Raw genomic sequence first — 72089 nt, 5'->3', positions numbered from 1 at the left:
TCGGGCATCTGAAGCTACCTAACGAACCTAACCTACTTACCTACCTACGCTTTTTTCCCCAAAGTGTAATGATTTCACGGACGTCTCACTAAATCAATAGGTAGGTAGGTTAGGTTCGTTAGGTAGCTTCAGATGCCCGAAGGGCAAACCGCTCAGAAATAGGACGTCTAGTTAAGTTGCGAAAGAAATGTTTTTTGAAAAGAAACAGTCCGACGAACTCCAGATTTGATGGACACCCCAGCGTTTGTCAGGCAGCGCCACGGGTGTTAAAAATGGGAACTAAAAACTGTCAAAGCGGCGGCTAATGACTCGCTGTATTACATTACGGCTAGCCGTGTTGAAGAACGTATGGCGCCGAATACATTCCGGCGGATTCTCATTCAGCCGCATTCAATCCGGCTAATCGTTAAACCGCCGCATTTCAAAACGCCCCTGTTTTTGAAAACGGCTAGCCGTAATGTAATACGGCGGATTATACGATCCGACTGCGACATATACATACATATAAGTATGTATATCGTCGCTTAGCAGCCATAGTACAACCTTTGCTTAGTGTGGGGCTAGGTTGATCTGTGTAAGATATCCCCTGATAAAAAAAACCGGGCAAGTGCGAGTCGGACTCGCGCACGAAGGGTTCCGTACCATAATGCAAAAAAAAAAACAAACAAAAAAAAGCAAAACAAAAAAAACGGTCACCCATCCAAATACTGACCACTCCCGACGTTGCTTAACTTTGGTCAAAAATCACGTTTGTTGTATGGGAGCCCCATTTAAATCTTTATTTTATTCTGTTTTTAGTATTTGTTGTTATAGCGGCAACAGAAATACATCATCTGTGAAAATTTCAACTGTCTAGCTATCACGGTTCGTGAGATACAGCCTGGTGACAGACGGACGGACGGACGGACGGACGGACGGACAGCGAAGTCTTAGTAATAGGGTCCCGTTTTACCCTTTGGGTACGGAACCCTAAAAACCGGCCAAAAGCGAGTCGGACTCGCGCACGAAGGGTTCCGTACCGTTACGCAAAATACGGCAAAAAATCACGTTTGTTGTATTGGAGCCCCACTTAAATATTAATTTTATTCTGTTTTGTTATAGCCGCAACGGAAATATGTACATCATCTGTGAAAATTTCAACTGCCTAGCTATCACAGCTATACAGCCTGGTGACAGACAGACAGACGGACACCGGAGTCTTAGTAATAGGGTCCCGTTTTTACCCTTGGGGTACGGAACCCTAAAAAGATTGTTCCGTTCTTACTGTAGTATAGCCTTAAATCATACTCTTTTTCTATGTTACCCAGAGCCTGACACTCTCCTCTTCTGGCGTCGCAACGGCATCGTGATCGAGCGTGCGGAGGCGTCGCGCCCGCGCACGCTACGCGCTACAGTTAGCGTGACCAACGCGACGCGCGCCGAGCTAGACGCGCACTACGAGTGCCTCGCGCAGAACGCCGACGTCACTGAACCGCTGAGCGCGAGCGTGCTGGTCACTATGTATTGTGAGTAGTTAAGCTACTCGTAATAGTGTTTACTTAGGGCCAGTTGCACCAGCCACATTTGACAGACTGGTCAACGTCAGCCGGCGCGCCCCGGCGCGCCACTATGAAACTTTCCATACATAACAATTTAGCGAACTCTTTAACGATACGAACAGTTTGGTGCAACCGACCCTTAGTACACAAGATGTCTCTGTGTTTTATTATACATACCTTTGACGCTGCGCGCTATTGTTTATACAAACGGCGTCCGCAACGTCGTGCATGTGCACAGAGCTGGCAAGCGGGTTAACGAAAAATGGTATGAGCGCCGCTAAAGGTGAAATCGGACGGTTCATTTTCGTGTTTCATTATTTATCTTTCTCAAAGTGACACGTGTAAACACAACATGAACCAAAAGTGAAAAATGAATTCATTAGTGAAATAATCCAACAGTGTTGGATATTTTCACTCGCACTCCGAATGAACAAAAAAAAACCGGGCAAGTGCGAGTCGGACTCGCGCACGAAGGGTTCCGTACCATAATGCAAAAAAAAAAACGAAAAAAAAGCAAAAAAAACGGTCACCCATCCAAGTACTGACCACTCCCGACGTTGCTTAACTTTGGTCAAAAATCACGTTTGTTGTATGGGAGCCCCATTTAAATCTTTATTTTATTCTGTTTTTAGTATTTGTTGTTATAGCGGCAACAGAAATACATCATCTGTGAAAATTTCAACTGTCTAGCTATCACGGTTCGTGAGATACAGCCTGGTGACAGACGGACGGACGGACGGACGGACGGACGGACGGACGGACGGACGGACGGACGGACGGACGGACAGCGAAGTCTTAGTAATAGGGTCCCGTTTTACCCTTTGGGTACGGAACCCTAAAAATGAACAGTGTGAACACAGAGTGAATGTTCATTCAGATTTGGCATATTTTTCTCGAATCCTGTGGCTAGTAGTACCTAGGAAACTAGTACTTCTTGGAAAAACCAGGATATGGTATTTGTGGGTACTCTGTAAAAATATTCCAGAGTTCTAAAACAATCGCCAGTATAGGTAAGTGCAAAAGTGACAGACGATAAAAAAGGAACCATGCTGCCACCGCTGATGTAACTAGGTAATAGTAGAAGTTCTTCAAAATTACTTAATCCGCATATGATTGCGATACAATTCAGGATCTTCAATGGCTAGTTTCACCAATGTATTCAAAGCTAGCACCCACCACCGTCGACGTTTTCTTTGCTTTTTGCTTGTTTATATCTTTATTAAATTATCACAAATAAGAAATAATCCAAGACGCACAACTTCATTCGACGCCATGTGAACATGCAATGAAAGAAAAGTGAATCATTCACTCAAGTGAACATTCATTCGAGTGAACCGTCTGATCCCACCTTAGTGATTTAAACGCGGGCGCGTGCGATGGATTTTACTTAAAATTTCACCCGCACGCGTGCGGACGCTCCGTGCACGCGTGCAACGTGGCGGACGCCCTATAAGACAGCCGGGTTTAACTCGATTTAATTTAATTTAATTTCAGTGCCTCCTCTAAGCGTGGAGATACGCTTAAACAACAATGTAGATTTTGAAGCCGGCCAACCCCGGGTGGTGGACTGTGTGGTGGTCGGCTGCGTGCCTCCCCCCTCCATCACCTGGCACCTGGGGGACACGCTGCTGAGACCGAGCGTGCATAAGGTAGGTAGTTAGGTACCTATCCTTTTCCCCATATTAGCAAATTTGTTGTATTTTAAAGGCGTCCAGAAACGGCCTTGGTTGAATTTTTATCACCTGTCGTGCCATGCGTCGCTTTCACACTTAGGTACATATATATTTGTTAGAACGTGACAGGCCTGGTGACAAATGATAAAGAGGCGACCATCTTAGCCCTACAGATTTGGTAAACGTGCCAGCGTGCCACATTATGTCTAACTAGAGTCTGTGCGGTAAGAGAAGAGTCCTGGAATTAGGGTTGCCAGATGGTCGGGATTTCGAGGGATTCTCCCGATTTTTTGTATGTGTTCCCGATTCCCGACAAATCGAAAATTGACCCGAAAAACATCTTCACGTTATAAAACAATAATTTCAAGTTCCGAAGTGTCGTCGAGCGAGCGAGCGAGCGACCAGCGTCGAACGCGTCGAGCAGCTGACGTAGTGCCAATAATGTAAAATATCGTTGTTTTTAATAGAATTACTTTAAATTGAATGTTTTTTTCCCGACTTAAGTCCCAAAATCCCGAAAAATTGATATGTTTTCCCGATTATAGCGCCTTTCGATCTGGCAACCCTACCTGGAATGTATGGGTCCCAATACATTCCACGACTTCTCTTTCCGAACAGACTACGCGCGTGTATTTCCTAGTACCTATGTACAAGTTTACACTTTTTGGCTTATTACAAAGGAGTATGGTCAGTGGCGGATTTGCAGTCTTTGCCGCCCTAGGCCCCGGGCCCTATAGCCGCCCCTTTCGCAGCACCCATCTTATATTGACCCATTGACTACATTTTAAGTTATGTCTTGTTATAATCAGCGAATTTTTTGTCACAATTTGCCGCCCCTAATTTTTTTGCCGCCCTAGGCCCGGGCCTACTGGGCCTTAGGGCAAATCCGCCACTGAGTATGGTGCAAAAGTGTAAACATATTTTTGACGTCGACTGTACCTAAATGACGTGCTAGGGGGCTATTCATAAATTACGTCATTTCAAATTAGGGGGGGGGGGGGGGGTCTGGACATCGGATGATGGTAGCATGACGTAGGAGGACAGCCCCTAGCTAGCGGAGCGTTTACCAGATATCGATGCACCATAAAAGGAGGTGACTGAACTGTTTATTTGTTAATTTAATCTTATAAACCCAAGTGCAGTGGCTAAACGAAACATTGTCAAGATTCCGCGAATAACACGTATTATAGGCCAATTTTACAGAAAGTTACTAGAATTGTAAAGTTAATGAGGCTTGAGAAGTATTAGGAATATAGCTATGTACTACGAAGTAAGTAGACGGTGAAAGAACGGAAAGCGGTGATCATGCATGACTTTCATAATATTATATTTACCGTCAAATAATTATTATATAATTTGCAGGAACTCCACGACGGCAATTACACAGTATCCTCATTGACACTAGCGCCATCTCTCCGCGACGGCGGGCGCGAGCTCGCGTGCCGCGCCCACAACTCCCATCTCCCCGGGCTGGTGTTCCAGGACGAGGTCACCCTGAACGTGGGCTGTGAGTTGTCAATCCCGGTTAGTTATACGTGGACACTGGCGCCATCTGTCGACGGCGGGCGTTCAACTCCCACTTCCTAGGGCCAGGTGTTCCAGGACCAGGTCACCCTGAACGTGGGCTGTGAGTGTACTAAGTATTCCTACTCCACGCTAGATGGCGGCAGCAATTAACCGTTATGTCACTTCGTAGAATAGGCATTTGTTCGCGTGGTTTAAATTAGTTGTTTGGAAATTCCGGGCGCTGATCGAAATATTATATCCGTTACTATTTCATGATGTGGGTATTGGCAAAACTACTTGTTTTGCGCTCATAATTATGTTCTTGGGGGTCAAAGAGTATAAGATAAGATAACTTTTATTCATTTAAAACTTACAATTAAACTCAAATTAAACTAAATACAAACTATTCTAAAATAAAATAAAATTAACCTTTTGAACGCCAAACTGCGCATCATTTGCCGTGCCACTGACGCCACAGGGGTTAATCTTAGTTTTGCCAAAGACATTATGTAACTCCGTATAAGATGAATAAAGTCTAAGGAAAAAACGTGCCTCGGAAATCAAGAAGAAGTAGAGATGGGTAGGGGTGAGTAAATACTGAGTATTTACTCGGTATTTACTCAAAGCACCCGATAAATACCCGTATTTACTCATTTAGGTGGGTAAAAACGATTGCTTATAAAATATTCAAAAAGTGAGATTTAAGAACAAAATTGTCTTTTATTGAAGAGTGCTAACGTGTATTAATAATATCTATAAAATAATAAGCATTATAGGACGCTTAATTTAGGAAAAAAAGGTAATTATTAGTGAGAGGCAAATTGTGATAATGCGTAGTTAACAATTTTGTTTTAAATAAGAAGGTATTTACTTTAAAAATATGGTACTTAAATTCATGTCGCGCAAAAGTGCGTGTTTACGCGGCACTTACGACCTTTTATTAAGGGTTTTTTTAAAGAAAACTCAAAAATGGCTCAACCGATGATGTTCAAAATATTGTTTTTTGTACTGTATTATACGGCTAATCTCCCGATATGTTTTCATATTTTTTCTGAACTTTGGTTCTAAAGTTATAGAGAGATAAACATTATTTTGGCCTTTCGAAACGGTTTTTTTCCAAAAAAATTCAATTTATCCAAAAATGTTCTTACAAACATTCCAGTTATTTTTAAACACCCATTTAATGATGTGCAACACGTTAGTGGTTTCTGAAATTTTTTTTTGTGACAAATATTTACATGTATGGAGTGCCCCTCTTAAAAATACATTTCTTACAATTTTGAGTACTTAATCCAGTAGCGGCTTACAAAATACACCTATATTTCAAATTGATATGCCCCTTTCAGCACTCTAAATAGTTTATACCTACCAATTTGGGTATAAACGAGTAAATACGGGTATATTGAGTACATACTGAGTATTTACTCGGTATTTACCCGTGAGTATTTACTCACTACCCATCTCTAAGAAGAAGTCATTCTCGGATAGATGGCACACACACCTTTGACCTATCCTCGGCTAGATGGCGTTGACGACACCGTTTTATATTTAACAATTTTAATACATAGGTATCAGTGAATAAACATGGGTCAAAATGATAAAAAAATAATAAAATCATTTATCCATATATATACATTCTTTGATAGTTTTTTACGTTTTCATTTTGAGTTTTATTCGTGTGTCGATAGATGGCAGTAAATTTACTGTGACTACAAAATTTACTATGACAGGACCCCTCTATACTATCTATTCTCTTTGGTTTTGCGAATAAATAATGCCAACCTAAAAGTGGGGTGTTTTTCAGTAGATTTTCATCAAAAAACGATCGAAGTCAAATGCCGTCTTTGGCGTCGTTGTCACGATTTTGCGTTGACGTCAATTGCCGTCTGTGGCGTTCAAAAGGTTAAAGTTATTTTTATTTATTGTTTTTTTTGACTTGTTTTTGTACCATATATATGAATAAAATTTTTAAAACTTATGCTAATTTGATTGCTACAATGGTAATTATACAATTTATACTTAAATACTAGTACATCCATGGATTCAAGTTAAAATAGGTAAAGATCAGTATACCAAAGAGTTGTGCCTATACTTATATATTATATATACATAGGACAAACTCTTCAAACATAATTGACCGAAGCGTAGCGAAGGTCTACGTTTTGACTCGAGCAATTTGCTTTCGTATGTCCGGATGTTCTCCTCTACAGGTCGCCATTCTTAACTGATTCTCATGAAATTTTGTGACCAGATTCTATGACTAAATAATTTTTTTTTGTCAATCCGGTTTTTGGAAATTTTTAAAAATGGCGGAGTCGTGATACCTGTCGCCTAAACAAATAGTCGTATCGATATCATAAGAGTTTTTTCTTTTTGAGACATGTTTACAGAGTTAATAGCAAAAAATGCAGAAAAAAATTATCGCTGGTTTAGGCGGTATTTAGATATTTAGTTTTGTATTTCCGGATGTTCTCCTCTACAGGTCGCAATTCTTAACCGATTCTCATGAAATTTTGTGACCAGATTCTATGACTAAATAATTTTTTTTTGTCAATCCGGTTTTTGGAAATTTTTAAAAATGGCGGAGTCGTGATACCTAGCGCTTAAACAAATAAACGTATCGATATCATAAGAGTTTTTTCTTATTGATATATGTTTATAGATTAAATGTCCAAAAATTCAGAAAATTTGTATCGCTGGTTTTGGCGGTATTTAGATATTTCGTTTTTACTTGCGAATGAGTAGCTAAATTTCGTCAGCTTTAGTAAGAACTATCATGGCGCATTTTGCAAACGTTCGCTTTTTTAGGGTTCCGTACCCAAAGGGTAAAACGGGACCCTATTACTAAGACTTCGCTGTCCGTCCGTCCGTCTGTCACCAGGCTGTATCTCACGAACCGTGATAGCTAGACAGTTGAAATTTTCACAGATGATGTATTTCTGTTGCCGCTATAATAACAAATACTAAAAACAGAATAAAATAAAGATTTAAATGGGGCTCCCATACAACAAACGTGATTTTTGACCAAAGTTAAGCAACGTCGGGAGTGGTCAGTATTTGGATGGGTGACCGTTTTTTTTTGTTTTTTTTTTTGCATTATGGTACGGAACCCTTCGTGCGCGAGTCCGACTCGCACTTGCCCGGTTTTTTTTTGTTTGTATCGGGAGGTCCCTGGTTCCATCCCCAGTAATTGTATGCTGCTACACAACTTTTTGTATTTTTTTATACTTAAATTTCGTATCAATTGTTGTTTTTTATTTTATTATTTTATTTTGAAAAAATGAAAAAAATCGTATTTTTTATTTATCAAGCGCGGGCTAAGCGTATTCGTTTAATTTTTGCAAGAGATGATGGCTTTTTGCACTTTAAAGAAAATTTGATTCTTGAATATACGGCGCCATACCTTTGGCCTCTATGCTCGTCTAGATGGCGACACCATTTTATATTTAACAATTTTTACTCATATCAGTAAAAGAACATGGGTCAAAATCATATGGCGTTCCAAAAATAAAAAAAAAACATTTATCCATACATATACCTATACATTTATTGATATTTTTTATTCATTTTCATTTTAATCCTGTATCGAAAGATGGCAGTAAATTTACAGCACTGATTTACAGTGACTACAAAAATTAGTACGACAATAACCCTCTACTATAGGGACCGTGCGCGTTGGAGGGTCTGCCATCTTGTGGTCTGAATCGGAAACATGTACATTGCCAAAGCAAGTTCTACCATCTACCGTTCTTGTAGGTACGTTTCCTTATGCATAGTATAGGTTTTGTCATCTTGTGGGCTACATCGGAAGCATAAACGTCACATTTACGCCTCACGCCAAAAATCTGACGGCTCCTATGCCGCCCCCTATAGTTCACGCACGCCCCCTATAGGGACCGTGCGCGTTGGAGGGCCTGCCATCTTGTGGCCTGAATCGGAAACATATGTGCACATGTACATTGCCAAAGCAAGTGCTACCATCAACCGTTCTCGTAGGTACGTTTTCTTGTGCATAGTAGGTTCTGCCATCTTGTGGGCTACATCGGAATCATAAACTACACATCTACGCTTCGCGCCAAAGATCTGACGGCTCCTGTGCTGCCCCCTATAGTTCATGCACGTCCCCTATACAATCTATTCTCTTTAGAATTTAGATTAGTTATATATTTAAATTCTTACTCGACTAAAATTAAAAGCATGAAACTCCTTCTATTGCGACTCGAGGAGGAACAAAGACTGAAAAGACTGGCAAACCAAACGCGCACGAAGCTTCTCAGTTGCAGTTTACAGGCTAATTAAAAGGTAATGTTGGTTCCCTAACATAAGTAGAGTTAGACCAAGAAAAGTCTGCAGAGATTTTGACACTGGCACAAATAACATTGGCACTGCGTGTGCTGTCAAAATCTCTGCAGACTTTTCTTGGTCTAACTCTATCCACTTTTCTATACATTAGTACGAGTATGGCGACGTGGATACTTAAGTTGGGGCACCGACCGTACACTGACATCGGAATGATATTTTTATCATGTTATTTAGTAGTCATCGTGCGTCTCGTTTGCGCCAATACATGTATATACGGACAAGAACCAGCGAAATGCACGATAACTAAATGACATCAGTTAGACGTCATTCTGATATCAGTGTACGTTTGAATTGGCCTGTTAGCCAAAAATTGTTTCGTATGTCCATCTGTTCAACTCTACTGGTCGCATTTCTAAACCAATCCCCGAATTTTGTAAGCAGGTTCGATAGTTAAGGTTTTAATTGTCAAATTAGATTCTCTAAATTCTTCTAAACAACGAAGCCATACATTTACTCAGTTTTAAGCTCAGCTCGCGAGGTCTACAGCTCACAGAGCCACTAGTCTAATTTGTTCCTAATCGCTTCAGATCGTCCAGTGTGCCTGTCAAGTGGCGAGGAGACCATCGGTGCCGTGCCTGGGGAGGCCGAGACAGTAACTTGCGTGGTGGAGGCGGCGCCGGAGCCCCTGCAGTTCAGCTGGACCTTCGCGGACTCGCGCACCCTGTACACCAGCGTTAAGGTAGTTTCTGATCGTCCAGTCTGCCTGTCAAGTGAAGTGGTCTTCCAAAACGAATAGGGGTCTCCAATAACCATTTTTTGATCTAGTTAATACTTTCGGAAATAATCGCTCCGAAAAAAAAAGTATGTGCCCCCCCCTCTCTAACTTTTGAACCATAGGTCCAAAATATGAAAAAAATCGTGAAACTTAAGCTTAATAAATACATTCAATAACTCGCTACGCTCGTGGTTCAATTTTGGAATCTTTCGCTTGTGCTCGGGTATCAAATCAATATTAGCACCAGCGGTTAAACAACAACTTTGCCCCCTTCTAAAAGAAATAACTATTAATATTATGTGTTATTAAATTTCTTTAGACTGCTATTAATGAATTTTGTAAATGACTCTATTGATGTTTCTTTTAGTGTTATGTTACTTAAAATTGTACGGTTCCACGTCACAGGAATCATCACTTAAAGCTACAAAACCCATATCTCCCACACTAATCCATACAAACACTTTCTGGGCAACAGACGAGTAGGCTTGAAATAAACTCCCGGAAGACATATGGTTTGGGTACAAAACTTGAATCAGTTAAAAAATAAATTAGATGATTACTGGATTCAGGCCTGTTTATTAAACAATAAATAAAACTGACCAACCTTTTTCAGAAATTGTCAGGCCACCATCACCGATACAGCTCAACGCTCACCTGGCTGCCGCGAGCCGGCGACTACGGCGCGCTGCTCTGCCGAGCGACGAACTCGTTCGGCGAGCAGAAGCGCGCGTGCGCGTACGTGGTGGCGCGGGGCGGCGCGCCGCGGGCGCCGCGGTGCCTGGTCAGGGAGGTGGGGACTCTGAGGATTCAGTGCAAGAAAGGTGAGCTTCTGGAGGTTTAAATCTAGGTATGTCAGTTAGATGGCAGAAAAAACAATACAAGTACTAAACCGTGGAGAGCTTGAAATTCCATTCAGTGCAGGAAAGATACGTTTTGGTGTCAGAAGTCCAAATTTACGTTTGACAGACACGACAACGCACTTCCTTAACCACCGAAGGAAAGACCCAGATATTTTAAACGTATATATATTCTTCAAATATACCACTTAGGGCCACTTGCACCATCCCACTAACCCGGGTTAACCGGTTAAACCCGGGTTAGTGGGATGGTGCAAGAGGCGCTTAGGAAAGTTAAGAATAGTTGGAACAACCCCTAGGTAATAAAAAAGTCATGACGGCGTCGTCGCACATTTTCTTGGTCACAAGTTTAAGGTGTCAAGAGTGTCAAGGCGTATTAACCATTTCAGATTGGGACGGCGGCCGGCCCCAAACCGTCCACCTTGTGGTCCGCGATGCCACCGGCACGGTGGTCACCAACGCTTCCGACGCCGCGGGCCACTTCCAGCTAGCGTTGGCCGGGCGCAACCTGAGTGCGGTGGTGTACGCGAGCAACAGTAGGGGCCGGAGCGAGGAGGTGGAGTTACAGATGCAGAATACGCCGACGAGCGCTTTTGGTGAGGCTTTAAGGATATACAGATTTAAATATAAAAGATTTTATCGCTGACGTCAATAGATAATTTCTCGAACGGTATAAGTCTAAAATTATCAGTGTGTATCATGGTAACCCATACAATTTAACAGTCCGTGGACTAATAATATTAGTCTAATACCGTTCAAGAAATGGCGACGGTTAGACGCTATCCCGGACAAACATAGAATCAAGTGTCATAGCGGGCGTCAGTCGACTTACGAGCGACCGAAGTAGTTCTTTAATTTTACTTACTTGGCCGACGCGATGACCCAAACGGAGTCGTGGTCTCCAACACAAGAGTAGGTACGCCATTTTACCCGGTCCTGCGCGAATTCACCCATATTCTCACTGACGCCGAGCTCATGGAGATCTACCTCCACTCTATCCGCCCAACGATATTTGAGTCGCTTAACTCGCTTAACTTCAAACTCTGGTAAATCCATCGGCCAGATTGTGCGATTTTGGTATTAAGAAAAAGTAATAGGGTAGATATTTGCTGAGAGGGTCGAATGGATTTACCCGTGTTTGAAGTTAAGGTACACGTTTAGGAATTTTAGGATCACCAACAGGATGGAGTCGTGGTCGACCCGAGTATGCTCAGAGGCAGCCAGCCCTATCTTCACCCTCCACCCATCCTTTCGAGGTGGCCAAGCAAGGAGACGATGTGCTTTGGTCTCACCTATTGTGTGTCAGGGCTGCAGAGAGGAACCGGCGGACTATCCGCGCCGTGTCCAAGATCACCGCCTTTTGCATCTGGCTCTTGATCCAACCACCTAGCGAGAGTCTCTCAAGATGTTGATCGAGACTCTTCGCTATTAGACCGTTCACTGGAACAATTATCGGGACAATGATCGCCTCGGCTATCTTTTCTGTTTCGGCATTATTTACCTAAATATTATGGGACTGCTGTCTGCTACCCGGCGGATAGAAATACCTACGGCTGGTGGAAAAATTAAGTGAAAAAATATAATTACTGTTTTTAGAGGAGTCATTTTCATTCTAGCAGTGATAGAGCCTACACCGGTCCGCGGTTGGGCACGTTGGCTCGAGGTGTCAGCTATAGTTGTCGTTGCCACGGTCGCTATAGCGGCGACAACGCTCTGCGTGCGCGCGGTGCGAGCGAGGAGACACACGGACAACCCTGATCTGGTGCCGAGGGCGGATGGTGAGTGTTTGGGTTCCCTCCACATATGTCGACGCGGAATCGGCAAAAGCGAAAAAGCGGTCGATGCGTCGGCAGGCGCCTGCCGGTGCGAGCCAAGCCGAACGACGGCATTTTCGCTCTTATTGCGCGGGCATAAAGCATTTTCCTATCGGCTTTTGCCGAATGCTCGTCGATATATCTGGGGAGAACCTTTGCCGTTGTCACTGTCACTGTCGCAGCGACAACGCTGCTATATCTATCTGTGTGTGTGGTTATTATCGTTCACTGTTTTGTGAGTGTATCGATAAATATATACTTAGGCTAGGCGCCATTCATTTATTACGTAAGACGATTTTTGCCAGTATTTGACCCCCTCCCTCCATTATGTAAGAAAAAATAAGAATAGGCTGACCCCCTTCCCCCCTCTATATTACCATATATTACGTAAGAATCTAAAGGAAAAAATAGTATGTTTGGTTTGAAAAAAAAAAAACATTTTTGGAACGTTTATTTGTACCTATAAAGGTACTGGAGCCCGTTTAGGCTAACTCTGCACCGAGTTTGATAGCATCATAGAGTGTGGAAGTATTATTTTAAACGTCATAATTATATAGAAATTAAAAAAAAACCCGGCAAGTGCGAGTCGGACTCGTGCACAAAGGGTTCCGTATCATAATGTAAAAAACGGCAAGAAAAAAAAACGGTCACCCATCCAAGTACTGACCCCGCCCGACGTTGCTTAACTTCGGTCAAAAATCACCTTTGTTGTATGGGAGCCCCACTTAAATCTTTATTTTATTCTGTTTTAGTATTTGTTGTTATAGCGGCAACATAAATACATCATCTGTGAAAATTTCAACTGTCTAGCTATCACGGTTCGTGAGATACAGCCTGGTGACAGACGGACGGACGGACGGACGAACGGACGGACGGACAGCGGAGTCTTAGTAACAGGGTCCCATTTTACCCTCTGGGTACGGAACCCTAAAAACACATCTTTGTGGTCTTACGTAAGAACTATGAAAACCCTCTCCCTCTCCCTTGTAAGAAAAAATAAGATATGTTCGACCCCCCTCCCACCCCTAAATCGTCTTACGTAATTAATTAATGGTGCCTTATAACAAATATTCGAGATGAACACACAGATAAATGCCATTACCGGGTTTCGGACCCAAACATCTTTGCTAATCCTAATGAACTCCTTTCTGGCAACAGGAACGTTCCATCGCGAGCCAGACTTCGTGAGCGGCGAGCGGGTCCTCGGCACGACCAACATCACCGTCAACCAGCTGGCTTCGTGTCAGAATGTAAGTCAGTTTACATTTTCACCATTTATCCCGAAATACCCCAACAGACATTTATTCCACCAACTTTATAATCCAACTCAATCATAACCTTGGGGCTATTCATAAATTACGTCATTTCAAATTAGGGGGGAGGGGTTGGTCTGGACATCGGATGATGGTAGCATGATGTAGGAGGAAACGGGGTCATTCGAAGCATGCTTTTTGGATGATTTTAGGGGGAGGGGGGGTCAAAATCGTCCAAAATCGATGACGTAATTTATGGACAGCCCCCTTTCAGTCAGGGTTGGCAACTGTCAAAAGGTTTTTAAAGAAAGGTTAAGCAAAGGTTTCAGCATAGGTTTTACCTAAGGTAGAAGTACTAGTGCTCGACGCTGCACTAGTATTCGACACGGGCACTTTATGTCATGGGCAGTTTATAGTACCTATATTCTATACACTGAGGGGCATACACTAATTACCTTTGAAATGTGAAGCTTAACTTCAAACTCGTGTAAATCCATTCGACCATCTCAGCAAAATTATATACAAAAGCAACAGACCGCCACACATGTGCCATAAATATAAGAAATAAAGATAAAATAGCCATACCATCAAGTAACTTACAAATTAGTAACAAGAGCCCTCACGTAATGACTATAAGAATTTATAATTACCTTCCAAAAGAAATAACTAACGAGCAAACATACACAAAATTTGTTACTAAGCTAAAAACCTACCTAATAGACCACAGTTTTTACTCCCTGCAAGAGTTTTTCAATGAAAATAAGTATAATTCAAAGATAATAAAATAATAATTTTGTTATATTTAATAGGCGTAGAAATAGATAAATAGATAAATTATAGTGTACCTTTCTTATGTGTATACATATTTTATATGCACGTGTATTTGCAATGCCCTTGTAGGGTAACATGTTGTAACCTTATTGTACTTGTAGAGTAAGATCAATATGTGAGCAATAAACATATTCTATTCTATTCTATTCTATTTTTTTTTTTAATGATTGTTGGTGTTTTTGTATTTTATGCCTATTTGTATGGAATGTGTATTTGTAGTTTTGTTGTGTATTAGTTTTATGATAAGTGATGGAGGTCAGATTAAGTACCTAATATTGTTTTAGTTATTCCTGATACTATTATTATGATAGTTTGGTTCCCCAATTATAGTTAATCACTGCTTTTGATTCTATTCTATTCTATTCTGTTCAAATAGGTATCTACATTATTACCCTTTCTCAACACCAAAATCGCATCATCTGGCAGATGCCCGCGTACCATAACTACATGCTGTATACCTACATTACATAGGTACATACATATAAATAATAAGACTTATTAATATATTTATTGCAGCAGTACTCGTCATCGCCAGTGCCCTCCTGCCGAGTGTTGGTGGGGTGTCCCCACCCCCCACCAGACACGTGTCCTGCCCCGCAACATTCATACTACGTATAACCTTTAACCGCCAGTCGTCAACTGACACGCGCCTCAAGCCTTCATGGTGAATAGGTACTGTTAGTTATTCTGTGACGGTGACGCGCGTGGCGTTCAAACGGTAATACATTGACTGTCCAGGCATAGAGAATAAAATACATAAGAGTGCTCACTCCATACATCAGTTTACCAAAACTATTTTCGTAGTCGACATCTAGCATAGAGTAGCGGAATTATCAGTACTGCTACTTGACAATACCTAGTTCCGACGACCGAAAAGTCTAATGCTCAACAATTTTCAGCTAATAATATAACCGGATTAACCGGAAAGCTATCGCAGAGTCGCGGCACTCAAGACGTAGTACCTATTACCTAGTAGCGGTACTGATCATTCCGCTACTCGATGCTAGATATCGACAACGAAAATAATAGTCGTTTTGGTACCAAAACTGATGTATGGAGTGAGCACTCGATGCTTACTATATTCTCTATGGTCCAGGGTAACCAACACCGAGTTGTGCCTACTGCTATTTTGGCGAACCACTTGAACGAAGAGCTTATAAAAAGTGCCTATAAATATTATAGCTTCGTTAGAACTGAATTAGTGCTTTATGACTTATACATTAAAACTGATAGTCCCCATTTGAGCGTAAAAACCCATAATGACTTTGGCATAGTTAGATAAAAAAGTCAATTCATAATCATTAAATACACAAGTCGCTGGAAATGTTTCGCTCCGTAACGAGTAGCTTCAACACGCATTGGCGGATCGACTCAAACTGAGTCTGCTAATTGTCAATTTTATATTTTAACTAATGTTGTGATGGGGACAGCATCAATCCGTGCGGATACTTGTAAGAGCCTTAAATTATATGTATCATCACATTTTATAATTCTAGTCAAACTAGCTTTAATGTTGTAAATAAACTTTTTTATACACTGATATGTTTTTTATTTACTAGCCATGTGGTAAACTGCAGCGGTCGGCAACCTTTTAGCTGCCAAGGGCCACATAGTAGTTAACGAAGTGGACTCGGGCCGCACTTTGTTAATATTTATGACTTTATCAGACATTGTCATTTGTCAATATTACATACAAAATAGCAAGGGGGGCTCGCGGGCCGCAAGTGAGAGGTTCGCGGGCGCATGTGGCTCCGTGGGCCGCTGGTTGCCGACCGCTGTGGTAAAGGAACTAAAACCCATGACCACGGGTACAAACTTTCATAGAAGTTTGGTCTGGTCCAATGACCAAGAGAAGTGTGGAACGATTTTGATAGCATACGCAGTGCAAGTGTTCTTTATAAGTCATAATTTCATAGAAGTTTGACGTTTAAAATGACACATGCACTGCGTGTGCTATCAAAATCGTTGCAGACTTCTCTTGGTTCAACTCTACCTATCAAATGTCTATTAGGTACTAGCGACCCGCCCGGGTTCGCACGGGTTAACAAATACACCTAAACCTTCCTCAAGAATCACTCTATTGATAGGTGAAAACCGTATGAACATCCGTCCAGTAGTTTGAGTTTACGAGTATCGCAAACATACATACAGACAGACGCCGCGGGGGACTTTGTTTTATAAGTTAAGGTGTAATGATATTTGACATGTCAATCCTTTTTATCCTATATAGCCGCCATCACTGTCACACACACAGATTATAAATCAGACTAAGAGCCGACGCGCACTGTCGACTAGTCGTCGGCGACTAGGTTTCTCGGCGACCAAAACAGGCAACTAGGGCCAGGCCTGGCCTGGAGACCAAGCCGAGCGCAAGCATCACTATGGATGGATACAAATTTGTCGTCTCGACAGTTGCTCGCAGTGTGAACGCTTCCATATGGACCCGTGTTCTTGCTGTTCGCCAGTGCAGTCGCTTGTGCGTCGCCACTACACAGCGAGTCACCGAGTCGGCCGGGCGACTAGCGACTAAGTCCATAAACTCCTATACAGGGCGTCCCAAGACTATGGGACATCAAGGAAAAGTACCTTAAATATCGTAGATACGATATTTTGCTGAAAGAAGACATTATTTTAATTTAAAAAACAATTTAAATTGCATTCATAGATTTTTAAATAATTACATGGTTGAACCGGGAATCGAACCCGTTACACGAGAAAAAAATTACCCTATAGCTTTATTATACCGATCGAAAGGCTTCATCATAAGGATTCTTTTTTGCTAAATAACATAGTGTCAGAAATAAAAGGAAGACCATGAATATTAACATAACGACTCTAACGACTGCCTTTCCACTGAAGCAGAGACGTGCGGGAACCAACTTCTCCGCTCATAAAATACAAAACAAACTATAGTTTTCATCATTTATTTACATTTTATTATAAAACATACAACACCTACATTTACTCCTGATATGTCATATCACATTTCCTAAATAGTAACACAGGCATTGCAGGACAGTATACAGGGTGAGATTTACGCGGTCCACAAATTTATTATAATAAAATATATAGGTATATCAGAAAAGATTATCATTGCAATCATTAAGGGGCCCACTGATTACCAGTTCGCCGGACGATATCAGCCTGTCAGTTGTTCGGAACTGTCACCTTATGCGTTTAACTGACAGGCTGATATCGTCCGGCGAACTGGTAATCTGTGGGCCCCTTTACGTCGCTTGACGAGAGAATTTGATTTGTCAAATTTATATTACCGTAGTATATAAGCGGTCAAGATGATCAAAATGATCTGCACAGACACCTTTAACAACGCAGTACAGTCATTTTAATGATCTTAACCAAAATAAATATCAAACGAAGTTGAGTTCAATAGAAATTGCGAATAATATGAATACATATACTTGGTCAAGCAAATCTTCTCAGTAGCAAAAGGCGACAAATTTGAAAAATCGCGGGATAGCAACACTGTTTTCGAATAATTCCAAAATCGCGTGTCATCTGTGTTTTATCTGTGGAATGTGGATCGTGAATGACAGGACAGCCATCTTGTTTGTTTACATTCTGAATCGTTGCTATTTCAAGAGCTGCTGTCACCATTAAGCCCTCGTATACCGGAGCGCGGATCCGCGTACGAGGAAAATATTAGAAAAAAATTATCACGGCACACGAGAGGTTAAATACCAATATAGATATTAAATAAGATTGTGCATGAACTGCTCTTTGAGTGTTGTCCTACTTCACTTTGCTGTACATTGCTACTGACGTACTTTACTTGACAGACTATAGTTATGACAGATTTTGTTGGTATAACCTAACATTATTACAAAGGTTGTTTTGACTGAAATATTTAATCAACATACATATGTATAGATGGTCAAGCAAATCTTGTCAGTAAAAAAAGGCGCGAAATTCAAATTTTCTATGGGGTGATATCCTTTCGTGCCTACATTTTTCAAATTTGCCGCCTTTTTCTACTGACAACATCTGCTTGACCCAGTATACATATATCAAGTAAAAAATTACATAAATAATACATTTAGTATATAAACTACTGATAAGATCATGGTTGTCTTTTATTTAGAAAGTGTAAGATTACGAAGTAACGAAGGTAAATTGGTTTGTTTACATTAATTGCCATTTATATTGAACCACACTTTACCTAAGTACCTAGTCACCAAAGAGTTATTGATTGTAGAATAGGTATCTTCAATATTCTCGCGTTATCCCGGCTTTTTGCCACGGCTCGGCTCATGGGAGCCTGAGGTCCGCGCGGCAACTAATCCCAAGAATTGGCGTAGGCACTAAGTTTTACGACAGCAACTGTCATCTGACCTCCCAATCCAGAGGGGGAACTGGCCTTGTTGGGTTTCCTCACGATGTTTTCGTTCACCGTAAAGCGACTGACATATATCAATTATATTTCGTACAGCCGGGGTTTGAACCTGCGACCTTCGCATGCTCGTACCGCTAGGACACCAGCGATTAGTAGAATAGAGAATAGGGGGTATTACTGCAATGTTCTGCCGCCAGAGTGCAGCACTAGCACCCATCGTAAACCATAGGACATAGAGTAACTTATACATACTGTGCCTTAAACTGTTTTTTGACAAGTTTCCACAGACAATAAAATATGATATTGATACATCAAGGCGGTTTGTTTACAAAGGACCTACCGGTAAACGCGAAAATCGAAACTCGGCTATCTGCTCTTTATCGCTCGAATATGCAAGAGTGATAGAGAGGTAGACAACAAAATTTCGACTCTCTCGTTTGCGGTAGACCCTTGGATTGTGACTGATTGTGGTGTGGCGCCACCTACGCAGAATTTCGCGTAATAGTCCCTATTGTAGCGCGAATATAGAATAATTTTTAAAAATCGTATCCTAGAGACAACTGGTTTAGATGACGCTGTACGGCGCCGCAAATTTTGTGGTCTGGTCAATATGGTTAAGTGTGGCCGGCCTTCACATAAGGGCTTGTTCACACAATGATTAGTCGAAAATCGAAATTAAACTTTCGTAATAATTAGTGTTTATTGCGAGTTCATGCATTTCGCTACTTGCCACTTGCATTTAGTGGCAAATGCATAAACTCGCAATAAACACTAATCAAGGTATCATTATGGAATCGGAATTCGTAAATTTCAAGCAGCTATCTATGTTATTGTTACTCCAATTTGGCCTTAATTGGAGTAAAAGAGAAATAAGATGCCCGAAATTTGCGAACTTTCGTGTTCGCTGTAGGCCCCCAGGCCCTAATGTGAAGGCCAGCCACATTAAGCCCGCAGCCACACTTACATGTATTTATATTGAATAAATTGTATAGCGTAAAATTTTACAAACATGGCAAGTGCATAATTTACCGAGCCGTACAAAGTGCCCTCTATATTAGCTGTCGATTTCTAAGCACGTATTTGCCATTACACATCTTCTACAACCAATAAATCTTTGGTGATGATCAATCGGACCTTTTGGGCAATAAAAATGGGGCCAGAGCAGCGGTTTCACGCACACTTATTCGAGGCAATCGCGCAGTCTAACTCCACAACGTGATTGGTTGATGAGTTCGCAGCACGCGCGCGATTGGTCGCAACTAGTTGCGTTACTCTGCAAGATTGGCTCGAATTCGAGAGTAACACCGCTGAACTAGCACCATTCTTAGTGCCCGTAAGGACTTGGATATATGTCAATATAGCCAATGTATCGAAATGGCTAGGTAATTTAATTGTATTAATAAATAGCATTTAAACTAAATAAAAATAAAGTTTTAAAAGTTTAAATACAATAAATTAACAAGTATTCATTAGAGGTAATAAGAATAAGAGATAAATTGAGCTGATTTATACATAAATATAATCTTATCTAAAATACTTTAACATTGGTTATAATTCTTAATAATACATATTAAATATATCAACATCAATGCCTATGAAAACTAGTGCAATAATGATTTTTGTCTCTCAATAACTATATTCGTGGTTTGGCTTCAGGTGAAACCTTTAATATTATAATATTCTTTCAATCTAGATTTCTTCTAACAAAACTTTCTCTCATATCATTTATATACAACAATATATAAATTTAAACACGTATTACATATTTTTTAACAAAGAATTTCGTACAATATAAAGTTTTATAGCTTTTAGTATAAACCTGCAATACTTCATGGCACTTTAGAAAACGAACATCGGGGTTGGAATGGGCATAACAATTTCTCAAAAAAGATTTATAAATAAATTATATAACCTATAATTTCGTACCATGTAAAAATATACATATGTGCGGTCTAATTGCCGCGACCCATACAACATGTATGGAAGGAGTCGTGGCAATTAGACGCAAGCGCAGACACGTTCTCAGAGAACGACCCAGTTATTACACTTATTACTTACAGTACATATGGTGCTACTTTTATTTATTTATTAATTAGCACTTTACCTGCTAACTTTTATCGAAAATGTAAAGGACTATAGGGTAAATCGTTAAGTACTGGCCACGATATGGTTGTTTGTTTGCACCCCAGAGGTGCAAAGGGCCTTCACAAGCTCGCGCCACTCCTTCCTATCTTCATTCAGCGACCCTTCTGGCCTCGCTCCAGCTCAACCAGCTCAGACTGCTTGATACCTTATACTAAAAATTAATGATGTCTATAGGTGAAAATAATTCATCAGTATAAGGTGGCCACTGGCCAGTTACTAGAGTGGCCAGTAATTGACGATTTACCCTATGTATTGTAAAATGTTGTACGATACCTACACGTGCGAATAGGTAATTCGCAACGTGTGTATACTTTTGCACTTGTATCGTAATGTACTATTACGCAACAAGGGAGCAAAGTGAGCTATTTCAGTGTGTGCTGGTTTTATAAACTATTGCAATGTAGCAAAAAATAGTAAATGGATATGACCATTCCACTCTACCGATGACTGCCGATGGATTTCAAATGTACATTGAATGAATTAATGCTGCTTTTATATATCGCCAATCAATAAATAAGTACTATTAATGTTTTAAACATTTGGCAATGTAAATATGACAATTACTTTATTACGTAGTTACACGATTAACGAAAAGGAAAAATATAATACACAATTCAGGCAGTTTGACTGAAATACTTTATACCTACTTAAATTTTATAATCCTGCGGCGGTAGCACGGTCGCGTTTTTATCGCTTGTCGCCATGCCTGTCACGTTCTAACATGTATGTAAGTGCGAAAGTATGCATGTATGTAGTGACGGGCATAGTGACGGGCATAGCGACAGGCGATAAAAATGGAGCCATGCTGCGCCTGCTGGTTTATACATTACTTATGTGTTTAATAGTTTAAAATTTTAAACCATTATTCGATCGCGACGTAGAAACTCCAAAGTTCGAAACATTTGGTTTTCTATTTATTGCCATAGGTACATTTATAATAATGTAATTTCAATGCAATTGATATTGCATTTATTTCGCACTATTTCAAAACAAAAGAAAGATATCAAATGTATAGTTTGGCCCAGGACTGTCATTTCAAACATAGACAGAGAGATTCATACAGTCTTTGTTTTACGCTAGTAAAACCCATAAAAGCAATGAATAAATTATGAATTATAGTACCCAAAAGAAAGGGATAAGTATAGTTTTCTTTGCTGTTACTGACTGACAAGTTGTGTTTGCCAGACAATAATTGCCAATTTTTCATTGAGCGAATTTTAGGAGGTTTATTAGGGAGGAGGTAGATTTACACGCAGGCGATTTTTTTCCAGGAATTAATTCCCAGCAAGCTGGAAATCGTCTTAGTACCTTCATTTGGTTCTAAATTAGCGTAATCCGAGTTAGCTCCATTCCAGGAGTTGTGGAAAAAACTTTTCTCTTTTTCTTTTTTTTGTTTGTAGTTCAAAAAAGGTACGTCCGAGGGAAAATTTGCTCTCATCGTTATAAAAAATGATATCTGAGGATCCGAAAGATACTTTAACATGAATTCGTAGTCAAAGATTGTAAAAAAATAGCCGCCACTTGGATCTGATTTTCTTTTGGTATAATCGTGTTAATATTCGATTTTTTTTTCACCAGTGTCTGATCCACAACAACCTTTCAGGTAGTGACATTGTAATTGATGGTGGGTTCCTTCGTCATCGAGTGGTTTTGTCAATTCAAGGTAAAATGTATCTCCCAAGGCTCCTAAAATTTATCCACACCTCCTGGGATGGAGCTAACTCGGAATATACGCATATAGGACCAAATGAAGGTATTAAAATGATTTCCAGCTGGCTGGGTATTAATTCCTCAAAACGCTTTTTTGGATCTAATTTAACTGGCCTATTAACACTGAAGATGGTGGGAATAAATACAAGTAAATATTCCATGCAATGCTAGTTTATTAACGAGCAGCTCCTTAAAAATCGGCACCAAATTAATTTGCACCCTGTATTGGTTTAGCAGGAGCGATATTTAAAGCACGTTCATCTAACTAGGATGTGCACTTAAACGATCGCCCTAGTTATCGAATTTTCGGTATATTCCCATTTATCCCCGCCGGGCACAGATGGGAATAGGTGCATTCATATGAATCATTCCCATATGTCCCTGCCTCGCGTATGGCGGCGGTCACGTGGGGCGGGGACAAATGGGAATAAACCTAATTATCAGATCAGATCTAATAAACCGTTCGGAAGCAAAATACGCATATAGTAGGTCGCTTAGCTCATATATATATGGTCACTAGATAAGTTTTGCAATAGACAAATATGAAACAAAGAGGTGGCTTAAATATCACATATACTTTTTTAAACTATATATTTCCATAAACAGTGTTTGGCGCGAAAACCTTTTTACTTTCTCTAGAGGACTCAAAGGACCCGAGTCCTAACCAACACTAGATACTGTCAACCGGGATAAATAGGGATAGCTGGGGTGAATAGGGACAACATTTAAAATTTGATTCACCTGAAAATTTCTTAATAACTACTCGCACAAATTGTATCATACAAAATCTACTATAATTTTCAATGTATAGATATTTTTTAAGAATAGTCAGGTAAATCACATTTTTTGTTTTAGGTACTAATACCCCAGCCATCCCTATCCACCCCGGTTGACGGTACATATTTTAAGAAAATGTCCAGTAGGGCTAAGATAGTCGCCTCTTTATCGCCTGTCACCATGCCTGTCACGTTCAAACAAATATGTAAGTAAGTGCGAAAGTGACGCATGACACGACAGACGATAAAAACGCGACCAATGCGACCATGCTATCCGTCTATATACTAGTAAACTAAAAAATATATATTCGTAAACACCTTATACTACCAACCGCCAGGCGGCATCACTACTCATAAACATCTGTACAGTTTTAACATCAAAGTTCATATTGCATCGAAGGCATTGAGATAAATATTATAAATATTTAGTAGCTTAATACTAGACGCGTAACATTAAAATATACACTGATTCGTTAACAAACGATGAAGGAACAACTCCTTGTGACGGTATGAGATGCGTCCACGTAGGTATTACTCATTACTCAATGCTTAGAGTCCGAAGCAGTGGCGAATTTGTCCTGAGGCCCAGTAGGTCCGGGCCTAGTGCGGCAAGATTTTAGGTGCGGCAGTCTATATGGTGGGGGCTGAGCATAGACTAGGATCCTCTAGGCGGAGTTTAGAGCAATTATTTCATGAAACCGATGCTGCCAAAAATACTGGGGTGCGGGGGACGACGTGAGCTAGGTCCCGTGCCGTGATTGGTCCGTTCAAAGACACGGACGTCACACAAAGACACTTTCGACTCGAAATCGGAGTAAAACTACGGTATATTGTCTCTCTATCTATCTATCATATTGTGGCAGAGGGGGTAGAGCTACTATGCTCAGTCTGGAGGATGTCTTGTCTGTGGTGCTGAGAAAGGAGCGGCGACTACAGGGCCTAGGGCGGCCAACAATGCAAAAGGCTAGATGACAAATTTTCATTTATGGTATCAATCGATCAGGTTTGTTTTTAGGATCGAATGTCTATATGGGACTCATTGCATTAAAGCAATACAAAAGTCAGAAATGGTACTCAAAGGCGGACAGTCGTACTTCACTCGCGAAACGCTCCTAACAAAACGATAATTGAACGTGACGTCAACGTCACTGAGAGTCCATCTTGAAGTATGGACAAATTGGACAAAACAAGAAAATTGCGTTTTTGTCGGTGAATATTGCGTTTATGTATAAAGTTCCTATACAATCTTTTTTTGGATAAAATGTAAGGAATCGAATGGTATCCTTACTTATTTCCTGTTTGGAAGTTAAAAATAAACTTAAATTTTGAAACTTTCAGGTCCTGTATTTTTGTATTATTTCCATATATTCTTTTAATATCCACATTATTGTGATAAATTGCCCATTTGTTATCTATTTACTAGATTTCGTTATAAAATTCAACATATGTGTCGTCATCCCTAATCCGCCACTGGTCCGAAGAGTGTAGATTGGGCAGTTAAGTATTACGAAAACATATCTTCCGGCTTGCCTTACTCCAAAACTCTAGCACGCCACTGCGATACCGTAAACTCAGGTAACTATAGACCTAATATAACTATGGCCCAGTTTTTAACGTTGAATATTAACGAGTCTTTTTGATTTGTGTTTGTTACATTTATTTTGTTGCTTAGATATACCAAGGAGAATAGAGTCTATAGAGACGGATCGTCAAAGTAAATTATGTAGCCACTGTAAATTTACTGCCATATTTAGACAGAACATAAAACTGTTGGAACGCCATTTGACTTTGATCCTTATTCTTTCACTGATATGTGTTAAAAACTTATTAAATATTAATATTAACGCAATCTACGAGTACTCGACTATAGGCCAAAGGTATGGTGCAATGTTTTCGAGCGATGGCGCCATAACCTTCAGCCTATGCTCGAGTAGATGGCGTTAATATTAATATTTAACAAGTTAACACATATCAGTGAAACAATAAGTAATTTGCCATGACAGTAACTCTCTACTTCAAATTCTATTTGGATATCTATATTGGGTACTCATCATAAATTGAAAAATATTTATACATACGAGTATTTTACTGGAATTTGAATTTGGACATTTTGGACCATAGTTGTAAGTTGTGGACTAAAGTTATAGTAATTTTTTTTTGAACTGAGTTTGTTCACTTATCTGTACTAACAATGGCATTGTTTTATTACAATCCTATTATATGATTTTGTTCTCGTAGACGCCAACCAGTTTACTTACAAAATAAGTTAGAAGTACATTGCATGTATATTGAATTTTTAACCTTATTCCTTGTTGAATGGGGTTAAAATGGTCTAAAAAGATAATATCATATTCAATCTTTTGTAAAGTCATGTCCACCTTAGCCACGACAGGGAAGTAGTCTGATGAAAATGCAAAAAAAGTTATGTTAGCCATTATTTAGTTAGTGTATTTTGTAGTCTATTGTTTAAAGCAGCGGCCGGCAACAAGCGGCCCGCCGGCCGCATGCGGCCCGCGAACCTCTCACTTGCGGCCCGCGAGCCTCCCTGGCTATTTTGTATGTAATATTGACAAACGACAATGTCTGATAAAGTCATAAATATTAACAAAATGCGACACGCGTCAACTATTTGGCCCTTGGCTGCTAAAAGGTTGCTGACCGCTGGTTTAAAGAAATAGAGTCGTGAATCTATACTAACATTTCAAGGCGGTTATAATCTGCTTTTACTACGACGTAGTTATCCTAATTTGTGGTTTACCACTCAATGGTATTGTATTCTTGAGACTCTTTGAGTAAACTAGCTCAGTTCAAAAGATTTACACTATACCTGAATTTACGTTATTTGAGTTAATCGATATAGGAACTCCCTATATATAACCTGTCGTTTAATTCTGCCCCCTAAAAGTCGACGTCTGATCAGTCTAAGGACTTCCACCAGTGTCGCTTACCTAACTACACATAAGCCACACTTCTGAAATGCTCCCAAAACATTTACAGAATTAGTGCATAATTCTTTTCCATCATATTTTCACGGAAACGTACGTGTCTTGCTATTTCAGTCAGTCTCGGTACAAAAAGTACTGACGTTGACTGAAGAAGCATGACAAATTCCAACGTTCCGAGAAAATACGATGGCATACAATTATGCACTAGGTCTGTAACTGCGTTTGAATCGCCGCGCCGACATTTTCTGTACGGATAGATGTATATTGATATAAATAAATATAAACAGGTGATATAGATTGGCCTCTTAAACGTTATTCTCGATATCTATAAATTACTTTGTAACTTTAAATACTATCTTAAAAATGTTAACCTTATATAGGCAGGTATATGATTGATTAATATATTTCAAAATAGGTTGTTTCTTTTGAACATGTATTTGTCATAAAACCTGTATATACGTTCTATTTAGATAATGCACATTGATTTTACTCGGTTTTAAGGCGAAGTATTGCTGTTGTCGGTAATTAATTACCTGAGGAAGCTGGATGTCGTTATGCTACATTATTTACATTAACCACCGCGATAAATATAATTTTACTTTTTACAAATGCGCTGACATACAAAATACTTAGTCGACGAGACTGTAATAGGGGTTGAGCTTGTTCCGAAAAATTACGAAATTACGAAATCGCCCAATTTATTGGTAAAAAAACTAATTTCCAACATTTTCTGTTGCTCAAGTTGTGCTTTACTTCATTCGTATTAACGTATTTTCTCTTAATGTGGGCAACTTAGGATATTTTAATAGGTACTATAGTTGCACATTCAGCGCATACACAAGTGAGATTTAAGGCACGCCATATATTAATTTCCGAATAATAAGCAATGGTAAAAACAAAAGTAAACAAATTTTGTCCCAACGGCCATATAACATTCAATTTTATTTACTACTAATTTTTTAAACGGTATTGCTCTTTGAAAGCTCTTCCCGCTATAACAATACACACTCACGAGTTAAACAGGTGTTAATGCTTACAAGGGGCATCGCCCCTCAGGTACCATTTACTAGCAAAAGGAGGGCATCGCCCCCTAATAGCTCATTTCTGCCACATTACCACGTTTTGGGGCTTCGCCCACCGGTAGCTCGTGTGACTAGCGTAGCTAAGATCAGTCCTAATGGTACCTAATAACACTTCACCTGGCGCTTGCGGCCGCGCTCGCACCGGCGTCAGCCGCGTCGGGCCCCTCGTGGTACTCGTGGAAGCAGGGTACGATGCACAGGTTGGTCTGGCACTCGGGGCAGTGGTACTGCGTCTTTCGTCGGAGGATGCGGCCGCACTCGTCTACTGTGTTCCAGCAGAAGTTGCAGCTTAGAGGGGGTCCATTCCTGTGAGTGAGTGAAAGTTTAAGCTTTACCGCTCAGGTCCTACGGATAGTTCATACTGTCTTTATTGCGATATTTTGGCCTTGAATAAAAGTTTCAAGAATAATATATACTTTATTCATGTAGGCCTAGCAACAATCATTTTATGTTGACGCTGGCACGGTCAAGCATAAAAGGCTGCAACTTAGTTTTCGTTATACAATTTTAATTTTTCCGATCTACACCCCGACCGTCAAATTCAAGCAAACTTTTCCTCGAACAGTTTTTTCATTGCTTTCGATTTAGGGACAATAATCTACGCACTATTTATTTTATGATTAGAAAATCATCTTCGAGAACGTCAAGTTTTTCTAATTTCTTTACTCTAATCAAAACCTCGATAAGTCACTGACCTAAAAGCTGGTGAATAGCTGGCTTGCGTAGCGCCTCTAGCGCCTCCTCGAAGGAAGTGGACGCCGAGGGCTGGTTGGTCTGCTGGGCGATGTACGTCACCAGGCGTATCAGCAGCAAACCTATTTCGTGGCCTAGTGATTCTGTAAGATCACTCACCTAACAGCTGGTTTATGGCTTTTTTTATTTACCAACTCTTGCCGCTCTAACAATAACGCACTCACAAGTTAAAAAGGTATTAATGCTAACAAGGGGCAACGCCTCTCATGTACCATTTCTTACTAGCAAAAGAGGGCATCGCCCCCTAATAGCTAATTGATAATTCACTCACCTGACGGCGGGTGTGTGGCTGGCTCGCGTGGCTGGCGCCTCCTCGAAAGAAGTGGAGGCCGAGGGGGGGTTGGTCTGCCGGTCGATGTAGGTCACCGCGCGGATCAGCAGCGAGCCTATCTCGTGGTCAAGAGTCCGCGTGCGGTTCTGTGAGATAAGAGGCTATTATATTTATACATGGAAAAGCTCTTCAGGTACCATTTCTCACGCATGTCAACAGCAAAAAGCAGCTTCTAGAGTTTATTTCAAGTAAGTAGGACCAGTTAAAGTAAGGCTTCAAGACAGGTATTTATGTATATCTTACTTCGTGTATGAAGACGCACAGACAAAAATACCTAAAGACGTAGATTTGAGGAATTATTTAATTAAACCGATGATGTCAAAACTATAGAAGTGCGGGAGAGGCGGCAAGCGATTACCGTCCCATCTGACGCCCGCGAGTCTGTTCAAGGACACGTCAGACAAAAATGTCTGCCGGCCGCTAGTGATGTGACGCGTTGAATAAGTATCGATGATGGTAAGTATAGATAGACTGAGGAATTGTGAGCGACGCTCGCAGTATTACAATAGAGCATAATAGGTGCTGTACTGTACGGTACCTGTGCGCCATATTGCGGGTAGGACTCATGTTTCCTGAGAGCGGGGGTGGACGCGGGGCCGGGCGCAGGGGGCGCGGGCTCGGACGCCTGTTTCCTCACTTCTCTCTCTTCGGGCTGCACGCGCGATTGACGCTTGAACAACTTTGAGCGCCGCTGGCGGCTCGCGGTATCTGGAAACAACGGACACAGATTATTTATTACACGCTTTTATTCAACTTGCAATGTACCTATGTAAGTATGTATGTACCTACTTATGTATCTATGTTTGTACGGGATCTTGCAAGTTAGATTTGACCCACTTCTCAAATTGGAATGAAGATGAAAATTTGCACACATATGTAAGTCGGGTGACAAATGACAATGCAATATTATGGTATAGTATCGAGCTGATCTGATTATGGAGACAGGAGATGGCCATAGGAACTCTGTGATAAAATAAATATAGTGTTTGGGGTTCTTAGAATAGTAAAATTTATTAGGTCATTACATTCGTTTACATGTCAAAGTTAAAATTTGAAATGTCAATAAGTAAGCATAGGTACACGGTGTAAGTAGGGTTTGCACGACGGATCCGAAATGTATGGGAAGATCCGCGGATCCGGATCCAGATCCGGATAATTTCATACATTTCGGATCCGGATTGCAAACCCTAGGTGTAAGTAATTGCATTTATTTATTGCCATGCATGTCATATAGGTATACATGTTAATTTTGTATAGGTGGTTTTTTATTTAGTTACATATTTATTAGTGTCCGACCGAAGGTTCGGTTTCGGTTTCGGCCAGTTTCGGCCAAAAAATCATGTTTCGGCTGTAGTTTCGGTTTCGGCCAAAAATCGGCCGAACCTTTCGGCCGGGCCGAAACTTAAGAAATGGTACTTCGTACTATGAAACTAAACTATGTGACAAAGACCAAAAGTTGGGGAATAAGTAGGATAACAATATTTATTAATATGTACCCACATATACTGATTCATGTATAGGTACAGAAATTAATTGGTTTATTATAAAACACAATTCCACTAATGAGGGCGCCACTAGACGGTTGACGCAGTCTTAAGAGGTTGTTAATACCTATAACGCGCACACTGTCTAATTGTATCGGAGTAAATGAGATTAGCATTGTCGCATGTTACTGGGCCTGGGCAAAGGAATAATAAGAAAACTCATCATCTTCCTCGCGTAATCCCGGAATTTTTGCCACGGCTCATGGGAGCCTGGGGTCCAATTGACAACTAATCCCAAGAATTGTCGTAGGCACTAGTTTTTACGAAAGCGACTGCCATCAGACTGACCTTCGAACCCAGAGAGTAAACTAGGCCTTATCGGGACTAGTCTGGCTTCCTCACGATGTTTTTCCTTCACCGAAATGCAAATAGTAGGTAAATATCAAAATGATATTTCGTATATAAGTTCCGAAAAACTCATTGGTACGAGTACGTCAAGAGTACGTGGCCGGGGTTTGTACCTTGCGACCTTCGGATTGAAAGTGCGCTCAAGGAAATATCTCGCTTTTTAATACAATGGACATTGCTTGGAGTCTGTGCTACTACAACTACTTATCCTGAAGCCTGAAGCACGGCGTTGACTTCGCATGAAAGGTCGCCTCACTGGGGCACTTCGGACGTTTAGGCCCAGGTGAAGATCGGTACCCGGACTTGCGATATTGTTAACAAAAAATTCGCGCTCGCTGCGCTCGCGCTTTTGTTTCACCCTGTATCTACAATCATGTTGGTTTGACTGGTGAATGAATAGAGTTAGACCAAGAAAATTCTGCAATTATTTTGATAGCATACGCAGTGCAACTAGTGCAAATGTTATTTATACGTCATAATTCCATAGAAATTTGACGTTTAAAATAACACTTGCACTGCGTGTGTTATCAAAATCGTTGCAGAATTATCTTGGTCTAACTCTAGTAATTTTCTTAAAAAACTGCTTAAGTAACATCAATTTCAAGGGCATTGGGTGTTGACAGCCCCATAATATGTGTGTAAAAGCGGTTTTATGAAATTTTTTCAACGATTTTAACAAGTCTACAAAAGGTTCGGTTTCGGTTTCGGTTTCGGCCGAAACTAGAGCCAAAGCCGAACATTCGGTTTCGGTTTCGGTTTCGGCAAAAAAACATGTTTCGGTCGGACACTAATATTTATCTGGAAAAATATTCATCTAAGAATCTAAGTCATCATAAAACGGTGATTTTAGTAGGTACCTCGTTTATCTAATTCAGCCGCCTTATGCAAGTAAGGTTGCCAGGAAACCACTACGTTTTGAATAATATTAGTCTTATACTTTTAAACGAGTAGTTTTTGTATGTATATATATCTTCAGGTGACAACGAAAACTCACTAATTACCACCACAAAAATTCAGAGCCATAGTCCATACCATATTAGTACTAAAATAAGGTTAATTTTTAGTAATTAGTGAGTCTTGGTTGTCACCTGACGAGATATATATAGTATTTATTTCGGGGATCTCGGAAACGGCTCTAACGATTTCGATGAATGGTATGGGGGTATTCGGGGGCGAATAATCGACCTAGCTAGGTCGGTTAGTTCCCGATTTGCCGGGAAATTTACTTTAGTACGTCACAATCCGACAATCCGGCGAATCGGGAGCTAACCGCTGGCGGAGACCTAGCTCTTACGAGTATCTCTGGGAAAACGAGCATTTTTGAATCTTTATATGTTTTCCGAGCAAAGCTCGAACTCTCAGATATTATTAAACAGATGATTCAAGTCAATTTGAGATGTATTTAGCAAATATATATTATATTAAACCGTTCTTGTGGAATTAAACAATTACATCTATAGGTACAAGAGAGGTACTTTTCTGGGTTTGTAGTCGCCTGGGTTGGTCGTCGCGTGTACGGCTCTAAAATGAGAATAAGGTCGTGTATATATATTATTGATAGTTGGCTTGTAAACATGTTTGTGAACTCGAGCGTACAGTTGCTGTCAAATATATCGGAGCGGCCACGGTATACACAAAACAAAGCAGGCGGCTTAGCACGGTCGCGTTTTTATCCCTTGTCACCATGCCTGTCACGTTCTAACAAGTATGTAAGTGCGACAGGGACGCGCATAGTGATAGTCGATAAAAATGGAACCGTGCTGAGCCCGCTGAACTGTATCTTTTATTAAGACATTATAGGAGCATTTCACGGGCTGTCCCGTACAGACGCATTTTATTTCCTGTGTTGCGACTTTTTTTCGGCATTTAAAGCAGGCGATTATTTTTCTGTGCATATTTTTGACCATTTGTCATAGAAAAGGAAACTCTTATACCTGCAAATCTTCATAAAATTCGCGTTCGTATGGGACAACGGTAAACAATTTCATGGAATGCTCCTAAAGTGCATATTTTTGTGCACCTATATTTGATGGCGACTGGACGGTCGCGCTCACAAACATCTTTACAAGCCCACGTTCCAAAAATATATATACACGTACTTGTTCTCAGCATCTTAGATGGTGTAAACATATTTTTGGAACGTAGGCTTGTAAAGAAGTTTGTGGAAATTGATAAAAGATTCACGTTTTCCGTGCACACCACTCGACCATGTATTTAAATTTTGATTGCAACCACACCGCAGTTAAATTTAGTGGAGCAACACTGAACTCGACAGTACTTAGGATAGTGATGGGGAGGGAATTAAAACTTCGATAATTACAAAATAACCAAAGAATTTATTATCTATTTTGGTATAGAACATTATTATGTAGTGCTACGCACGTTATTCATTTTCCTCGTGATATCTGATTATTTAAGCTATTATAAATTCAACGTCGCTAACCTCTGCCGTCAACTAATAGCACTCGAAGGACTGAATGACTGGGGTATTAGTCCAATCAAGGCTTGCGTGGCTAGAATAAGCGACACCGTGATACGGTTTCCTAAATACAATACTGTGTTCATAGTTTGAAAATAGATGGGTAGTTTTGTGTCGCGTTGTCACTTATGCTAGTTTTTGTATCTCTTAAACCGGCAATTCAGTCCAACGAGCATCTTATGTGGTAACATTTTGTGAAATAATATGATTGTTATTTTAATAAGAAAATTTGAACCGGCTACATAGACCACAATCATGGGCGCATTTTTATCACTTGTCATGTCATGCGTCACTTTCGCACTTGCATACTTGTCAGAACGTGACAGGCATGATGACAGATGTTAAAAGACCGACCATCTTAGTCCTACAGGTCATCATACATAGGCACCCTTTTATTAATATAATACACTGTACCTACCTATACATCCTACACTGTTTTATATTATATGCAACGTCGAGTACATATGTAGTGCACGGAAACGTACGAACGTTTCTTGCTATTTCAGTCAGTCTAGGTACAAAAAGTACTGAGGTTGACTGAAGTAGCATGACAAATACGAACGTTTCCGAGAAAGTACGATGGAAAACAATTATGCACTACATCTGTATGACTTTTACAAAAGTATGAATGTGGCTTGTATTAATGTTAAATTCGACTCCATCTGACTGTGCTATGAAAACTCCGGGGCCTCAGGTTCTATCGAGAAAAACAATAATCGAAACTTCCTTATCCGCCCATCTATCGCTCGACTATGCAAGATAGAGAGGCAGATAAAGAAAATTTGATTTTTGTTTTTCGCGGTAGAACCTTTGTTTACAACCTTAATATTAGACGTGTGATGTTATTAACTTTTTACAAATGCCGGCTCAGATTTTTTTAAATTAAAATACAATATTGTGTAACTCGCATGAAACTAGCGTACCTAGACGCAGTTTCATGGAATCACACGATAATTATGCATCTCATATTTTACATTAAGTATATTGTGTACGCGTCGAAAACATAAATGCATTAGTGGCCATTGACAAAAAAACACATAATATTTATGTTTGTCGCCCGGGTCACTATAAAAACACATAAGTAATATTGATGTTTGTCGCCCGGGTCACTATAAAAAATAATAATTATATTATGTGGTAAACACTAACCGAAAGTTTAATTGTTTTAGTTCGTTTTTTTAGCATTAGAAAAAAGGTAAACAATATTGATGTCTTTTAATTGAAAAACACGTTTTAAAAATAAGTCACGGCAAATATTTAATAATTATGAATCTAATACGATAATTTATATTCTTCTGCTTCATAAGTATAATAGTTACTGATTTTTAAAAAGCGTTTTCCAATAGGGAATATTAGGTAAAGCTCTGCGTAGGTGGCACCTTTGTGGCACATACAGTAAACAAACCACATTGACACATCACACGTCACGTCAATCACATGGCCTACTGCGAAACAAGAAAATCGAAATGTCGTTATCTAATCTCTCTATCACTCTTGCATATTCGAGCGATAAAGAGGCAGATAACTAAATCTCGATTTTCGCGTTTACCGGTAGGTCCAAAGAGAATATAACCACTACGTGGTAGGCCCTTGTTAACAAACCGCCTTGATGCATCAATGTCATATTTTATTGTCTGTGAAAACTTGTCAAAAAACAGTTTAAGGCACAGTATGTATAAGTTAGTATATGAATTTACTGAGTCGGTAGTGCTGCACTCTGGCGGCAGAACATTGCAGTAATATCCCCTATTAAAAGTCGTGTCAATCTCAATATCTTCTTTCTAATGCTAAAAAAACGAACTATAATAATAAGTGAATTAAGCAAATAGTCATTCCTTAAAAATCACATAAAACAAAAATCAATGCACCACAAAAATTTTAAATACGTTTTTATCAAATGTTACTTATATATTATATATGTTGTAGCACTATTTTCGAGTTCTTTAGAGAAAATATGTCTGCATTTATTTTTCACCGCGTACGTACTGGCACAGAAAAATCCAGTTCTAAAATCACTAAGTTCATATCACTTAAAACATGGCTTGATACATAATCATATCAACATACTTTCCAATATCGTGTTTGTACATACATTTCAATGTAGACATTCCAGTAACTATGTTAGGTCATTTTTAGAGCTGGATTTTTAGACATAATGTGCAACACTGCCTAATATGTTTGACCCATTGTAATAAAATTTCAACCCATATCTATATATTTTATTGAGACATATAGGTTCCTTGTTAGTCTTATTACAGTTATTTCACAGATTACTGAAGTAATAAACGTACGAAGTAAACAAGATTTCGCCCTGTTAATAGTTTATTCACCATTTCACTACACTGTGGAAATCCAATACGATCGAGTATTAAACGCATTGTATCTGATGGGTAAGTAAAAGCAATAAGTAGTCGCAATGCTGTGTTTTACAAAACAGTTTATTTGGCAGAAGTTATTACTTAAAGTTAGACCATGAAAAGTCTGCAGTGATTTTGATAGCCCACGCAGTGCAAGTTTTATTTATACGTCATAATTTCATAGAAGATTGACGGTTAAAAATAACACTTGCACTGCGTGGGCTATCAAAATCCCTGCAGACTTTTCTTGGTCTAACTCTAGGTATTTGGGTTAAATCTTTAATAATACAATTTTTAAAATATATTTGGGGTGCAACGTATACATACGTAATAATTGATAAAAGACTCACGTTTTACGTTCACACCACTCGACCATACATTGTATTTAAATTTCGATCAAATTGGATATTTAAGGTGCATCCACACCGCAGTTAAATTTAGTAGAGCAACACTGTGCATAAGGTAACTTATATTTGCAAAACACACAAAAGTTAACTATGGTGTGGATGCACCTTTACAATGTATGGCAATGTTTTAACATGGAGGACACTAAGGTTCTAACGTCACGACTCCTCGTTTAATTTTGGACGTCTATTATTACAATTATCCATGTATTTAGCTATTCAGGGGTCTAAGAACAGGACAGTTTACATAATAATTGTTCACTCTAGCAGTCTTTCCTCGCGACTCAACTTGATAATACGTGATATTTGCTCCTTAATACAATATTTACATTTATATACAGTGTAAAGGGTTAGGCCGGGAGTGGCCCGGTTTTTTAGTTTTTTGTCGGATTTTCGTCAGATTTTGATAAAGATTGGTGGATAGATAGTTCCCTATTTTATACAAAATAAGCGGAATATCACCGTATGTCCCAAAAACTTCCTCTGAGTCACGCAATTACCATAGTCATAAGCTTTCGTTGAAAAAATTACATGCAATCTTTATTGGGATTGAGATTTCGTAATTATTCCGGCCAGAATCAGGAGCCTCTTCAAACGTACCAAATTTTATTCAAATCTATCGAAAACAAATCGACGATAAATAGAAAATCGGCCCATTTATCACCGCATGTTACATATATGAGACAGACATATCTGGTAGAACGGGATAGTTATAAATCTCTCGTTCTGACAAATGTCTGCGATCCTCTCGACTGGCCTTATAATAGAGCTTACATTTACTATACGTACAGATATATCTCACATGTTCGCTCATACCTATATATATTGGCGAAATTTTAAAGTAATCGTACATATTAAACCTAATAAAAAGTAAAAAAATCAGTCATAAACAAAGAGATCGCGATACAACACAGCGACGTTATTATAGAGGCAATTCCCATTAGAAAAATATAATATACACTTTCGTACAATCAAAACCAGTCACTGCAGAGAAATTCTATGCAAAATTACCGGTTTTGACTGTTTTTGAGTGCAGAGGTGAAATGCAGAGTAATCCTTTGTTTAACTGATAAATATCTCAGTTTCGTAGCGAAACAATTTACATTCTGCGTTTCACCTTAAGAGCAATGAAAACATAGTAGATGTTTATAAATGTACCCGTTTTCATTCGCGTTTAGTGTATCTTAGTGATGATTGTGGCCGCTTGCGATGTCAATAGAAATTCGCTCTTTTTCTGACGCCAAGAGAGCGAGAAAGACGGATGTATTAAGTACTTCAAGTTTTTGGTGGTTAACGTTTCCAAAGGACGATATATGTATATAAATTATAAAGGCCGCGGAGTCCTAACTTAAATTACAGTCCCATAGTTGGACTTCAGGAAGCTTGTTAAGGAATAACATAGCGCTCCGTGTTCAAAAACTTGAAGAAAAGTCCACAAAATAATAAATAACCTGTTTATTATATTGTTTTAATATTAATCTCAGTGCATATCAACCGCACTCCGATCTGTGGTGGACGGAAGGAGATTATTATCAAATATATATTATATGTACATACAGGTTTGGTTGTTCGGCAATTTTACAATGAGAATAGTTTACAAAGCGACGCGCAAAGAGAATCGCAAGCGGCAAGATAATACTTAATAACAGTAAATGCATACAAGGAATTCAAAGTAACTAGACACATTAAATGCTCAACATTCGACTTGGGATATTTGACATTTCGCAGCCCCAATATTACAGGGTTCTATAGATGGTCAAGCAACTCTTGTCAGTAGAAAAAGGCGCGAAATTCAAATTTTCTATGAGACGATATCCCTTCGCGCCTACATTTTTCAAATTTGCCGCCTTTTTCTACTGACAAGATCTGCTTGACCAATTATATGTTACATTTTCAAGATAGTTGAAATTCGACTTAATGTCACTACGACAATGTTCAAATTTCAGTTCGATAAAAGTGAAACATAGAACCCTGTAATATTGGGGCAGCGATTTGTACGGACAGTTTGCTTTAGTCGGACCAAGCTAACTCTGCACTGACTTTAGACGTGTGGAAGTGACTTAATAAATTTTCGCAGGAATATGAGAATTATTCTGACACTTTTGTCTTTATGGATTATAAAATAAATGCATTTAAAAAGAATAATGCATAATACACTTTTGGTTATCATATTACTGCGATTTGTAATGGTGATACAATTTTGTAATAAAATATAAAAAGACTTGTAAAATAGATCGTAAAAAACTGTTTTTTTTTTAAATATATAAAATACCCCTGAAGTCTAAAGGCACCGACACTGGTACTTTAGACACTTAATAAAATCTAACACTAAAAATTCAAGATACTACAGCTCAAACTATCCAAAAAGTCGAAATCATTTCTCTGTCAGTCCACTTTCAGTTCCTTTTCGTCGTGAATGTCTCGTGGGTCACTCACTTCTGAATAGTATCATTTTTGATACAACCTAACAAAATGCTTTGGACTTCTTGGCACCTTATGCTCCATAAGCTTTGAATAACACCTAGAAACTATAGCAGTGGTGTCTCCTGGGTCACAGGACGAAAAAGCAATAAAAAGTCGATCGTAATTTTTTTCCAGTGTGAGTTAAAATTCCGAATCAGCGACTTGTCAAAGAATTTGAGCGATAGCAACGTTTGGTTCTAAAACTTAAAGTATACAAAAATTATATACAAAATCGAGATCTCTCATTGTGATATAAAGGTGCAGCTTCAACAAGTATTTCCATACGCACGAATGCTTAGATAAATACTTTATATGGCTTAATTATTTTTAAAGGAATGGTTTTCAAACTTTTAAATATCTTTATAACATACTGTGCTGCTGCACAGCATACTTTAAAAGGATGGTTATACTAAAAATCGCAATTGCGTGCTATAAAACTTCGCATAAAATATAAATATCTAATGAATAAAATCACTGTAGGCCTAATTCTCATGAAAGCTCGCGCTGATTTCATGAAAACTTTGGACAGTACAGTACAAATTATGCTTCCATTGTATGGCGACGGCTAGGCTCTTATGAACCTACGCATTAGATAACACTATTGAGTAACGATAAAAGAGTGTGGAAATAAGTCATTCGTGAGTATGGAAATCATTGCCAGAGTGTAGTAAATGCTTATTATGCTTGCTGCCAAAGTGTATACAATAAAATAATAATAGTATTGGCACAAAAATTGTGATGATCCGTTCACTTTGTCCAAAGTATCCTGATATAGTTGAACTTGCGCATGCCAGTTTCAAAGTGACATCACGATTATACCCTTTCATTAGTAATATCATTTGTAATTTTAATGGGTTTTACGGTTTTAAAGTAAAAATTAGAAGACCAAAAGGTGAAACGCTAACTTTTGACAGCCACAGTAAACGCTTGTACGGGGCCGTACAGCTACACCTACTTCAGAGTCACAAGCACCTAGTCACTCCCATACAAAGATACTAGAACAAGTATAAGTTTTACATACAACTTTTTTATTTGTATTACAATTTATTATCAACAAAAACTTATTAGTACCAGTACCAGTAGCGGATATTTGGTGACGGGTTCGTGTGACTGTTAAGCTGTCTCTCTGAGTATAAGTAACTTAGGTACATATTCATTAAACTGATATACCGTGGAGTTTAAATGTTCAGTCACTTTCAAAGAAACACGTGTCATTCGCCGACATGCGCAAGGATTCATTAATTTAAAATATATAAAAAAAGATTTAAAATTCATGACAATATAATTGTAGATACGACATCAACATCATGTAAAACTGGGTACATACAAGTACACAACTGTTTATATAATACTGCATCATTTTGGTGTAAAAAAAGGAGTATAAAAATGTAAAAAAAATTACTTCGAATACTTGGGGGAGGTAGTTAAAAATCAATAAGCTGCCTTCCTCAATCATAAATGCGTGGATGCGAGAGATGTGTAATATATTAATAACATTGAATAAAACATATTTCTAAATTATATTACCGGCATTTAAAATATATTGTGAAGGCGCTAAGTCTCCTTGGTCACTTTACGGAAATGGGATTTACGCGTTCGTTTTTAATATACAACCCCATTTTATTGGCTCTAAAATTACTTTAATATGTTTATAAGTAATTTTCTAACTTTAACACCGGTGTCTCCTGGCTAACGGGACTAAACAGAATATAAAATATTATTGCTTCTTTAAATTATTGATTATAAAACTGTTTTGCTTTAATCGAGATTAAACTCTGTAATTAGAATATATATTATACTTTCGTGTGCATGCCCTAAATTACGGCTCTCATGATTTTGATAAGCTGCTCAATCAGCATGTTTAGAACAATATCTACGGTATCCTATAGCAACTTCAAAAACTGTTTGTTGGTTGTTACATTTGCCAAAATTTTATATTTTAACGTTTTTTTATCAAAAATGGTTTCTTAGGGCCACCCCACATCTGGCATCTTTCGGGCGTCGGCGTCGGTCAGCGCTATGGAAAATGACGTCGCTGCGCAGTTGCGTCGACGTTGCGTCGACGTTGCGTCGAGCAGGGCCATAGAGTTGTAGACGACGACGAGACGCCAACGCTCGAAAGACGCTAGATGTGGGGTGGCCCTTATTCTAACTTTTTAAAAAGAAATACTGCAAAAAACCACTAGGTTAGGTTAGATTTGTGACCCTTTTGAAAATGGTATTTGAAAATAACGCGTTAATTCAAATAAAAACCAGCCAAATGCCCAAATCAATTATCGGTAAAAATGTTGCCATAGGTAATGTATCCATATGAAGGCCTAGTTGAATTTCTCAAAGGGTGCCAATAAAATGAAGTAAGCTCTAAGTTTTTAAGTCTAATAAAGCACACATCTCTCGCATTAGCTAACTGCTTAAGTACATCTTACATCGAGATATCTATCACAATTCATTCCCTTATTCTAAACCTAGATATTGTGCAAGGATTATTATTAAAAAAAAACATGCAAAACGCATAGCTATTATACAACTTATCATTATTGAGATCTACTTAAGACATTATGGCAAACTGAGTTAAGGATTGCGATGTGCCTGTACTCAGAGATATTCAAACGGTTTTTACTTCAAAATAAGTAGTAGGAAGGCCTTTGCCCAGCAGTGGGACACTGTATAATAAAATAATAAGTATAAGTAGTAATGTCAATACGGGTATGTATGGCATATGGGTCATCAATCATCATCATCTACTCCAAGCCGTTTTCGGCCACGGCGACTGCGTTCTACCGCTCAGAGCGTCGCTGGTGCGCTAAGTGGTTATTAAACACTAATCAATGTGTAAATAGGACCCGATGTGAAGGCCAGCCACGCTTACTCGTATTGTTCTTACTACTTTATAACACTTTTTATCAACGACTTCTAGCTTAAATCGTCAGTTGACAAAAAAATGTCATCTACTTTTCTTCGACGATTTTTTATTTCATTAAGAGCCCATCAACGTGCTCACTAGCGCCACTACTAAATAATTGGAATTATTTAAATTTAACGATAGATAATTAAAAAAAGGGGGCCGCTATGTACTGTATTTTGTGTTTAAGTACCTTTTGAATACATCAAACTAGTTTTTATGTTGCTGGATTCGTCGATCTATGAACTCAAACCAAAAACGGCCATTTTAACCTTGGACGCATAGATTGTCGAAACCAGCAACGTAAAAACTATTATAATGTATTCAAAAGGTACTTCAATACAAAATACAGTACTTAGCGGCCCCCTTTTTTAAATATCTATTGTTAAATTTAAATAATCACAATTATTTACCAGTGGCGCTAGTGTGCACGTTGATGGGCTCTTAAAACGTTTCCTTCCAAACCATTGAACTATCTGTGTACAGACTGCCAGTTTCTGTTTAACATTCAAATATAAATTAAAAAAAAATACGTTCGAATTGATAACCTCCTTGTTTTAAAGTTGGCTAAAAATGTAGAGGCATTTCACAGTAAACAATCGCTTAGCGTTTGATCATATTAAAGCTAACATCAATACAGATATGTATATTATTGCTTTATATTTTTAGTTCCATAGGACCAAATATATATTACGCCACTTTGAAACAAAGATTCGTTTATTTTACTAGAGTCCATCTAAGCTAACTTTGCACTGGCTTGGACAGGACAAAGTGGGGGAGTGTCATTATTAACGTCATATTTTCATAGAAATTTGACGTTAATGATGACATTGCCACACATCATTGCAAATGGCATGCAGAGTTATCTTGGCCCGACTCTAAATGTCTAAAGTCTAAGACAAATTGATACTTGGAATTTGACAGCTAATGAAGATGGCGCTGCACAGCTCCGTATAGGTATTATGCGGTTACTCTGGTTGTCAAAAGTTAATATTTGACAATTCAGTCACCACAAAACCTATGGCGCAGTGTACCGCCACCTAGAGTGGCTGTCAAAATCGGGGCCCTCTTTTTTCTTAGGCTCTAAACTTTTTCTACAATCTTAAGAGTCTTAAGATTTACGCATATTTATCCGCTTCCATACAATCGAAGTGCCACTCTCATTTTAAAACATCATGCCTAAATTACATGAAACTTGGCATGAACTACTGAACACATGTCTGTCATGTCTGTCTGTTTCAGTAGTACCTAGTGGGTATATGTATGTACCTTGTATGTTCGTGTCAAATTTCATATTATTTCAGAATGCCGTTATAAAATGGAAGCGGATCTTCGACTTCGCTGCAACTATCATCTGCAAAGATGCTGTGGCCAATGATGGATCCTCGACTGCATGGCCGCCACTATGTCCATCTGACTCTAAACTCTTTACTTTAACCATGTTAAACAATAAAAATATCCATACCTTTGTATGTTCAATGAAAATTCGCAAATGCATTATTTGTTGAAACCACCATAACTAAAAAAATATTTAACGATCAGAACACTGGTAATACATCGCAATCCTTTGAGCAACGCTTCGATAGAGCCGTGTTAGCGCTTTAGCAGAGATAGTTAAATAATAAAGACAGACATTCAAACGAGCTGCGTTATCGTCGTGATAGATGGCGTCACTTGACCTCCTTTAGCGTACTTTGACCTTGCTTTCTTAAGAGGAGGTGGCGTTGTACATTATATATCGTTTCATTCACGAAGACGCGTGCTTTGGCTCGTATTGTCATGTTATGAAAGGTTAGATTTGAGAAATCTGCACGTCATCGTGAATGACACGATCTATATTATAAGGGTTTAGCAACTGCTGAAGAATATATGGAGGTGAATCAACTATTTCTTGTTGTTATTCTCTCCCGTCAGCCAGGCGACAATAGTGGCAGTCTATTTAGGAGAACTATTTTACCACGTTATATTATCGTGCTTGGTAAATGGCCCATAGTGGAAAGAGCTTCTAGCCACCACATAAATGCATGTTTGGTTATTTTAAATGCCATAAAACTGGGGTTTAAAAAGTGACCCAGGCGACCGTAACCGTTGCAAGAAGTGAAACGAAATAGTTGATTCACCCATGGTTAGTGCGCCTTGACTGTAGAGGTGATACATCGACTGCCGAAGGTCAAAGCACAATAGAAAATACATGGTACAAACAGCAACACACTGAACGGCGGTGGGTACTTATTACAAATGGCAAAAGGTCCACCGATGAATAGTTAACAGTGTGGGCAACGATACTGAGACTTTGGTGACTAAAGACGCATTTTTTATTTTCTGATAGCTGTCTTTACTATTTACTTGTCATTGCCATGCCATGTTTTAAGACAAAATATAAAAGAAAATTACTTTACCAAGCAACTTTTAAAATTTAAAACACTGGGTATAAATGCTTGGGTGTAATTTTCCCGCACTCAGATGATATCAAAACTGGTCATACAGTGACCCGTTTCCATTGTCCTCTAGTGTAGTACAGCTCGATCTTCGCGTTTACTGACCGCGCCACCCAATAACTATGACGTCATCAACCTGAGTAGAAAAGGCATTGTGGCGTCCCACCAGTTATTGCTATATAGAGGTATGACGTCATAGGTGGGGTTCTTTAATACTGGACCTACTTTAATACCTGGGTACCTACTGACTGTAGAAAAATACCTTTTGGCGTAGAAAAACTGGTGGTCAAAAACTAGTTTAGTCATTAGTGTCAATAAATTTCTAAATACCAGTTATTGAACGCTAAAAACTAATTACGGTCACCCAATAGCAGTTATCAGGGACGAAAAACCAGTTGTTGCCCAATAAGAACCAGTTATTGTGACCAAAACCTAGTTACAGACCGCTAATAAACAGTTTTTGTCACCTAAAATCAGATCGTGTTCAGCGCGTGATCGTGAACCTTGTAGTGCACGTCATTGGCTGTAGACTTGCGTGTTTTGCGGTCGAAGGCTCGACATGAGTGTGTGAAGGTTTAACTACAGCCAGACACCCCCAGGCCGGCTGACCGGTAACTATTTACATCAGCATGTGCGTATAAATATCGTAGCGCGGGACTCTCGGCGGGGTGGCCGGCGGCTCGCCCGCCCACTCTTGTCACAAGTGGTACTCTTCAACGGGAGCCCCGCACGCGGTATTCTATTGCATGTTATTGAAGTTCACCCCTAAAATGTTGAGGGGGGAGTTGTGCGGGACGCCTTGTAGGTTGAAGTCTAAGGGTCGGGAGTCGATGAAGCCGACCGGGACTGGGTGTGGGGGGCAGAGGACCATCTGCTGTTCCTGTAGTGGGGGGTCCTCTTTGTGTTCTGGCGGGGGGGTGGTGTGTTCCCTTTTGATGCGGGATTTGATGCTGGGTCGGTTGTTGGGGTAGCCTTTCTTCTTGTATTCGAGCCACAGTGTTCTGTTGTTGACTCCGAACATTCGAGCGGCTTTGCAGAAGCCAATGCCGCCGAAGCGCACTGCTTCCAATGCCCTTTGGAAGTTCTCTTCTGACTGTGGGTTGGTGGCTCTGCGCCTCTTGGGTTGTTGGGGGGTTTGTTCTTGAGTGACTTGTGCTTCGGGGACGCAGCTCGGTCCGGGGCTGGGTCCCGTCACTCCGACTGCTTGGGCGTACTCGTTGATGTCGTTCTCCATGTGCTGGTTGATGACGTTGCCCATATACATGGCCGGGTCGTGTTGGAGGCCGAGACACGCGTTGGAGTATCGGGGGTACGTGTCCATCATACTCCACTGGGCCCCTGGGAAGAGAGATAAACGGTTTAGATGGTTATCAACGTCAGAGTGCAGTTATAGAGTCGGATTAAGCTAACTCTGCACGGACTTGGGGCAATATCTGAGCGTTTTTGGCCCCTAATTTATTTGGACTTTATAACGAAGTGTTTCGACATATTGGTGATATTTTTGGTTGTCTGACTACTAATAAGCCACCAGAAATATCATTGAAATGTAGAAGCATTTCGACAAAAATGTGTCCAAAGAAATTAGGCGGTTGAAACGCCTCTGATATTGACCCACTTTGCAGTAACAGAGTTGAAATGTCTCCATGAAAATACGTTTATAGTGGCATTCTCACACTGTCACTGCGAAGTCGGTGCATAATCAGCTTAGACGGACTCTTACGTGCGATTTACATCAAACGGGAACCGGAGCGCGTTTTATTAGTCAAAGGAAATTGAACTTTTCAACTTTAGTATCGAAGATTCAAATTCCTTTGACTAGTAAGACGCTCTCCGACATCAAAAGTTCGACATGAATCGTACAAGAGTGCTAAGTCAAAGGAAAGTGTCAAAATGCAGTATCACTTAACGTTCTCACACACATACATAATATGAGCTTTGGTTTAAAATTGTACCCCTGATATGACAATTATGTTATTATTTCATACATTAGACAAAATCTCGACATTTAAGGGAAAACTATCCAAATATGGAGGTACAGATTTCATAAAAAAGACGTATGAGAACGTCTTATGGTGAAACTTCAATTTTGACCACACAAAACTTTCCTTTGACATTAGCAGTCTGTTATAACTGTTGGTCTCTGTAAATATTGGCTTACTACTGTGATACACATTGATCTCCCTTCCCTGAAAAGACGTGTCCGGATACAGGTGTCGCATCGCAAGGTAAGGAGAGGCCACGCACACAACAATAATGATATGAAAGTATCAGGCTGCGTTTCAGCCAGAAATGTTTTTGACGACCGGTCCGGCCTAGTGGGTAATGACCCTGCCTATGAAGCCGATGGTCCTGGGTTCGAGTAGTGAGGGCATTTACGTGTGTGATGAGCACAGATAATTGTTCCTGAGTCATGGGTGTTCTATGTATTAAAGTATTATATATTTAGTTACCTATATACCTGTTTTTTTACCTGTTGATATATTTCCATTAGTCTCATTCGCCTCTTCTTAAAATGCGAAACCTATAATACTATACTATTGCTTGAATGTTTTGAACCACACAAAAAGTACAGATGTAGTTATTTTCCGTCGTATTTTCACGGAAACGCACGAACAAGTCTTGATATTTCAGTCAGTCACGGTACAAAAAGTACTGAGGATGACTGAAGTAGCATGACAAATACGAACGTTTCCGAGATGTATTTTCTATTCTATGGAAAACAATTATGCACTACATCTGTAAAAGATGGTTTCTGTAAAAAATGTTCAATAGGCCCTACGCGCAAGAAAATAAAGATCGATTTTTAAGCGCGCGTTTGTTTTATGAGATAAACTCGGTGTTAAGCGCAATGCATTTGCCGCACCCCCATTTTACATAATTTTATCCAATGACACTATATTGTTTTAAACGCAGCGGTAAGCGCATTGTCATTATTCCTACATTCCGTTGAAGCATGCGTTAAACGCTGCGCTTATCGCATAAAACAACTGCGCGCTACAACGCGCAGTGCGCCTGCCCTAACAAGACAGACTGAACTAGTATAAAATAAAACTATTGAAACGGATTATATCGCGTATATTGAATTCATACTACATCCCGAAGTTTCGAGCCCTTTACAGCAATAGTTCAATAGTTTTATTTCATGAGTAAACTGTCCTATCGCGGTAACCGAAGACAATATGTGACGTCCCACGGGTAAAGGTACCTTATGGCGGTTATTAACGCCACTCCAATATTATTGCGGCGCTATGCGACGTAAGCGCCAGCCGCCATAAGGTACCTTTTGTCGTAGAACGTCGCATATCATGAACTAGTATAGTGGCTCGTGTATTTGCTTATAGCGTTGCAACGTAAAACGTAGAATGACACACGCCTCATACAAGTCATACATCTTACATTCAAAATGTAATACGGTAAGAATTGAGAGAAACATGAATATACAAATTCCAGAAATGAGACAACATAGCGACAGTACAAGAATGCCACTTTCTCGAATATTCGTTTCCGTGCTGTAAATCCCTATAGATAAATTGTTACACGTTTCATAATGGAATCTTACGAAGATAAATTACAAGAACAAGTACTGACATGTTTGCGCCGCCGTTCCGCCAGACTGTACTACATAGCACTAGTAGGTACAAACCGTTATCTTATATTATATACTGCATAAGCCTTAAACAGTTTCCCGACTTAAAATTGATGCTAATTGTGCAAATGGCGCCCCTGTTACTGTTATTCCCTGTTACTAAAACCAAAGACATATGTAACTTCGTATAAGACGAATAAAGTCTAAGGAAAAAACGTGCCTCGGAATTCAAGTCAAAGTCATTCTCGAATAGATGGCGCACACACCTTTAGCCTATCCTCGGCTAGATGGCGTGACGACACCGTTTCATATTTAACAATTTTTACACATATATATCAGTGAATGAACATGGATCAAAATGATATAAAAATAATAAAATCATTTATCCATATATATACATTTTTCGATAACTTTATACGTTTTCATTTTGAGTTTTAGTCGTGTGTCGATAGATGGCAGTAAATTTACTGTGACTACAAAATTTACAATGACAGGACCCCTCTATACTATCTATTCTTTTTGCTAAAACTCATATACCTAATGGATTATTTACATCTCTAATTAATTATCTAACATTTCATTCATTCGATATTTTTTAATCGTATTTTATAATTTTTGGTTATTTTTCTTGTTTGTGAAACAATAAGGTCAATAAGACATTGTAAAAGTGCCCCTGTGGCCTATTTGCTGAGTAAATATTTGAGTTTGAGTATTGGTTACATATTATGACGTCACTGTATACGACTCCATTAATCGTGTGACGTTGCAAAGAGTGGCCCAATTGGCTAATTGTGGCTTTCCATCACAGAAGGGTCCTTATGCGTCAATTGCAATAAGGTAATTTCCATCTGATATTTCAACAGAAATACTGATAAAATGTTTCTTATTGCACATGAAGCATAAGAACCCTTCTCTGGTGGAAAGACATATGTAACTTCGTATAAGATGAATAATGTCTAAGGAAAAAACGTGCCTCGGAAATCAAGAAAAAGTCATTCTCGGATAGATGGCGCACTCACCTTTAGCCTATGGTCGGCTAGATGGCGTGACCGTGACGACACCGTTTCATATTTAATAATTTTAACACATAGATATCGGTTAGTGATCGAAAAGACTCGAGCCTTTGGAGCTCTTTTTTTAGGGCCCGCCTCATCTCTTGACGCCTAAAAGGCTAAAAGCCTATTTAGCTCTTTAGCCCCCGAGCCTAGTTCTATTTAAGAGCCTAGAATCTTGGGGCTAATAACCTTATTAAGCCCCTAAAAAAGCCTATTTAGCTCTTTAGCCCCCGACCGGCTGGCCGGGCTTAATAAGGTTATTAGCCCTAAGAGTCTAGGATCTTAAATAGAACTAGGCTCGGGGGCTAAAGAGCTAAATAGGCTTTTAGCCTTTTAGGCGTCAAGAAATGAGGCGAGCCCTAAAAACAGAGCTAAAAGGCTCGAGTCCTTTGGATCACTAATATCAGTGAATGAACTTGGGTCAAAATGATATAAAAATAATAAAATCATTTATCCATATATATAATTGTTTGTGATAATTTTATACGTTTTCATTTTCAGTTTTAGTCGTGTGTCGATAGATGGCAGTAAATTTACTGCGACTACAAAACTACTATGACAGGACCCCTCTATACTATCTATTATCTTTGCTTAAATTAAAATCGCTATAACATGAGGAATATGTGATACCACAATAGTTGTCAATTCTATAATTCGTTTTCATGATAACGTAAAATAAACAATGACGGAGCAAAATCACTTTACACCAATAGCCTTGAAAAAATCGATTAGGCTAAAGAAACTTGTGAAAATGTTGATATATCCAGTATCAATTAGTTTAGTGTTTTTTGAAATGTTGCGGATACGTTAATGAATGGAAAGAAAGCACAAAAACACGAGATTGAAATGAGGAAAAAAAAACTAGGAACATACAGCGTTCTTACATAAAGATCGAAACCTATCTTTTTCTTATGTTGCAAAAAACGTACAAATATCTCAATGCACAAAAAGTGAAGTCAAGTTAGACAGAACTTATCAGCTCCCAAAATAGTGGTGCTAAATGAAGTTGATGTAGGGTATAAAAACGTATAATCATTTTTAACGTATTTGAGCGTGTTAAGTTATTAGACGATTTTATAGATTCTATAGAAATACAAACTTCAAACAATAACACAGAATAAAATGTTTTACTTGTATGAGTTGTTTGCATCTGCAAGCCACTTGTGATTGCACCAGGCGTCGCCGTTAATTGATTCGCATAAGGGACATTCACTATAGAATATGCAAGAAACATTTCGTCGCTATACTTACTCAACCTCATATCTGCAACAATCATTTGATGGAAATGTCGCTTTTCTTTCATTCGGAATACGGGTGTTTTTGTCATTAAACGAGTGTTGCAGATACGAGGTTGAGTAAGTATAGCGGCGATTTGTGAAATTTACTTTAAACCTATTTTAAAGCAGTCACATTACAGTTACTATTTTGGCAGCATTCACCGTGTTGGCACTACACTATCTATAACAGTGACGAAGGGATATTTACACGATAGACATCCCGACAATGGCAAAAGGGTACTTTTGACGGATGGTTCTAAATTAAGGCGATGGGTATGGACTGGGTCCATATCAAGGAATATTTGAAAAAGACACCTGTTAAAGTTATAATATCTGGGAGACCGAGCATTGCTCGGTAAACATTTAAAAACTCAAAAATGTGCGTTTTCCCAGAAATAAGACCTAGCTAGATCTATTTATCGCCCCCGAAAACCCCCTTATAGCAAATTTCATCGAAATCGTTAGAGCCGTTTCCGAGATCCTCGAAATATATATAAATAAACAAGAATTGTTCGTTTAAAGGTTAGATTATCAACTAATCCGCAAATAACTCCGGTTTGGACTTTTAAGTAGTCCATGGTACATGGTAATCAGATAGTGCAAAGTGCTTTTGTCCAGGGGCCTATTTCTCGTACGTTACAAGTTCACAAGTCTACAAGCTTACATTTAAAATTTCATTGTACAAGTGTGTTTTAATTCTGTTTCTCGTAGGAATGATTACTACAAGTGCTACAAGGCGGCTGTCTAAAGTTAGAAAATAGGTTTGTTTACTATGCAAAAAGGAAATGCAATGGCCATTATAAATGGTATCTTAATGTCAATGTCACTGTTATGCATCATAATCTTAATAAGAGGAAAATAAAATGGCTGACTTGTGTTTTCGGAATATACAAGCGTATAACAAAAATAATAGATAGTATAGAGGGGTCCTGTCATTGTAAATTGTGTAGTCACTGTAAATTTACTGCCATCTACCGACACACGACTAAAACTCAAAATGAAAACGTATAAAGTTATCAATAAATGTATATATATGGATAAATTATTTTATTATTTTTATATCATTTTGATCCATGTTCATTCACTGATATCTATGTGTTAAAATTGTTAAATATGAAACGGTGTCGTCACGCCATCTAGCCGAGGATAGGCTAAAGGTGTGTGCGGCATCTATTCGAGAATGACTTTTACTTGAATTCCGAGGCACGTTTTTTCCTTAGACTTTATTCGTCTTATACGAAGTTACATATGTCTTTGCGTATAATAATACAAGTAGTAATGAAATTTAAATAATATTACTGATTTTAACGAAGTGCATTCAAAACTTACACGTTTGAGATTTTAAAAATACAATATCTTCATTTATTTATTAATCGATTTTACCAAAAACGCATATTAGCAGTTTATAGAGACTCCTCATTATTTCGTGATAAGTCACAAGCTACAAGTATAAAGTACAGCTTTTGAGAAACGAAATTACTATTTTAGTATATAATATCTACTAGTGTTTGTCAACTTGTGAAACAACAACACTTGTGAAAACTCTTTTATCCCCGCTCTTGTAACAATTATACATTTACGTGAAACGGAAACTTGTAAAAAATATTGAAATACAAGCGTTACCATAGATACACACTTGTATTACAAGACTTGTAACTTACGAGAAATAGGCCCCTGGTCATCAAAGTCATCTCAAATCCTGAGGCTGAAATGAAAGTCTAGTTACTAGACTTTCATTTCAGCCTCTAGACTCTAGTATATTAGTATGATAAACTATAATATTTTCAACTATAAATATGTATAAATAAATAAATATAAATATATTAGGGGGACATCTTACACAGATCAACCTAGCCCCAAACTAAGCAAAGCTTGTACTATGGGTGCTAGGCGACGATATACATACTTATATAGATAAATACATACTTTTATACATAGAAAACACCCATGACTCAGGAACAAATATTTGTGTTCATCACACAAATAAATGCCCTTACCGGGATTCGAACCCAGGACCATCGGCTTCGCAGGCAGCGTCACTACCCACTAGGCCAGACCGTATATACTACCGTACAGACTATATTCAATATATATTTCGCTCTTTATTTTCTATTTAGTTGTAATTTTATGTGCCCAAATTTTGGCGTGTTCATGCTTTACGAATTACCCTCAATACCCTCTCATAGAAAATGGACCAGTAAAAAAAGTATGAAACAGCCAAATTTTTAGTTTCGCGATTTCGGGGTTGGTTTCATAATAAAAGTTGCTCAGTATAATCACAAAACCTCCCTGGCAACGGGAATGCAGTTATTTTACAGCCACCCCGTACAAACCTTATTGTAACGGCCTAAAGGGCCCCACTGATTACCAGTTCGCCGGACGATATCGGCCTGTCAGTTAAACGCAAAAGGTGACAGTTCCGAACAACTGACAGGCTGATATCGTCCGGCGGACTGGTAATCTGTGGGCCCCTTAAGGTCCATCGATGGCTATTGGTACAGTTGTCTTCTATCTAGCGTTATCCCGGCCTTTGCCAGGGTCCGCTTGCCTACTTGCCTATCTCCACTTTGCGCGATCAGGAGCATCGTCTCGTGTGAGCTAGTTTACGCTCATATCGGCTTTCACGACAGCGAGCCATCGCTCTTTAGGGTTCCGAACCCAAAGGCTAAAAACGGGACCCTATTACTAAGACTGCGCTGTCCGCCTGTCTGTCTGTCTGTCACCAGGCTGTAACTCAAGAACCGTGACAGCTAGACAGTTGAAATTTTCACACATGATGTATTTCTGTTGCCGCTCAACAAATACTAAAAACAAAATAAAATAAATATTAAAGTGACAATACAACAAACCTGATTTGTATACCGTTGTCTGCGTAATGGTACGGAACCCTTCGTGCGCGAGTCCGGCTCGCACTTGAGCGGTTTTTAGGGTTCCATACCTCAAAAGCAAAAAATAGGATCACTCGTGGGTCTGTCTGTCCGTCTGTCACATCACAGCCTATTTTCTCCGATACTACTGGACCAATTAATTAAAATTTGGTACACATATGTAAGTAAGTTTGTAACCCAAAGACGGACATGTAACGTAATGAAATGAATTTTCCAACATGGGGGCCCACTTTTCGGGGTAAATGATAAAATTAAAAAATAAAGTTTTCCAAAACATCGTGTTACATATCAAATGAAAGAGTTCATTATGAGCATCTCAAATATATATTTTTATAATTTTAGGATAAGCTTAGAAGTTATTCAAGAAAATAGGCAAAAAAATACAAGGGCTAGGTTAAGGCATATGTTTTCTTTTTTTTTTAAAGAGAAGTTACATTAATTATTGTTACTTATCTGCCAAACTGCAAAGCAGTTTGTTGACAGAAAAACTTATTTTCCCTCCACCACAAAATAAATAATAGTACTAGGTACAGAAGACTCACTCTCTCACAAAACGCGTCTGTTACGATCAGGACAGATATGGCCGCTAGGTGGCGACAGCGCCACGCGGGACTTATGGCTAGCCACCAAAATTGGTGTGGAACGGATGTACTTGTAGCTACCTGTTGCAAAGCGACGAAATCGCGGAGTGAGCCACGCCTGCCTCCACCATTGTAAAGTAACTGCCCCCGAGTGTACATATTTATATTAGCGTTATACATAATTAAGGTTGTAGATGTAGACAATAGTAGTTTATGTGACTGCTACATAACGAAAGGCATTAAAACTCGAGTGTGGGTTTATGAAACGAACAACATTTACCTACGTAGTCAGCTGGCAGACGGCTGGTAGTCAGTAGTTGTATTACAAATAACATAAAGCCTTACCTTGCGGTAGACCGGCGGAGCCTCCCTCCATGGGCAATGGTTCCACGTTCATGTGGGGGTCGGTGTTCTGAAATAAACGAAAAAAATAAATGAACCACAGACATTGAACGACGTGATTAATGACGTTTTCAGCTGTGTTAGGATACTTTTGCGAAGAAGGATTATAGTATTTTGAAAACTGGAAAGGTACGCTGACAGGTGTCATCTCCATACAATTTATAACCTAATAATGGCAAATGTCGCAAATATGTATTGAATTGACATCTATCATCGTACCCTTCCGACTCGAATTTATGCGGCAACTCTAAAAAGACGTGTGTGTGTGTGTGTGTGTGTGTGTGTGTGTGTGTGTGTGTGTGTGTGTGTGTGTGTGTGTGTGTGTGTGTGTGTGTGTGTGTGTGTGCGCGTGGGCGTGGGCGTGTTCGTGTGTGTATCAGCTCCGACGCACGACTGGAGTTTACACCTTCTCCTTACGAACGATTATAAAATGCATTACAGTCAACGTCAGTACTTTTTGTGCCGAGACTGACTGAAATAGCAAGACACGTTCGTATGTTTCCGTGAAAATACGAAGGAAAATAATTATGCACTACATCTGTAACGTTTGATTTTACTCCCCATAGATTTTGATACGTCGGGATGAAAATCGATTCTTAAGAGTCCATCAACGTCCACACTAGCGTCACTGCTAAATAATCGTAATTATTTAAATTTAACGATAGGTATTTAACTTCTGTTTTTTTACACTTTCTAATCTTTCTATAGAGATGTTTCCTGTACTCAAAATAATTTATTTCAAACCGTGCACGAAATAAAGCACCAGATAATTATTAGAAAAACATAGATAGCAGCTATTTTTAAACACAATTTGTATTTAGTAATTCGGATTGAAATATAAAACGTAGGTGAGTTTACCGTGACGTCACTATATTTGTTTTCATATAAATTCCATACTAAAAAATCGTTAGTAGGAATGTAGCTACTTGACCCCGGGCTACGTAAAGTTTTGTTTTATAAGAATAAAAATAAATGGCAATTAATCTCAACATATCCTGGACTTGATCTCTGTCCGTACAGCGCCATCTATTTCAATTGCCAAACGATTACATGGCTAAAATAATTAGCACTATTTTTTGCATTATTTTTCCTTCCAACAAAGAGATTCCTGAAAAATGGAAGGTTTGCCTGAAATGCGTGCAAAACTTCAGAACAATAAGACACCAACAATGTATATTTACAAACACAATATCTTACATTACAAAACAAACTAGAGAAATTTGACGACTTTTCTTGTCAGAGTTTAAACGCCATGGCGGTAGCAACGTACTGTTTTAAAGCCATCAAACGTATAGGCTTATTTATGGTAATAGTTCTTGTAACTACCCTCGCTCTGTTCTTAATAGATCAAGAGGAAGAAGATGACTTTTATGAAGTAACAACAAAGGGAAAAACAGAAATGTATAAGAGGACAAACTATAATACAAAATATATACTTCTGTGGACGGATTCAAGAGCATCGCCTTTTAACTACTTAGGTCGCGGTTCGTATACATTTAGAGAGAAATCCTGCAAATATACGAACTGCTTCGTGACTGGAAATAGACAGGAGTTGGGAGATATATCTTTGTTCGATGTAGTTTTATTCAACGGACCTCAATTAACAAAAATCTTGAAAATGGATGATTTACCAAACAGTCGTTCTCCGAGTCAAAAATACGTATATGCTAATATAGAATCCGCGCAGAATTATCCGTTATGTAACTTCAATGGATTTTTCAACTTGACTTGGACTTATAGATTAGACTCGGACATCAACTGGGGTTATTTTGTCGTTAAGAACAAGACTGGACATGTGGTGGCACCAAAAATGGATGCCACTTGGGAGAAATTGGAAAATATGGAGGGTGTTAGCAAAAAATTTAAAAAAACATTGAGAAATAAGACGAAAGCGGTAGCGTGGTTCGCGACGAACTGTCATACGAAGAGCCGTAGAGAATATATTGTGGAGGAAGTAAGAAACTATTTAAAGAATTACAGTTTGAGTGTAGATATATATGGCGTATGTGGGACCTTGCAGTGCCCCTCTTTTATAAACGAGAGATGTCTGCGTTTATTGGAGGAAGAGTATTACTTTTATTTCGCTTTCGAGAAATCATTTAGCAAAGATTACGTGACGGAAAAAGTGTTGACCGCTTATAAACATAATACGGTGCCTGTCGTGTATGGAGGAGCGGATTACTCGAGGTAAGCAGACTCGATACGGTGCCTGTCGTGTTTGGAGGAGCGGATTACTCGAGGTAAGCAGACTGGATACGGTACCTGTCGTGTTTGGAGGAGCGGATTACTCGAGGTAAGCAGACTCGATACGGTGCCTGTCGTGTTTGGCGGAGCGGATTACTCAAGGTAAGCAGACTCGATACGGTGCCTGTCGTGTATGGAGGAGCGGATTACTCGAGGTAAGCAGACTGGGTACGGTGCCTGTCGTGTTTGGAGGAGCGGATTACTCGAGGTAAGCAGACTCGATACGGTGCCTGTCGTGTTTGGAGGAGCGGATTACTCGAGGTAAGCAGACTGGATACGGTGCCTGTCGTGTTTGGAGGAGCGGATTACTCGAGGTAAGCAGACTCGATACGGTGCCTGTCGTGTATGGAGGAGCGAATTACTCGAGGTAAGCAGACTCGATACGGTGCCTGTCGTGTTTGGAGGAGCGGATTACTCGAGGTAAGCAGACTCGATACGGTGCCTGTCGTGTTTGGAGGAGCGGATTACTCGAGGTAAGCAGACTCGATACGGTGCCTGTCGTGTATGGAGGAGCGGATTACTCGAGGTAAGCAGACTGGATACGGTGCCTGTCGTGTTTGGTGGAGCGGATTACTCGAGGTAAGCAGAGTCGATACGGTGCCTGTCGTGTTTGGAGGAGCGGATTACTCGAGGTAAGCAGACTGGATACGGTGCCTGTCGTGTTTGAAGGAGCGGATTACTCGAGGTAAGCAGACTCGATACGGTGCCTGTCGTGTTTGGAGGAGCGGATTACTCGAGGTAAGCAGACTGGATACGGTGCCTGTCGTGTTTGGAGGAGCGGATTACTCGAGGTAAGCAGACTCGATACGGTGCCTGTCGTGTTTGGAGGAGCGGATTACTCGAGGTAAGCAGACTCGATACGGTGCCTGTCGTGTTTGGAGGAGCGGATTACTCGAGGTAAGCAGACTCGATACGGTGCCTGTCGTGTTTGGAGGAGCGGATTACTCGAGGTAAGCAGACTGGATACGGTGCCTGTCGTGTATGCAGGAGCGGATTACTCGAGGTAAGCAGACTCGTTTTCGACGCCACACATCTGAGACTCTGGCTCAAGTATTTTGTTTCTATATCGCACTAGCGAGCGGCCCCGGCTTCGCGCAGGTAGAATCTTAACTAATTATACGCCTAAACCTTCCTCAAGAATCACTCTATTGCTAGGTGAAAACTGCATGAAAATTCATTCAGTAGTTTTTGAGTTTATCGCGAACATACATACAGACAGACGCGGCGGGCGACTTTGTCAAATAAGGTGTAGCGATATACTAAAATGACACTAGAGTTAGACCAAAAACGTCTGCAGCGATTTTGATAGCCCACGCAGTGCAAGTGTTATTTATACGGCATAATTTCATAGAAGTTTGACATTTAAAAAAACTACTGGTAAAAAATGACTGGTAAAATTTCGTAAACTACTCATGTTTTTGTATGGGAATCGAAATTTTCCATTTCCAAAATGGAAGTTTCCTTCGTTTCCTGTGAAATTTCCGAACTTTTAGGTAACTTTACATGTCGCACATCTGTAACCGTAACCATCATTTCAGGTTTCTTCCGCCGGGCTCGTACCTCAACGCGCGCGAGCTAGGCCCAGCCAAGCTAGCCGAGACCATCGCCTACCTGGTAAAGCACCCAGAGGAATACTACTCATACTTCAGATGGCAGAATCACTACAGCTTCGAGTCCCGACACTCGAACCCGGAGACGGATGACTACTGTAAATTCTGTGCGGTGTTGAATGAGAATGAGTACCAACATTACGCCGCGCACGGCGACTTGAAACAATGGTGGAACGGGAACTACAGTTGTGATCAGACGAAACATTAAAATGCACATTGTGTTTTTCAAAGAATAGGTATTACTCATTAACGTATATATCTATGGACTGGCCTTACGGGCACTAAAAATGGTACTAGTTTAGCGGTGTGACTCACGAATTCCAGCCAATCGTGCAGTCTAACGCAACTAGTTGCGACCAATAGCGCGCGTGATGCGAACTCATCAACCAATCGCGCGCGTGATGCGAACTCATCAACTAATCGCGTTGTACCGGTGTCGCACCGCTGTACTGGCCCCTGTCATGCCTCATTATTATTGTCCGTAAAGCCAGTCCCTAGATATCTATGTCAATGGTATTAATGCAATATTTTGCCGCCAGAGTGCAAGCACTAAGCTAGCTAGTAAACCATAGAGTAACTTATACATACTGTGCCTTATACTGGTTTTTGACAAGTTTTCACAGACAACATAATGACATTGATGCATCAAGGCGGTTAACAAGGGCCTACCGGGAAACGCGAAAATCGAAATTTAGTTATCTGCCTCTTTATCGCTCGAATATGCAAGAGTGATAGAGGGGTTAGATAACGAAATTTCGATTTTCTTATTTCGGGGGAGACCCCCAGATTGTGATGAATAGTGGTAGTGACGCCCCCTACGCAGAGTTTTGCGTAATATTCCCTATTTTGTAGATATTGTCCAAAAACGTGTCTATAAAGAATTTTACTAATCATTATTTTCCTCGCAATGTCTCGGCATTTATGCCACGGCTCATGGGAACCCGGGGTCTGCTTGGCAACTAATCCCAAGAATTGGCGTAGGTACTAGTTTTTACGAATGCGACTGCCATCTGACCTTCCAACCCAAAGGGTAAACTGGGTCTTATGTCTTATTGGGATTAGCCCGGTTTCCTCACGATGTTTTCCTTCACCGAAAAGCGGCTGGTAATATCAAATGATATTTCGTACATAAGTTCCGAAACACTGCTTGGTACGAGCCAAGGTTTGAACCCTCGACTCATTAAAAATAAACAATATCTCAATAACAATATAAGTTTTTTTTATATATATTTTTGTTCATAAATAAGAAACTAATATAGGTCTATTACTAGAAATATGTAATGTAACTTTATACCGGGTGTGGCCTGTAACATGAGCAAAAAATTTAACTGTAGGCTGTACTCCTCATACTGACCAACATTTGTTCAGCGACTTTTAAAAATAACTTGTGGTTTGGTTTTAAATACACTTTAAAGTTTATTCCAAGACGCAATATATTACGAATTTTGTTATGTTTAAGGCGTGACAAGCAACGTCAATCACAATGATATGGCATGGTGATGGCGTCCATTGAAGATAATATTTATTTTGTATGAAAAATAGGGAGTCTAAATACTTCATAATTTTTACCGTTTGAGGAGTACAATCTAAAGTCTATTTCAATAGAACTTGCTAACTATGTAAACAAACCGCCATATTGAAATTGTCTCTGAATGATGAATTTACTAGTGATGGGCAAGACTCCTACTTACTGCTTTACTAATGTCAAACCATATCGAATAATAAAATACCAACAGTAAAAAACAAGTAGTTACTTATTTTTAATTTGTTTAATCACGATCAGAAGACAAATTAGTACTTAAGCATGATGTATTGATGTATTTTATAACCGCGGCGGTAGGTACAGAGCGTGGGTTGTGTAGTGTGTAGCGGGTTTAATATCACAAACTTTAGTCACAACACTACCCATCATAGACAATTGTAGAATTTAAAAGAAACAATACCGTCATTCCAACAGGTCCTAATAACCTAACTTATGAACCCATTTTAAACTTTTAATTAAATATCCAAGATATAGTTATATATTTATGTATTTTACGGAACGGACCGTTTCAATAGTGTATATGTGTATGGTTTCAATGGTATTTGATGAGGTGGTGTGAAAATTGAAAGAGAAACAGTGATAAAACAAAGTTACGTTGTTTGTTTACATAGTTAGCAAGTTCTATTGAAATAGACTTTATGTTTTAATTCTTTGCTCGCGTTACAGGCCACACCCGGTATACTTATCTGTTTTATAAGACTGTTTATTTCTTAATAAATTTAAATATATATCACTACTTTTTAGAGCAGTGGTGGGCAAAGTACGGCCCGCGGGCCATCTCCGGCCCGCGAATGGATTTTATCCGGCCCGCCGCCGGTCCTATGAAATAATTAGAATATGGGCTATACGGCATTGGCCCACGATTATCACAAATCAAAATAAATTTTGGCTACAATTCTGCCCCCCCATGAAGAAAGTTTGCCCACCACTGTTTTAGAGGGTCGATTAGAATAGCTGGAAATTCATCCTTACAAGTTTGTCATTGACATGTGTATTCGGCAGCGAGTCTATCGACTGCGGAAACTATCCGGTTGAGCTTTTATCAGGCAAAAATGCGAATAGGTAATTCGCATTTTTGCCAATTTATTCGCATGACCGGGGACTGCAGGAGCGCTCCACGAGCTGTCTCGTACAAACGCATTTTATTTCCTGTGTTGCGACTTTTTTTTCGGCATTTTAAGCAGGCGATTATTCTTCTGTGCATATTTTTGACCATTTGTCATAGAAAAACTCTTATACCTACAAATCTTCAGAAAATTTGCGTTTGTATGGGACAAACGGTAGACAATTTCATGGAATGCTCTGCACCGCTAAACATAACTGTCTAGTGCAATTACCTGATGCGTGTCTTCATACTCGCGCCTGCGCGGCAGGCTGCTGAGCGTGACGGACTCGCGCGCGGGCTCCTGCTGCTCCTCGCGGTGCTCCTCGACCATGTTGAGCGACGTGGAACCGGTTGAGCTTTTTCTGCGTCTGACAAAAGGGAACATGATTTAATGCACGCAGAGAGTGATCAATAGGGTATTTGTCATTTTTTAATTAATGGTATCAGTCGATCAGGTTTGTTTCGAGGGTCAAATGTCTATATTTGACCCATTTTCTTAGAGCAATACAAAAATCACAAATGATGGTCAAAGTCTGGCACCCGCACTTTCCTGACGAAACGCTTCTAACAAAATGGCAATACATCGTGACGTCACCACGTAACGTTAGTAGCCGTTTCGATGTATGGAAAAGAAGGAAATTGGGATTTTGTCGGTGAAATATTGCGTTTATGTATATTGTTGTTTCTTTTCACATTTGGAAGTTATAAAAAATTTAATCTTTGAGGTCTTGTTTTTTTAATATTCCCATATATTTATTAAGTTAATTTATTGTGATAATTTGCTCATATTATATCTATTTAACTAGATTTAGTTATACAATTCAACATGTGTCAACAACCCTATTGTGTATAATGGGTAGTATAGGAAAATTTCAAGTTAACAGCTGAAGATGGCGCTGCACGGCGCCGTACGTTTTGTGGTAACCGAACTGTCAACTTGCTCGCCATCGCCAGCGCACAGATCTCATTGATGAACCGTATAAAGGGGCCCACAGATTACCAGTTCGCCGGACGATATCAGCCTGTCAGTTAAACGCATAAGGTGACATTTCCGAACAATTGACAAGCTGATATCGTCCGACGAACTGGTAATCTGTGGGCCCCTTAAGACAATCTAAAATCTAAATCGTATACTCAAGTTAAAAAATGAACATCATTTAGAACTTTTCAGCTCACGGGCCGAGGCCCTGTTGCGACAGTAAGTTTGATGAGTATAGTCTTGCAAACCGTAAACCAATTTGTCAGTAGAAAAAGGCGCAAAATACAAAATAAAAAATGGACCCTTCCCATCTATATTATTCAAATCTGCTGCTTTTTCAAGTGACAAAATTAGCTTGCTAGACTATACACTAGTTGCAAGAGCATTATTTAAACATTTATTTTTACGTCATAATATTTAAAACTTTCGCGTTTTGAACACATATTAACTCACATTTTATAGACGGGTTTGTGCAACTACCCGTCGAAAAGTGTACGAAAAAGTTTGGGGTAGACATCACATTTTCAAACCACCCAGTACACATAATGTTAATTATTGTCAATAGTCCGACACGCAACACTCACAATATCCACGCACACATTTACATAATTTTACGTTTTCTCTTTTGCGTTATTATTTGTTATACTTCCTCGTAATATTGCGTTTAAACGCTCGTTAACGTCTTATTTGTAGTAAGTTTTTGTCAAAAATTGCTAACATTCCTTCGTTTTTCCGTTTGGTGGCCGAGCGCGTCGAGTCCTGCAACTGCGTCTAACGCTACATATGTAAATGGTCAGTGACTCACATTCCGTACCTTTTCCGTTTGGTGTTGGGCGAGGTGGCGGGCGAGGCCGAGTGCCGGTTCGAGTCCAGCGAGTCCGCCTGCGACTGCATCTCGTTGCCTTGTGAGCGGGTGAGGGAGGTCGTCTCCGGCATCTCGGTGAGGCCTTTGATCTTTAGGTGCTTGGCTGTGTCTAACACCTGTGGGGATAAAAAATCTAATGTTATGGGACAATGTTACGCTAATACAAGTGCTTGGACTTTCATTGCTCCTTAATTTCGTTTTACCAATTTACCAAAGTCCCTTGATCTCAAATAGAACAGTAACAAATGCCTGAATCCCAGAATGCCTAATTTTCTTAAAATACCACATTCCCAATATGCTTAAACTTCAAATCGACGTGAAGCTTAGTAGGTACCAATGAGTTTCTTGTAACATTTTTAGGGTTCCATACCCAAAGGGTAAAACGGGACCCTATTACTAAGACTCCGCTGTCCGTCCGTCCGTCCGTCCGTCTGTCACCAGGCTGTATCTCACGAACCGTGATAGCTAGACAGTTGAAATTTTCACAGATGATGTATTTCTGTTGCCGCTATAATAACAAATACTAAAAACAGAATAAAATAAAGATTTAAGTGGGGCTCCCATACAACAAACGTGATTTTTGACCGAAGTTAAGCAACGTCGGACGGGGTCAGTACTTGGATGGGTGACCGTTTTTTTTTGCCGTTTTTTGCATTATGGCACGGAACCCTTCGTGCGCGAGTCCGATTCGCACTTGCCCGGTTTTTTGTTGTTATAGGAAAACATCGTGAGAGAACCGTCTAATCCAACAAGGCCTAGCTTTCGCTCTAGTTTTGAAAGTGAGGTGGTTTTTGCTTTCCTAAAAACAAGATTAGGTTGCTAGAAGCACCCTTAAGAATGCAACAAGGAAATCGCTAACCTGTGGCAACTGCTCCTCAGTAACATTGACCTCCCCGCAGTACATGAAATCCACCATGGTTCGCAGGTCTGCGAAGCTCACATCTTTGAGGATCACAATGGGGTGCTGGGATGGGTTATCGACGAATAGCGCCTGAAAAACAATAAATATTACCGTATACTTTTTGTTTTATAGACAAATAGTATATGACTTCAAAGGCCAGGAAATAGAGATTAGAGAACTGCAGGTTGAGTGTACATAGAGGCCAATTCAAATTTACATTTAGACATCATAATGATATGTAAATAATGTCTTGTTATAATTCGTCCGTACGACTCGCACGCGACAATGCATGTACAGACATGTACAAGTACGATGTACTGATGTATGGGCGAATAATAACTAAATGACATCATTCGGATATAATTTGATGTCAAATGTAAGTTCAATTTAGCCTCATAAATGGCGAGGCCGTTTAGTAAGACAAGGGTGGCGATTCCTATTAAAGACGAGCTCTCTCAAATAAATGTTCGAAAATTCACTTAAAACTATTAATAGACTTGCTTAATATTGTACAAAATTTCATGACTTGCAGCACTTAAACATGATATTACGTATAATATCAAAGCAGGAGGTCTCGGGTTCGAATCCCGGTAAGGGCATAATATAGACCTATGCGCCTACAGATACTTGCCCTCCGCCGCGAAGGTCACGTCCACCAGGGTCTGGGTGTTCAGCAGCGTCGTGAACATGGATATGAACCTACATACCTGGAAGTAAGTGCTGCACGCTGAGAGCACGATCTTGTGCGCCTGCAGATGCTTGCCCTCCGCCGCGAGGGTCACGTCCACCAGGGTCTGGGTGTTCAGCAGCGTCGTGAACATGGATATGAAGTTCGGCTGGTGGTTGTTCCACCTGAGGCTGTATTGCTGCGACATCGCGGCGGCCTGAACGGAAGATACTACTTTATCATTGGTTGTTTGGAGTTTTGAAATGTTCCTAAGGCTATATTGTACCATCGCTCACACTGTTAACTGTCCAGCGGTGGACCTTAAAATGCTTTTTGTAATAAGATCCACCGATGTACAGTTAGGAGTGTTCCTGTTTGTACAAGAAAAATTGGTTGTTGAATTTGAAATAAATAGTGTATAAAATTTGGATAAATTTCTTTTATTTTGAAATCGAAATAAGCATAAGAAAATCAACACAGTTCCGACTGATAGGGTTTAATTAAAGTACATTGAAGTAAATAATACTACGAATAGGTCTTAGGAGGAAAGAAAGAAATAATAATAAAAAACCGGCCAAGTGCGAGTCGGACTCGCGTTCCAAGGGTTCCGTACATTACACAATTTTTAACAATGTATTTTTTAAATGAAATATCTTTATAATACCCGTAGAGATCGGATCAAAGAGGGGACCAGATTTAAAAACAAGCTCTAGAAATGGCTGTTAACAAAAAGTTTATATAATTTAAATGAATATATTATGTACAACATAGTCAATTAATAGTTATGATGTTATGTTATTGTTATTGTTTTTTTGCATGCATTAGGTTAGTTTATAATTGTACGCCCGAAATTGGCAAGCTGATGGACTTCTGTAATATTTATAAGACCATGTACCAACACAGCTTTGGCAATAAAGAAATCTTAACTTATCAAAAACTTAGTATTTAAGTCCAACTCACGCTTGACTGCACATTACTAATAGGTTTTCCTATCATATATAGGTAAAATGTTTGTGTCTATTTTTTTCAAAATTTTAGACCCAGTAGTTTCAGAGATAAAGGGGGGGAATGGTCATTTAATTGCCTATTTTTTTGAATAACTTCTAAACTAATTATTCTAAAATTATAAAAAAAATATATTTTAGATTCTCAAAATGAGCTCTTTCATTTGATATGTAACCAGATATAAGTCGTTTAAAAAACATTATTTTTTATTTTTCTTATTTACCCCCCAAAAGTGGCCCCCATGTTTAAAATTCATTTGTGTATGTAATATTTAAAAATAAATTTATTACAGCATCGATGAATTTATTAGTACACGCAGTCGCGTGCACAGAGATTTGGGACTGGGTAGGCAAAATTATATCAGAAAACCGGGCAAGTGCGAGTCGGACTCGCGCACGAAGGGTTCCGTACCATAATGCAAAAAAAGGCAAAAAAAAAACGGTCACCCATCTGTCGCGCCAAGCGCGATGTAAGTTGGTAAGTGGTATCAACCAGGACTACTTTGTCATGTGGCAACACTGCCACACTGACAGCTGACAGTTCCGATGGCGGGAAAAAGCACGATGGCGCCATTAGAGAAGAAATGAAGGTACGTGCAGGAAGCGTAGGACGGCGCTAGGTGTACTGGGTCGGTGCATGGTGCGCCTCCACGCGGTAACGGGAGCCTGCCCCGGTGAGTGTTTACACACATATTTATGCTTGTATAATCGTCATCCTAGCTACATGGGAGTGGAACAAGGGGTTAACCAACGGTCCTTGGTTAACGTAGTTTCACTAAGACATAGTCCAATCTCGATATTGGACTGGGAAGCCCGGGCGGGGCTTTCCGGAGTGTGTATCGGAAGCACACAGGCAATAACGCATGTAGTACGGTCGGTTATGAGTTGGAGTATAAGGGCCGGATCTAGGGGGCAGGCATATGGAGGATCCCGAGGGGGCACCGCCCCCTCGTCCAGGTGGTGTGTAGGACACCAGGGTACTAGATGGTAGTACCTAGTCTGGAGGCGACCGATCGTACAGGACGGGAGAGTCACTCTGGATAAGGCCAGTAGACTGCACTCTCATATTGATACGAAACATGCGATGCCAACTCGGAAGTAAATGTACTTGTACATGTAACAGTGTGGTCGTAGGTGACCCCTTCTCCTACTCTCATGTAGCATGGTGTTATGTGTACTCATCATATGATATTTTGTCGCCCAAGCGAATCTATACCCGATTGGATTCAGGCAAGTGTATTATACTTAGATGGGTATAGATGGCACGACACCATCCAAGTACTGACCCCGCCCTACGTTGCTTAACTTCGGTCAAAAATCACGTTTGTTGTATGGGAGCCCCACTTAAATCTTTATTTTATTCTGTTTTTAGTGTTTGTTGTTATAGCGGCAACAGAAATACATGTGTGAAAATTTCAACTGTCTAGCTATCACGGTTCGTGAGATACAGCCTGATGACAGACGGACGGACGGAAGGACAGCAGAGTCTTAGTAATAGAGTCCCGTTTTACCCTTTGGATACGGATCCTTAAAAAATGAGAGCTACTAACTCACCAAAAAAATTGCGTGATGGTTTTCATTTTGTTGTCAAGTCTTTTCAATTACTTCTTTTTTTGGCTAAACGAAAGCTTCGAAAACGCATCATTTTTAATAGTTTGCACACACACACACCCACCACAACTTTCACAGCTAAATTATCCATTTTTTCACTAATCGCACTTTATAATTTCCGGCAACTGTTAACTGTTATCTCATAAACTCACCAAAACAAACAAACAATGGCGACCGAATAAAAAATGAAAATAAACTTAACCAAATACTGTAAACGAATAAAAAAATAGTCTCGTATTTGCACTAAATTACCATAGCAAATGCTACTTTTTAAAATAGTCACATAAACATCGGAACTATTCGGAAACTTTCGGGCGTCATTCGTTTAGGTTTGGTACGAAAGACACTGCCTATTGCGTCTAAATGTGTGCGTTACTTGTATAATTGTGTGCTCGTACTTATAGGAAGGCCCACTACACTGTAACCGCGTAACGACGAAGGCACACATAGAAAGATTTAGACGGAAATGTTTTCTGTCTTTGCCGTGCAAGGCACGTAGCGGCGCTAGTGCCGCGTGGTGTAAACTTCGTCGCGTAGAATTATTATAGATGATGACTTGATGACAAAGCTTAACCGGTAGATGGAGCGCTTATTAATTTTTAGAATGTTTTAAGTTATATCGATTACTGATAGTACGATCAAGTATAAATTAAATTAAGTAGTTTAAGAGGATAGACATCGGAATTATAGTAGGGTAGGCAGTGCCTTTTTGCCTTTATGAAGTGCACGCCACTGAGTACACGGTAAGATCATTGACCCAGCGCCGTACCTAATATTATGTTATACACTCGCGTGCAAAAGTACTGCATCACTGCATTTTTTCGTCTGCACCCAATATCTTTGTAATTCTATACCCGATTCTGAAAATTTTGGTATCAACTGAAAGCTTATAATGTAACGCATTAGAAAAATGGCAAATACAATGAAATTTCGAATCTGAAGACTACAAAAAATCTGAAAACAGAAAGTAGTCGCATAATGTTCCAAAAATAAATCTGCAAACTTAAGAATAAAAGTAATTTTTTTAATACAATATCGATTATTATTATTTAATTAATACTTGGTATTGCCACCCACGGCCTTCCTTTCACAAACCAAGTGGTTTTTCATAGACCTAATTATTTTTTTAATGTGATGATGAGGAATAGCGTCCCACTCCTCCAGCAACGCTCCCTTCAGCTCCTCAACATTTACCAGGGCAGGATTCCGCTTCCAAACCCTACTTTTTAGGTAGTCCCACACGTGTTCAATGGGGTTAAGGTCCGGGCTCATCGCTGGCCAGTTCATTGTGTCGATGCCCACTTCGAGAAGATAGGCTGCGGTGGCCCTAGGGGTATGACACGGGACATTATCCTGCAGTAGGATGAACCCCTCATCAAAAATACCGGCATAAGGAACAACATGTTCCTCCAGGATATCAGTGATGTACTTGGCAGCTGTCAATCCACTGTCACGGCCCTCGCCAGGCACGAAAACCAGTTCTGTCCGCCCGTCGTAGGAAATGCCGCCCCAGAACATTGCGGATCCGCCGCCGCGACCCTTTCGGAGAAGTAACATTGAGCGAACTGTTCTTCTGGCCTTCTGTAGACTCTTTCTTTTCGGTCACATCCATTCAAGCACATTCTGCACTCTTTCAAGAAGAGAACTGGGGTTCATTGCTCAATGCTCCAGTCCTTGTGATTTTCAGCAAACTCTCTTTAGGCTGTACGGTGTCGCGCCAGCAATCTGGGCCCCGCTGCGGGCCTCCTGGGTATCAGGTTCGCTTTCTTAAGTCTTCTTCTTATTGTCCACTCACTGGCAGCCACTCCTCGTACCTCACGCAGACGCTGCTGGATGGCAATGCTTGTCTGGTGTCGATCTCGGAGAGATGTTGTGACTAATAAGCGGTCGTCCCTCTCTGATGTACACTTTCTGCGGCCGCTTCTTGGTCTTGAAGTAAAGGATCGAGTCCCCTGGAACCTCTGGTAAACTCTACAAATTGCAGATTGGCTTAAATTCAGCTCGGCAGCTACTGAACGTTGGCTACGCCCCGCTTGCAGGGGCTGGACGATTTGGCGGACTTCAGCTTCAGTGGTTTCCATTGTTCCAGATGTTTTTCACGGGAAAATACGCGGAGATATGTAACGATCGACTTCTGATAAGTAATTGATAACAACCCCTTTCTGCCCACCGTTTTATAGGGGTCAAGGGTAGCGCAACTCGTGCGCGTGATAACGTGAAACCGCTCACAAATCGGGAAAATGCCGATAATTTGAAAAATACTCGGTCGATTTCCATGTTTTTTTACTTTTCGTAAAGCTAAAACTTCAAGGAACATGATTACATTAAAATAATTTAGTGAAATTAACCAGTTTACAAATATATTGGATGCGGACGAAAAATTGTATACACATACCTAATAATAAGTAAAATGTAAATAGTAATTGAAGGGATGTTTACAAAAACAACATAACTTCTTAAAAAAGTGTCAACCGCTCTAAGCAGTTATGTTGTTTTTGTGAACATCCCTTCAATTAAGTAACGAAATGACGTGTAAATAATTATATATGTTTCTTTTACCAATAAATTACTGTATCACTGCATTGAAGAACTTTACCTGTGTTATTCAGTGTGCTTTGAAGGACTCCAACTCCTTACTGAAACCAAATAATACGTTGTAAGTAAATTACACCTTATTAAACAAAGCCGCGTCTGTCTATTTGTGTGTATTTATGTTCACGATAACCCGAAAACTACTGAACGGATTTGCTTGCGGTTTTCACCTATCAATGTATAATTTGTTAAGGTTTTGTGTAACCCATGCGAAGCCGGGGTGGGTCGCTAGTAATCATTTAATATTATAATTTAAAAACTTCTATATTTGACAAAATACATTAAATTCGCAATCCGCTACTAGTCACATTAAAAAACATCAAGCGCACGCCAACATTATTGGTACAAGCTGGCAAATATAAACCTTGACTCTTGAATAATTTAGGTAATTTATTAAGGTTCTTTGACTGCATGCTACATTAGGACACTTATATGCGCGTTTGTTACATGCGTGGCGTTCGAAGGGTTAATAATAAACTATATACCGTCAACCGGGGTGAATAGGATGGCTGGGGTGAATAAGGACAAAATTACATTATTAAAACATGACGCGACGCCACCCGACGCGACACTTAGCAATAAATTATATAAAAAATCGCATTGCTGATAAAATAGCGCAAATGCAAATAATTATTTAATTATGTTCAGTCATTAATCCTCTCAAATATAAAGGAAATGTAAATGAATACGCAGTCCGTAATAATTTACAATAACATCTTACACAACGATTCGTAAAAATATAAGACAAGCTCTTAATCACTCTACAAATAAGGTATATTTTTGCTGGTGCACTATACAGTCGCCATCAGATATATCGGAGCGGCCAAGGTGCTCACAAATGTCTGAACACGCCTCTATTATCCAGGCGTTAGAGGCCGCTCCGATATATCTGATGGCAATGTACAGTTCGAACACGAGTTCCGAGGAAGCGAGATGATTTTATTTGAAAGTTAGTTAGTTTTAATATAATTGATCAGTAAGTGCATTGTCATTTTTCATGCATTCCGTTAACGCATGCGTTTATCGCGCGCTTAACCGCGTTACCATTGCGTAAAACGCTGTCTTGGATAATATGCGAGTATATTCTGAACGAACAGACACAATGTGGCTCTCTCATACACAATGTTGTCTTATTTGATATGTATCAGTTCTAATTTTAGAGTGCAAGTCGGACTGAGTCGACATTTAAGTTATTTTTCACCACACCAGCTCGGAAAAGCTATCTTAGTACTTGAAAAACTGATAAAAAAAAGTTGAATATCCACATGTGAGGCAAAGTAATCTTTGAGTTGTTTGCTCATGTTGGGTGTTGTCATTAGACCAATGCTTTATAAAATTTTTCATGTAGTGACACCCTTAGCATGTACAAAATGTTTCGCTTATGTATTGCAGTCAGAAGCTTGACTCTTGGTCGCGACCCACAGATTGAAAAACACCGAGTTAGATTATACACTATAGAATTGTGGCTGATGTAACTTAGGCTGTGACGTCACGGACGGCAGATTGCTTCCGAAATTCGAAGATCGGCAACGAACGGATGCGTATATAACGTCCGCCAACAGCAGCCAATGGCAATCTTTCAAAATACATTGAACGACAAAGTTGTATTGTACTGTAATCTAATCCTAATTTATAAAATAAATCTTTGTACACAAGTTAAAATAACAAGTATTCATTGAAGATCCACTTAGGCATCCCTGCAATACCTAGAAAGGAGCCTAGGCCTCAACCAGGCTAAACTAAATATCAAGCTATTAGAGTCAAGAAACTATTCCTGGTTTACTCTAGACCAGGAAAGATACAAGTTATAGAAACAACTATTATTTTAAAAACACCTACTTCACAAAAGATCATACTATAATTTTCTGGTCTTCATCAGCAGTTCCACTTCACTATATTTTTTTTTATAGGTATGCTTGTAAAATGTGAGCAGTTCCCTATATTTCTTCAGGAGCCCATCATAAAAACCTGATATTCTTTGTGGCAACCATGTCAAGAGGACGGAAACAGGCACTGGACGGTGAACTGACGCAATGACCCTACATTATGTTACGAAATAAAATTTAAAAAAAAAATGTTTTTTATATAAACTCATTCAGTGGGGCTACAACAGCACATTGTTTGACACTTTACTTATTAACCTTTTGTCCTGACCAACTTAGTCATTTATTTGTATTTTTACATGAATAATATTTTTTGCTCTATTCGACGCGTACTCACGATTTTATACCACCAACACATATGAAAGGTTAAAATCAGCTCAGTTTCAACATGATAGTGGAACACATATCACAAACATATTTGAGATCCACCATGAAAATCAATATAAGAAATACATACCATTAAAAGGAACGTTCATATATTGTATAGGTATTATTTTAATTAAGCCTGTAAACAGTAAGGTTAGGTATTTAGGAAAATTCATTACTATTTTTAAGTCATTGTATATGGTAGATTTTGTCAAAGTTAAGTTCTTCACTCTGCTCTGGAGGTAGATTAAATTGTAGTTAAGAGAAAAGGTAGGTAGTAAAAGTTACAGTATACACAACTTTTTTTTTACATAGGTATACGTTGTTAGCTCCCGACGTTTACCAAAACCACACAGTTCTTTGTGCAAAAAGTAAACAGAACGCATTTCTACTTGATGTGACAGCATTTGTTTGAAATAGGTACGCAGCAATTTAAAGGGCTAAGACGCACCATACTCATGAGGACACTAACCACTATAATAAATAATTGCGTAGGAATAGCAATGAAGTAAATTGATATTTAGTTATTTGTCTTACTTCCATCATACCCCCCACGGACTGCGCCGGTGCTTCAAAGCCAGGAATTAAACTACACTTCACATTGGAATGTTAACTTAGCTCAAAAACACACCTCAACACAACACATCACTGAATAATCTTAATAACGAATAAGATTTAACAAAAAAAAAACCACCGAACGCGAGCCCGGCCAAGATGACATCAATCAATAACAATGCAATAACAGCGTGGCGTGTCGCCGCAACTATTTCAAAGATTACTCACCCATAATATAATAATTTAATCGTCTTTTCTGTTTTCTGTCCAGTTTTCGTTAAAAATATACGTAAATTGTTATGAATCAACCCACGCCAACAATCGTTCACCAAAACCCACGCCGATATGTGTTGCCCATGTAAAAAAATATGTTTGAGGACAGGAGGACAGGGAATAGGTTGAATGCTAACACGACTATTCTTAACCCGTGGCCTATTTTATAAAGCTACAAGTTACAATTTACAAGCGGAAGTCTCTTTCTAACCCTATGTGTTAGGTAAAATAGGCCACCGGTTTTCTGTGAATGCAAAGAACTCTTGTAAAAAATAATACATATAAACGAACAACCTGCACCTGGGTATATAAAATAGTTTGGTTTGCATTAATTTGAAAACCAAGTACACCTATATTTCTGAAAGTAATTTTATGCATAACAATAAAAACGATAAATCTTTTCGTCGGAATTAAAAGTAAAAACAATGAAATTATATCGCGGTAGACCCGTTTGTGTATTTAAATAAATCTTTTTTTATCATGTACAAATAATGGTATTGTACAAGAGCCGAATCTCGTCTGTCA

General features: G+C 39.4%; 3 protein-coding genes across 7 annotated transcripts in view; 2 read left to right on the top strand and 1 right to left on the bottom strand.

The window, feature by feature from the left end:
- The window catches only part of LOC134805161 (hemicentin-2-like), a 19744-nt gene extending 4577 nt beyond the window's left edge, over positions 1-15167 (top strand). Inside the window, exons 4-13 of the mRNA XM_063778460.1 lie at positions 344-346; positions 1308-1505; positions 3033-3187; positions 4574-4718; positions 9607-9758; positions 10408-10615; positions 11041-11247; positions 12268-12429; positions 13624-13715; positions 15066-15167. Of these exons, the coding sequence (XP_063634530.1) occupies positions 344-346; positions 1308-1505; positions 3033-3187; positions 4574-4718; positions 9607-9758; positions 10408-10615; positions 11041-11247; positions 12268-12429; positions 13624-13715; positions 15066-15167 (1424 nt within the window). The remainder of the gene's footprint in view (positions 1-343; positions 347-1307; positions 1506-3032; positions 3188-4573; positions 4719-9606; positions 9759-10407; positions 10616-11040; positions 11248-12267; positions 12430-13623; positions 13716-15065) is intronic.
- A 12246-nt stretch (positions 15168-27413) lies between these two features.
- On the bottom strand, positions 27414-71668 carry LOC134804092 (longitudinals lacking protein, isoforms H/M/V-like). 5 transcript variants are annotated; one of them, XM_063777018.1, is made up of 10 exons: positions 71520-71668; positions 68492-68531; positions 63321-63497; positions 62572-62703; positions 61653-61828; positions 60101-60236; positions 53310-53376; positions 29181-29350; positions 28583-28728; positions 27414-27864 (listed from the first exon to the last, which is right to left on the bottom strand). In XM_063777018.1, exons 3-10 carry the CDS (start codon positions 63486-63488, stop codon positions 27672-27674), a joined length of 1188 nt encoding a protein of 395 aa, XP_063633088.1. In that variant the 5' UTR covers positions 63489-63497; positions 68492-68531; positions 71520-71668; the 3' UTR covers positions 27414-27671. The 5 variants fall into 5 exon arrangements, with proteins under 5 accessions (XP_063633088.1, XP_063633084.1, XP_063633085.1 ...); XM_063777014.1 differs by lacking the exons at positions 27414-27864; positions 28583-28728; positions 29181-29350 and adding an exon at positions 43447-44915; XM_063777015.1 differs by lacking the exons at positions 27414-27864; positions 28583-28728; positions 29181-29350 and adding an exon at positions 43447-44915 and having other exon boundaries at positions 60101-60230.
- Positions 54619-57428, top strand: LOC134805159 (alpha-(1,3)-fucosyltransferase C-like). Its single transcript, XM_063778459.1, has 2 exons — positions 54619-55553; positions 57149-57428. The coding sequence occupies exons 1-2, from the start codon at positions 54619-54621 to the stop codon at positions 57426-57428; spliced, it is 1215 nt and encodes a 404-aa protein (XP_063634529.1).
- Positions 71669-72089: the final 421 nt, after the last annotated feature.

The sequence above is a fragment of the Cydia splendana genome, chromosome Z (genome assembly GCF_910591565.1).
Source record: "Cydia splendana chromosome Z, ilCydSple1.2, whole genome shotgun sequence".
NCBI lineage: Eukaryota > Metazoa > Arthropoda > Insecta > Lepidoptera > Tortricidae > Cydia > Cydia splendana.
Note: the sequence above shows the minus strand (reverse complement) of the source record. Positions and strands in the feature narration are given on the sequence as shown.

What these genes read in the sequence shown, in the direction of transcription:
- LOC134805159 (XM_063778459.1), top strand. Translation starts at nt 54,619, where the DNA reads ATGGCGGTAGCAACGTACTGTTTTAAAGCCATCAAACGTATAGGCTTA. An exon ending in GGAGGAGCGGATTACTCGAG is followed by an intron (nt 55,554 to 57,148) that starts GTAAGCAGACTC and finishes CCATCATTTCAG; the next exon opens with GTTTCTTCCGCCGGGCTCGT.
- LOC134804092 (XM_063777014.1), bottom strand. Translation starts at nt 63,488, where the DNA reads ATGTCGCAGCAATACAGCCTCAGGTGGAACAACCACCAGCCGAACTTC. An exon ending in AGTATGAAGACACGCATCAG is followed by an intron (nt 53,377 to 60,100) that starts GTAATTGCACTA and finishes CGTTTATTTCAG; the next exon opens with AACACCGACCCCCACATGAA. An exon ending in CTCCGCCGGTCTACCGCAAG is followed by an intron (nt 44,916 to 53,309) that starts GTAAGGCTTTAT and finishes CTCTCTTCCCAG; the next exon opens with GGGCCCAGTGGAGTATGATG.